Source organism: Salvia splendens, chromosome 10, assembly GCF_004379255.2.
Source record: "Salvia splendens isolate huo1 chromosome 10, SspV2, whole genome shotgun sequence".
NCBI lineage: Eukaryota > Viridiplantae > Streptophyta > Magnoliopsida > Lamiales > Lamiaceae > Salvia > Salvia splendens.
Genome location: NC_056041.1, coordinates 2,724,076 through 2,776,058, shown reverse-complemented (window position 1 = coordinate 2,776,058; position 51,983 = coordinate 2,724,076). Strand labels below are relative to the sequence as shown.

General features: G+C 35.7%; 5 protein-coding genes and 1 pseudogene across 10 annotated transcripts; 3 read left to right on the top strand and 3 right to left on the bottom strand.

Moving 5' to 3' along the window:
• The first annotated feature begins 1,481 nt into the window (after nucleotides 1-1,481).
• On the top strand, nucleotides 1,482-4,555 carry LOC121752313 (auxin efflux carrier component 7-like). The gene is made up of 6 exons (XM_042147310.1): nucleotides 1,482-2,880; nucleotides 3,025-3,337; nucleotides 3,411-3,496; nucleotides 3,630-3,787; nucleotides 3,875-3,951; nucleotides 4,041-4,555. The coding sequence occupies exons 1-6, from the start codon at nucleotides 1,617-1,619 to the stop codon at nucleotides 4,105-4,107; spliced, it is 1,965 nt and encodes a 654-aa protein (XP_042003244.1). The 5' UTR covers nucleotides 1,482-1,616; the 3' UTR covers nucleotides 4,108-4,555.
• A 7,548-nt stretch (nucleotides 4,556-12,103) lies between these two features.
• On the top strand, nucleotides 12,104-17,913 carry LOC121752272 (transcriptional corepressor LEUNIG-like). Its single transcript, XM_042147255.1, has 19 exons — nucleotides 12,104-12,308; nucleotides 12,610-12,723; nucleotides 13,198-13,295; nucleotides 13,375-13,484; nucleotides 13,710-14,171; nucleotides 14,248-14,336; nucleotides 14,408-14,486; nucleotides 14,567-14,642; nucleotides 14,866-14,915; nucleotides 15,032-15,346; nucleotides 15,439-15,636; nucleotides 15,772-16,017; nucleotides 16,097-16,232; nucleotides 16,343-16,452; nucleotides 16,566-16,715; nucleotides 16,790-16,945; nucleotides 17,069-17,185; nucleotides 17,273-17,479; nucleotides 17,578-17,913. Exons 2-19 carry the CDS (start codon nucleotides 12,692-12,694, stop codon nucleotides 17,719-17,721), a joined length of 2,775 nt encoding a protein of 924 aa, XP_042003189.1. The 5' UTR covers nucleotides 12,104-12,308; nucleotides 12,610-12,691; the 3' UTR covers nucleotides 17,722-17,913.
• A 2,210-nt stretch (nucleotides 17,914-20,123) lies between these two features.
• On the top strand, nucleotides 20,124-25,347 carry LOC121751239 (coiled-coil domain-containing protein 93 homolog). Of its 6 annotated transcripts, none has more exons than XR_006040034.1 (8): nucleotides 20,124-20,347; nucleotides 20,796-20,900; nucleotides 21,092-21,375; nucleotides 21,478-21,538; nucleotides 21,735-21,900; nucleotides 22,048-22,155; nucleotides 22,947-23,027; nucleotides 23,835-24,573. XR_006040034.1 is itself a non-coding variant. In XM_042145950.1 (8 exons), exons 4-8 carry the CDS (start codon nucleotides 21,892-21,894, stop codon nucleotides 24,465-24,467), a joined length of 381 nt encoding a protein of 126 aa, XP_042001884.1. In that variant the 5' UTR covers nucleotides 20,127-20,347; nucleotides 20,796-20,900; nucleotides 21,092-21,268; nucleotides 21,735-21,891; the 3' UTR covers nucleotides 24,468-24,573. The 6 variants fall into 6 exon arrangements, 5 of the variants coding, with proteins under 5 accessions (XP_042001884.1, XP_042001886.1, XP_042001882.1 ...); XM_042145950.1 differs by lacking the exon at nucleotides 21,478-21,538 and having other exon boundaries at nucleotides 20,127-20,347; nucleotides 21,092-21,268; nucleotides 23,835-23,957; nucleotides 24,408-24,573; XM_042145952.1 differs by lacking the exon at nucleotides 21,478-21,538 and adding an exon at nucleotides 24,730-25,347 and having other exon boundaries at nucleotides 20,129-20,347; nucleotides 21,092-21,268; nucleotides 23,835-23,957.
• Nucleotides 25,348-26,018: 671 nt separating this feature from the next.
• Nucleotides 26,019-28,015, bottom strand: LOC121751667 (gibberellin 3-beta-dioxygenase 1-like). The gene is made up of 2 exons (XM_042146467.1): nucleotides 27,513-28,015; nucleotides 26,019-26,580 (listed from the first exon to the last, which is right to left on the bottom strand). The coding sequence occupies exons 1-2, from the start codon at nucleotides 28,013-28,015 to the stop codon at nucleotides 26,019-26,021; spliced, it is 1,065 nt and encodes a 354-aa protein (XP_042002401.1).
• A 3,277-nt stretch (nucleotides 28,016-31,292) lies between these two features.
• LOC121752509 (protein TIFY 8-like) lies at nucleotides 31,293-35,627 on the bottom strand. The gene is made up of 5 exons (XM_042147622.1): nucleotides 35,118-35,627; nucleotides 33,843-34,030; nucleotides 33,245-33,705; nucleotides 33,081-33,168; nucleotides 31,293-31,819 (listed from the first exon to the last, which is right to left on the bottom strand). Exons 1-5 carry the CDS (start codon nucleotides 35,317-35,319, stop codon nucleotides 31,616-31,618), a joined length of 1,143 nt encoding a protein of 380 aa, XP_042003556.1. The 5' UTR covers nucleotides 35,320-35,627; the 3' UTR covers nucleotides 31,293-31,615.
• A 5,136-nt stretch (nucleotides 35,628-40,763) lies between these two features.
• On the bottom strand, nucleotides 40,764-48,471 carry LOC121751835 (annotated as a pseudogene).
• Between the last annotated feature and the right edge of the window lie 3,512 nt (nucleotides 48,472-51,983).

Here is a 51,983-nt window from a genome sequence, read left to right as displayed (position 1 = left end):
TTTATTTATTTATATTAATTGCGATAACTCAAAACTTTTTATTGATATCATTATTTCTATAAATTAATAAAAAAAGTTATATATATATATTCATTTTCTCTATATCGTAATATTTATTGCCTAAATAAAATGAATATATTTGGACCGAATATTAAGTTTATCCAAGAAACCAAACTAAGCCAAGTTTACGTGCAAACCACATGTAAAATTAATCACACCATGTGGTGACATCAAACAATTTGAGTCACTTTATCCTAGTACTTTTTTATTTGTTACTCTTAATAATTTATATAATTTCATTTTAATTGTTTGCACTGTAATTTTAATAATTAGGATTTAATATGTTTAACTAGGACATTTACTTATTTTTTGCATTGAATTTCTGTTTTGATTATACCATGAATTGGTAATCATAATTAGTGCTTCGGTTTTTTAATAAATGTCAATGAAGGTTCACTTTATTATAAGTATTTTGTACTTTTTAAAATAATTCTGTATAGTAAATTTAATAGTGAAATGAGACATAAAAACTGTTAGAAAATAGAATGCAGAAAATAAAAGATCAAAAGACTCATATAGACTATATTGTATTAAAATCTTTTATATATAGCCTCCAATTCAACTATAAGTGGTAAATATATTATAATTCTAATAAGTACGTACTATCATATTAATTTAGTTTTATATATAATTCTTCATTAATTCTAGCCTCGATTCTAGCCTCTAATAAAATTATAAAATCTTCTTTCCAACAAAAACCAAGGATAATGAGAAATGGACTCAGAACACATCTAAAATTATTCATGCGGTCATAATAGGGTTGATCATACAAAGAATATTTTTTATAAACTTTGATTGAAGAATATATAAGAAATAGCATTACTTTTATTAATATTAAAATCTTAATATAGTATATTACCTTTGTTTTAGAGATAAATGATTTGATTAATATATGGCATATGATTTAAGTGAATAAAATATTGTCATGAACAAAAATAATTTTGAATTGGAACGCAGGCAACTTTATATGTTGATCAATTTTTATAATTATTTGTACAATAGTGATGCACCTAAGTGTAAAGTAAACTAACCATATCTGTAAACCGTTACTTTTGACTTTCTTTACAGTAGAGCAAGTGATCAGTTGCTAATAAAAAATAAAAAATAAAAAATACTCCCTCCGTCCCTCACTACTCGCATTTATTTCCTTTTTGAGCGTCCCAAGTTACTTGCACTCTTTCCATTTTTAGTAAAAAATTTCACCTACAGCCGTCATTTTTGACTTTCCTATACACTCATTCCTTAATCTCCGTGCCGAAAAGGAAAGGAGCGAGTAGCCCGGGACGGAGGGAGTAAAAAATAAATAAAGGACAACTCTATGTTTTTTCTTTTACAGAAAAAGAAATATACATAAAGCATGACTCTTTTGAATATTATTTCACCTATATATAAACACACACACTCCTCATATTTCCTCTGTATTCGCTTTCTCTCTCCCACTCGCAGTTTCTCTCTCTACAAGTACCAATTCCCTTTTCCTCTTTGGGTTTGGCAGAGATTCATTCCTCACAACACACTGCAGCAGTAGCGAGTGAGAGTGAGTGAGAGAGAGAGAGATGATTACATGGCACGATCTCTACGTTGTGCTAACGGCGGTGATTCCACTCTACGTGGCGATGATCCTCGCCTACGGCAGCGTGCGGTGGTGGAAGATCTTCACGCCGGATCAGTGCTCCGGAATCAACCGATTCGTCGCTATCTTCGCGGTTCCGCTGCTGTCCTTCCATTTTATCTCTAAAAACGACATCTACACGATGAATTTCCGATTCATCGCGGCGGATACACTGCAGAAGATCGTGATGCTGGTGGTGCTGTCACTGTGGGCGAATCTCACCAGCAACGGCAGCCTGGAGTGGTCGATCACGATTTTTTCCCTCTCTACGCTTCCGAACACGCTGGTGATGGGGATTCCGCTGCTAATCGCGATGTACGGAGACTACGCTGGGAATTTGATGGTGCAGGTGGTCGTGCTGCAGTGTATCATCTGGTACACGCTCCTCCTCTTCCTCTTCGAGTACCGCGGCGCCAAGATGCTGATTATGGAGCAGTTTCCGGAGACTGCGGCCTCGATTGTCTCCTTCAAGGTGGAGTCGGACGTCGTCTCTCTCGACGGCCAGGATTTCCTCGAGACCGACGCCGAGATCGGCGGCGACGGGAAGCTTCACGTCAGGGTGAGGAAATCCAGCGCGTCGCGGCGGTCGTTCTCCGGCATTACGCCACGGCCGTCGAATCTGACCGGTGCGGAGATTTACAGCTTGAGCTCGTCGCGGAATCCGACGCCGAGGACCTCCAATTTCAACCACTCCGATTTCTACTCGATGATGGGGTTCGGAGGGAGATTGTCGAATTTCGGCAACTCCGACACCGGAAGGCTGTCGAATTTCAATGTCGGTGATATGTGCTCGGTGCAGTCGTCGAGAGGGCCGACGCCGCGCCCTTCCAATTTCGAAGAGAATTGCGCTCCCGGAGGGCTGATGACTTCTCCTAGATTCGGATATTATCCGCCGCAGCCTGCGGTTCCAACTTCATACCCTGCTCCCAATCCCGAAATCGCCTCCGCCATGCCTAAATCCGCGAAATCTCACCACCAAACAGTGAGTAACAAGGCTAATAATCACGACGCTAAAGAGCTGCATATGTTCGTATGGAGCTCGAGCGCGTCGCCGGTCTCCGAGGTCTGCGGCGGCGGCGGCGGCGGCGGCCTCCACGTCTTCGGCGGGAACGATTTCGGCGCTTCCGAGCAATCCGGGAGGTCGGATCAAGGCGCGAAGGAAATCAGGCTATTGGTCACCGATAATCCCCAAAATGGGGATACCAAAGGTAAATCAATTTTGGTGCTATTCAATTTCAAGCGTGATTTACTGGATATGTTTATTTAGTTTCTATTTTTATCTATGTAAAACTGCTGTGTCAGCAAGGTGTTTGATGGTTTGTCTGTGTTGGTATTTTTTTTATACATTGAAGCCGCTCCGCAAGGTGGGGAGTTCGTTGGGGAAGACTTCAGTTTCGGGCGAGGAGAGAGAGATCACGGAGATGATAATCATCATGTGAGAGGAGAAAAAGACGTTCCTCACAGGCTGTCGAAGCTGGGGTCCAGCTCCACCACCGAGCTCGACCCCAAGGCCGCCGCTGCAGGCGCCGCCGCCGCCAACAAACACATGCCGCCCGCTAGCGTGATGACACGTCTCATCTTGATCATGGTCTGGCGCAAGCTCATCAGAAACCCCAACACCTACTCCAGCCTCATTGGCCTCATTTGGTCTTTGGTCGCTTACAGGTAATTTACAACCAATCAATTTCAATGTATTAAATTCTAATTGAAGATTGATGAACCCTAATTTAATTTTCAGGTGGAATGTGCACATGCCTAAAATCGTGGAAGGGTCGATCGCCATCCTCTCTGACGCCGGCCTCGGCATGGCCATGTTCAGCTTAGGTTACTATTATTACTCAAATTCACCGGATCAAAATGTAGTGTTTATCCATAAAGGGGCCTAATTAATTGAGAGCGGTGTATGGGGCCCTTGTATGGTTGCAAATTGATTTTGATTTTGATTTATAATCAACAGGTCTGTTCATGGCCCTTCAGCCTAAGATAATCGCCTGCGGTAACTCGGTGGCGACCTTCGCCATGGCCGTGCGGTTTCTGACCGGCCCTGCCGTCATGGCCGCGGCCTCCATCGCCGTTGGCCTCCGCGGCAGCCTTCTCCACGTCGCGATTGTGCAGGTTAGTGCATCATTCATCATATCCTCAATTGTAAATTAACATGTAGCATTGAAATTGATTTGGATTGTGATTGGAAATTTGAAATAGGCTGCGCTTCCACAAGGAATCGTTCCGTTTGTTTTTGCCAAAGAGTACAATGTTCATCCAGCAATTCTCAGCACTGCGTAAGTTAATCGAATCACACTCTCGCAATTAAGTTAAATGTTGTTAATTAGTGGGTGATTAATGTCAGATTTGGGTTAATCTTGTTCAGGGTCATTTTCGGAATGCTGATCGCCCTCCCAATCACTCTGGTCTACTATATTCTCCTAGGACTATAAGATTTTAATTGAGGACAAACAAACGGTGTCGTTTCATATAAATTTTTGACTTGGATGATCCCCTTCCTGGTATAAATCCGAAGTGGGAATGGAGGGAAATACGGTGATTGGTCGGCTGCGGAGGGGGCGGAATGCAGAGGAAAACAGGGGGATTAAAGAAGGCAGAGATAACCTAAATCACTATCTTAGTCTCGTCTTTTTGCAATGGGATTTCAATTTTTAATCTCTCTTTTTGGTTTGTTAATATATATTTTTTTAATTTATCGTTTTGTGGAAGGGGAGAAGAATAGTTCTTTTCCTGTAGCTTTTCCATTTGCTTTGATCATTATTTTGCTGTTTTGTTTAGGGCAATAACTTTTGCCGTGTTTGTGTTTTGTCGTTTATTTGACACAGTGTAAATTACTTTTAGGATGACTAATGATAATTATTCATATATTTGGCGTGTTAATTACTTCGATAAGATGGTAATGATATGTTGTACTATTTTCCATATCCTATCTTCGAATAAAGTTAAACTTTTCAGATCTATAGTGAACTTTCCACTTTGTGTAAAGCATCTCACGTTTATTATTTAGTATATAATACTCAATAATAATTACTGTATCGTGAAATAAAGCACAATTTGATCTATTACATGGAGTAGAATATTTTCGAAACTTAAATTGACTAAGTTCGTAATTGTTGTAATATTAACACTTCGGAAAAATTTCGAGCATTAGAGAGTTCATGTGGCATGCCTTAATTAGCTAATTTGTGCAATTATTTAATAATAATACGTAATAAAGAAAGAAGATAAGCAAATGAAAAAGGGAATTCCTCTTTGGGGGAATTGATGTTCCACAATCCTACCTTGTGAGCCCCTTTGCTATTGAGTTGGTCTATGGCCATAGCCCATAGGGTGATCATGGTGGTGCCTCAGCAATTCCTAATATTTTTACTTCTATAATACACGAGATCACATTTAATGCAAAATCGATAAAATATCATAGAAATATAGAGTAACTGATTATAGGTATGATTAATGGAGAATCAGACGTCTCATATAAATAAAGAAATCCATCAAAAATTATAAATTGATTATTTTTTATAGACATGCAAAAATGACATTTATTATGAATGAATTTAGTAGTATGTGGGAAAATGTTTGCACTCACAAGTCAAATGACAATGCGAAAATTGTAGTACTACATTTTTTTTCATCATCTCTGAGAACTAGTACATGCTATTTATGTGTTAGATTAGGTACTACTCCCTTTGCCCCACTTTAGAGTACCAATGCTATATTGCTATTTATAGAATATTCCATAAATAGTAATATACCTCAAATTTCACGAACATTTTTTCACTCACATTTTATTCTAAAATTAATATATAAAAGTAGTATCAACATTCTACTATCTTTTTTCACCAACTCTCCTTTATATTTTTTAAAACTCATGTCGAACAGCCGAAGTCAAATGAGACTTCTAAAGTGCGATGGAAGGAGCTTTATATTTATTGTTGTTGGTTTTTTATTGTTTGCTTTCTTCGACGATTTTGTATGCTTCGAACTTTCCCGCTCGCCATCTGTTTTGGCCCCAGGCATTTTACTTAATAAAAAAGGCGCAAGTGTAATACACAAGCAACAATGCACCATAACTAAATGTCGAGATTGTTCCCCATTTAACACAAGTACAAGTGCTACGGTTCGAATACACAGTGTTCTTTCACAATAATTGTAGGAAAAAAAACTCAATCGAAATCCTTTTTCCCCCACATTTTATTTGATTGGGGCACATTGCATGTTACTCGCCTCGGTACTGTATGTGTACATTATATACATACATTAAATGCAAGAAGGCGTGACAGCATACATATATAGACAAAGAACACTGGATAGTTGTTATATATGTTTGTGCTGTGTTTGTTGTGTGTGTATATTTTGTTATGTCAATTCTTGGCTCAAACGTTAGTGAGTTGTTTTAGTCTGAGTTTACTCACTACCATTTTCGACTGTCTTTTGTTTGTCCTTGTGCTTTACAGACATTATGGTCCCTCTCAATGTCTCTACATTTTGCTTTATCTCTCACACAATTTGCAAATCATTAATCTAATTCACTATTTGAGTTTCGATTGATGTTTTGTTGGAAACTACAATGGAGTTAGAACATAATGCAATTAAACCTCCAGTTAGATTAGACTAATCTTCAATAAATCAACTTGACTTGACAAATTTATGTATTCTTAATTTTCCTTGTGTATATATATGATCAATTATCGATTCAAACTTGGATTGAGAGAATATATGGACATTATAATTGTGGATATTTTCTTGTTCGACATTATGTTTTGAGTGTATATCATAATGTACATTTTTTGTTTTGTTTTCGAGTTATGTAATTATAGATCATAAATTTGCACCATCAAACCAAAAGTTTTGGATAACTCATCGCATATGTACGTATATATGTACGAGTGTGTCTAACACTAGGGGTTCAATCCATGCCTATGTGAATGAAACAAACTCTTTGGCTAGTCCCCAGCCATTTTAGTGCGTTGATCGTTGAGATGAGACAAGACATTAGCCCTCTAGTTGTCGACAAGAGGGATACATCTGGAAACCAAAAAAAAGGTACACATCAAATTAGATAGTTCCTATTACTATTAAACTAAATGTTCATAATTGGTATGATTAATCAATAATTAAATAAATAAATGATTCAGATATATGTTTATTATGGAATTACCATATAATCTAAAACAATTTAAGCAGCTTATACACACACATATATAGGAGAAGAGACAAATAACAACAACCTAAAAATCTAAAAAAATTAATTACTAGTACATGATATTGATAATTTGTGTATGTGTGTTTGAGCTAGTGCATGTGGGTCGGATGAATGAATGCATGGCGACAAGCTATGCGCATGGATGCATGCATGTGTCCATCGTCGTCGACCACCACCACCGAACCAGCTGTTTCCCCGCCCGTACACTTACCGGCTATAGACAAAGGTGGCCTCACCTCATGTGGATGCCCATGTCATGTTCATGTGTATTATTTTCTTAATTAGGGTTTTCTCTATTCCTTTTTCTAGAATTCGTTGATTGAATGTCACAAACCATGCATTATTGAGAGGATAGGGTTCCAAGTTGGTGTCACAAATAAATTTGGCAGAGTTTTAGTGGATTTTTGCTATGTAGTAGGGGCCGCCCCCTAAAATATAAAGTAAAAGCATTGAAATTAACTACTCCATGGCAATGTCTCCATATTATGGTGAAGACTATCGAATTAGGCAAGAAATATGTATTGGGCAATTGAAGCATTGCATTGAAAGAGAGAGGGGGAGTCCCCACATTGCTTCTTTTTCGAACGTTGAATCTTATAAATTTAATCTTCAACCGTAAAAGAATAAGCTGGACATGTGTTTAACCAATAACTTTTTGGGTTGTATATCTTATTATAGATTTATATCGAGTCTAATATGCGTACACCAATATTCTAATTGAGTGTAACATAGAAATATATAATCTTAGTCTCATGAAAAGAAATTTCTTTTGAGCTCAGAGATTTTTGTAAATTGAATGTAAAAAAGAGAGTAAAATATAGTACTACTACTAAATTAAGAAAGGATAAAATAAATAATTTAAAAAGAGTAAATTAGACGAAATAATAAAGTACGAGGAGATTACATTTATTAATTTTTATTATAAAGGGAAATGAATTAAACATAGCAGGGGTGAGAGCGTAATAAAGAACGATGTAACACTAATAGATAGAGGTAGACTAACTTATAAGTATATATCAATTTGAATTATTTGACTACTTCATGTGGCATTTTTTTTATGATGTAAGTATATACGATCATTATTTTGCCTAGTGGCAAATTTTATTTTTTTTCGAAATATCATTATATACTCCTAAAATTAAATTGTCTTTTTCGTTATATTCTTGGGATATCGCTTGAGATGATGAATGTTACACACATGCATTCCATTATAATGACACGGTGGTGATTTAAAAAATATTAGTAGCCCTCAAATTTATGGTGGAAGAAGTGTTTTTGGACCAATTACATTTAAGCCGTGGCCAAGATGATGAATATATGATAGTATTTCATTATTTTGTAAATGCCTAAAACCAAGATGGCAATACCATATACTCAATATATATATATATATATATATATATATATATAGAGAGAGAGAGAGAGAGAGAGAGAGAGGAGAGAGAGAGTGTGTAGGGTGAAAGGCGGACATGGGGTGGTGTGATGGTCTAATTTGGACCACTAAAGGTGGGTTTGATAAGGAAAACAGAGGAAAAAGAGTTGCATTTCACAAATTCAATTTATGATCATACAGCTTTCATTCACATCTTGGTATATGCACATCTCACCCAACCTATGGGCCCTTTTGTTGCGTTACGTTTTTTTATTAATTATAGTACTGGTACTATTTCATTACTTATCTCATAACTTATATTGATTGAATATTTATAATTATACTAGTATTAGTATCTATTTAATTCCTCAAAAATTAAACGAAAATGGCAATATTTAGTACTGGTATTAGGTGGTCTCACGGGAGTGGGGAGGAGGAGATGAGTGAACGGCGGTGGAGGAGGACACCGTACCGTGCACACGCACTAGAGTCTTTTTTCTATTTTAGTTAGCCCTCTAAAATAAATATTTTCAAGAAGCAGTAAAACACCAAAACAAAAAAATTGTGAAATTTTTTGCATATTTGCTACAATGGCCCAAGTCCATATAAAGAAATTGGGCCTTTGTGAATATGAATTTAATTGGGCCACTTTTGATGGCTTTGATTTATATTGTCAGAATTATTTATCACTTATGGATATCACTAGTAAAAAGACATTTTTGTATTGATAAAACTATTCACTATTTCTAGAAGCTCGATCTCTCCTTATACAGAGGAGAAACTATAACCGGAATTTTTAAAAAATTACATTATTTCTTGAAGCTCGATCTCTCCCCCGATAGATATTTTGTGTTGATTTTGTTAGGTCACTGTTACACGCCTATCAAATTATTAAATGAGTGTTTACATTTTAGGTCCAAATTATTAAGCCAAGATATAATTTTAGCCCAAATTTGTGTGGGCTTAAGGTAAACGAGATGTTGGGGTTGGGTAATTAAATAGTGTGGGCTAGGGATATAATTCAGCAATGTATTTTTCAACTTGTTTTATTTAAATACTTGTGTGTATACTCGGCCTTAGATTATGAAAGGAAAAAAAAAACATTATAAATGTAGTTTAATGGACTTTAGGCCCATTTGTCTATTTTCTGCCACAGCGAAACTTTATTATTAAAAAAAAAGAGTGGATTAAGCATCATCTCTTTATAGTATGGTTACACTTACACATATGGCATTGCCATTAACCCAAGAAAACTACACATTCTTTTCTTAAATGGACAAAGAAATGTTCCCGCGTATCATTATTGTTACATTATGCGTCTCACAACATGAAGTGTTATTAGAAGGGGGTTAATACCGTTGCTTCATGAGGGTGTACGTGAGGATCTATGCATGGGATCGCAGCTCATTGATTCGGTTAGAGTGTGAGTTATATAAGATGACACAATAACCGTATGAGCTCTAGAGAGATTACACAATTCACAACAGCAATCAGAGCACGAGAGAGTGAAAGGAGATCCTCAGCCGGGTAAAGGGTTTGAGGAGCATCGATCTTGAAGAGTATCGATTGGAATCGCTCGTCCTTGCGTGTTCATGTTGGTCAGTTGATTAGCTACTGCGTTTTAGCTTAATTCAGCTTGTATAGAGATTGTATAAAGTGTATGTGTGGATTCTTGAGTGTGCAACATTTGTAATTCTCGATCTTCATCATCAATACAAAGAATACTAGAGTTCTCCCGTGGACGTAGATCATTCCGATCGAACCACGTAAAATCGCTGAGTTCATTGCTTGTTTCTTGCATTCCATTTCGGTTGATACACTATGTGTTGAATTCGGCCGATCTTGTTACAATTATAGAATATCTGAGTTTGCTAAAAGTAAATATTTATCATAAAACATACTCCTACTTTCACTATTTTTAATAAATATATTTCATAATTCAACTCACATTGTATTATAAGTGTAATGTATAAAAGTGAGACCTAGATTATATTAACTTCTTATATTAATTGTTACATTATGTGACGAGTATAAGTGTGACAGTATTTGATGGAGTATTTTTATAAGGTTAGAATTACCTAATATTGTCAATTCTTTTTCCTTTGAAATTCCATGTTTCTTCTTCTTGTTTTACGCAGTTTCTTTATTTGGGCTTCTTGTCTGACTAGATTCATAGTACAACAATCAACCAACTGTAAAATTGACATATGTATCAATAAGTCAAATACTCCGTAATATTTATTCTATTAATTTAACAAAAGAAACTATGTAGTAATTACTGAGTATTTCCACCATAGTCTGTGACGATAACCTTGCAATTTTATTTTCTATTTACTACTAGTTTGACCGGTACACGAGAACTAATTTTTCGAAAATAAACAAACAATTTGATATTCATGATTTTTAAATTATTTTAAAATTTTTATATATGTGCATTTAAAAGGGTGTTTCGGGAAATAGAAATGTGCATTTAAAAACAAATTAGATATGACTTCAAATTCGAGTCAAGAAATATGACAGTATCTATTTTGTTTGAGTCATGATCAATGAGGGTGTTTCGGGAATTACATATGTAAACTTATAAACTGATTAGATTTATTTATAAAAATGATTTATTAGGGCATCAATAGCTCGAACACAACAACCTTTAGCACTACATTATCTGCACAACCTTTATCATTATTCACAATCATTAGGCACTAAGGATGATATTATTGACATACTTTTCGTATTTCCCATTTATCTTATGTTTTAATTCATTATTATTTACAAATTATAATTAAATTGATTTACAAATGAACAAAACTACTAAAACTACATTAAAATAACTAATATTATATAATTGAAACAAATAGATAATTACTACAAATTTTAACAAGGTATCATTTGAATTCACCAATTGAGTGATATTGTTCGATCACGTAGCTATGAAGACATTAGAAAAAAATTGATGTACAAATGAAAGAATATATTAAAAATTACATTAAAACTACAAAAGAATATACTACTATAATTTACATAATTGGTAAAAAAGTTACGAATTTCAGTAGTGTATTTGTTTGAATTCAATGGTATAATCCAAACACTCAAGTCACTGAAGCTTAAATATTGCATCGATTGTGTTGAGTTCAGTGGTGTGTATATAAGTTGGTTGAGAATTTGTATCTGACACATTGATAGAACTATAAAAAATATAATAAACTAAAACAAGAATTTGAGTTCATATTATGCGAGAATAATAAGGTTAGTGTGGAAGCTTGAAAAGTGATAATGAAAGTATTTATAAATAGAAAACAATAAGCTAAGCGATTTTACTTTAAAAAGCTAAAAAGAACACTATATATAGTTTTGCGATTGACCAAAAAAGAGCATGCTCAAATACACGTGTAAAATGATTGTTGTCTTATTAAGACTATACAACTTCGCGTTGATGCTCAATTCTTCATTAAGCACGAATGCTCTTAATTCTTAAACACACAAAAAGAAGCAAAAGAAATATCCAAGTCCTGCAATTTAACCTGACAAACCCCAAAGGGTAAAAACGTAAATCACGTACTAGAATAAAATTACGACAATCTAGAAAAGGATGAAGGAATGCGAGATTACCAAAGCTGAAAGGGTTAAAAAATAAATATGACAAAATACGAGCCCCCCAGTCGAAAGCCTGTTCCAAAAGCAAAAGACTAAATTAAATGACATTCTCACCCCCTCACCCTCCAGCGCCTCGGCGCCCCATAGGGCTATAATGGTCATTCAATACTGACCTCCTCTGCAACAATTGGTCAAAACAGTAAATTCGACAAACTGAAAGGGTCTTGCGAGTAAATTCGGGTCCGATAGCCATTATGATATCTGCAACAGCCCCTCTTCAATCCCACAACAAAGCTAAATCAGAAATAAAAAGAGAATTTCTTCTTATTTTTCTGCAAAACCGAACAGCTACTTCTACTTCTACTGCTGCTTTCTTCAATTTCATTTCATTCCCCTAAAAATAGCGAGAAAATATAAAGGGAAAAGAAAGAAGAAGAGGGTTCTTCTATTTGTTATGGCGTTTATAGGTAATAATCTGTGTTTAGCTTCTTTTCAAAGAGATAATTTTATTCGCGGATGTGTGCTTGTGTGTGTGTTTTTTCAAACTTTTAGTGTGTGTTAACAGTTCTAATTTGGTTTTTTTAAGCTTATTTTGTACTTCTATTAAGATTTCGTGGTTGCTGTGTGTTGGAACTCACTTCGTTGGGTGTATTTTAACCCTCGGCATACAAATTTTGTACATCTTGGGAGAAAGTGAAAAAAGATCGAATTTTTATTATATTTGGGGTTGTTTCGAATTGGGGTTTGATGCAATACTATGTGTTTCAGATGATAGAGGAGGGAGAAATTGAAGAAAAGATTGTTTCTTGGGGATCTGACATTTGTATCCTGCTCTACTGGGCTGCGAAAAATGTCTCAAACCAACTGGGAAGCTGACAAAATGTGAGTTTTTGTTCACTTTTCAGTACTCCTTTTTGCCTGTAATTTGTTCTTTTTGGTGGTTTATGTTCCTACTTCATCGTATTGTTCTTGCTGTTTCCGTGAAGGGTTTCTGATTTTCAGGTTGTTTTACTAGGTCAGTTGATTTAGGCAAGTTGTGTAGTCTTGGAAAGTATGTATGCTCTTATTTTGGGGTGAGGTCAGGATGAATTTAGATTCCCCCTATAATAGGGTTTTCATTTGTAGTGTAGGCTGAGGATGATGATTAGTGTTCTGTTCTCGGATATCGTTTATGTGTTTTTCTCTTTTTGTGGGATATGTAGTTATTCATGATCGAATTCTGTCATTTCTGGCTTACATTCTTAGTTACAGATTCATAGTTGACCCTTTGTTTAATGCATATCCTTTGATTTTTAAAGTTCGTGTATGCTTCGAGTAAAGGTATTTTGAACTTGTTTCTTGACTTGTTGTTTTCAGGTTGGATGTCTATATCCACGATTATTTAGTGAAGAGAGATTTGAAGAAGACTGCACAGTCTTTCCAAACTGAAGGAAAAGTGTCATCTGATCCTGTTGGTCTGTACTCATCACGCCTAATGTAGCATGTTTTGTTCTATGTAGAGATTCGAATTATTTCTTTTTTTCCTTGCTTCAGCTATCGATGCTCCTGGTGGTTTTCTCTTTGAGTGGTGGTCTGTCTTTTGGGACATTTTTATTGCCCGGACAAATGAGAAGCATTCCGAAGTTGCTGCATCTTATATCGAGGTTAGCTACTAACGCGATACAACAGTGTTATAGGAATAGCCCCTAAACAATATGATGATACTCCGTTTTGAGTCTATTGTCGATTTATTGTTATCGACTTTTTAGTTTTTACTAATTTGGTGCTTGATAGATGTTATTGCACGGTTATCAAGAGCTAGATAGTTCTTTTATGTTTAATAACTCTCTTGTGGTTGAAATCTTGTGATTTTTTCCCGAATAAATCAGACTCAGTCAATGAAGGTGAGGGAGCAGCAACAGCAGCAGCAGCAGCCACCGCAGTCACAACACCAACACCAACAACAGCAGCAACTGCAGATGCAGCAGCTTTTATTGCAGAGGCAGGCTCAGCAACAGCAACAACAACATCAGCAACAGCAGCAACAACAACATCAGCAACAACAGCAGCAGCAACAACAGCAGCAGCAACATCAACAACAGCAGCAGCAGCAACAACAACAGCAACAGCAGCAGCAGCAGCAGCAACAACAACAACAACAGGCACATCAGCAGCAGCAGCAACGGCGTGAGGGTGCCCACCTCCTGAATGGTTCGACTAATGGGATTGTTGGAAACGATCCTCTCATGAGGCAAAATCCTGGCACTGCCAATGCTTTGGCAACAAAGATGTACGAAGATAAATTAAAGCTCCCTGTTCAGAGGGATTCCTTGGACGATGCAGCCTTAAAGGTACAAGACTATGTCAGGCTTAAGAATGAACCACTACTATGAAGTCAGTTTCTAACACTGTGATGTTTGCTTTCAGCAAAGATTTGGGGATAATGTAGGCCAACTTTTGGATCCTAACCATGCTTCGATCTTGAAGTCAGCTGCAGGAGCTGGCCAGCCGTCTGGGTATGATAAATATCATATGGATGCTTTTGCTTATTGATGCTTTCTGACCAGTGGTGAAATTTATGTTTCAGGCAAATGCTGCACAGTTCTGCTGGTGGAGTATCTCCGCAAGTGCAAGCAAGAAGCCAGCAGTTTCCTGGCTCTGCACCGGTCAGTATATTCATTGCATCTTTGTTTAGTTGTTTTACTTGTTTCTTAGTTTTGTATTATGCATGTATACACATCATCAGGAAATCAAAACTGAAATGAATCCTATGCTCAATCAAAGAGGTGCTGGCTCTGAAGGCTCACTGATTGGAATCCCTGGTATGCTCTTATTGTTCGTCCTGCTTCAAAGTAATATTTTTTGTAAGGAATTATCGCTGTATTGCAGTGAAGAAATTTTGGGAATTTCTGTTAGTGAAGCCATTTAAACTTTAAAGAAACTAAAAGGCGAAATCCTAGACCACAAGCAGAGTTTGTACATGGCAGCTCCATTGTTGATCGTATGTGTGTTATCCTAACTAATAGTACTATTTTGCATGTTTAGGGTCAAATCAAGGTGGTAACAATTTGACTTTGAAAGGATGGCCTTTAACTGTAAGTATATTATAGTGTTGACACATTGGTAAAACTCCCTTTAAGCAATTTATGTTATGCTGAGGTTGGATACTTATCTATCCTTCTCTTCTTATGTTCTGTTTGTTTCTTGGCAGGGTCTCGATCAACTTCGTTCTGGTCTTCTCCAGCAGCCAAAGTCGTTTATGCCGGGTCCTCAACCCTTTCATCAACTACAGATGCTGACACCTCAGCACCAGCAGCAGCTTATGCTTGCACAGCAGAGTCTGACTTCACCATCCGCCAATGATGTAGAGAGCAGAAGGCTGAGGATGCTACTGAATAACCGAAGTATGTCTATGGGGAAAGATGCGCTATCTAATTCAGTCGGAGATGTAGTTCCTAATATTGGATCCCCAATGCAAGCTGGTTGCCCGGTTTTGCCTCGCACAGACCCAGAGATTTTGATGAAGGTATCTATCACTGACAGTTGTTTCTTGGGTCATTTCACATTACTCAAAACAGGTTAAGTAATGGCATCATTTTTATTTGATATGTTGTATAGATGAAGATTGCACAGATGCAACAACAGCAACAGCAGCAAAGCAATAACCAAACGCTACAGCAGCAACATCCACAGCATAGTCTCTCGGGTCAGCAGCCTCAGAATTCTAATCACAATCTCCAGCAAGACAAAATTATGGGTGGTGGAAGTGTTACGGGTGATGGTAGCATGTCAAATTCCTTCAGAGGGAACGATCAGGTCTGTCATTTCATAGCAGTTTCTTCTGCATCAATCTGTGATCTCTTACGAAAGCCTGAATGCAGAGCTTAATAAGTGCATGTTATGAGTGTTGCTTTAGTGAATTAACACGGTCTTTCATGCAATCGTTTCAAGGCTTCTAAAAACCAGACTGGAAGAAAACGAAAGCAGCCTGTGTCATCCTCTGGCCCTGCTAATAGCTCAGGAACTGCAAACACGGCTGGTCCTTCTCCTAGTTCAGCTCCGTCGACGCCCTCTACTCATACACCTGGGGATGTGATGTCTATGCCTAATATGCCACACAACGGTAGTTCTTCAAAGCCTATGATGATGTTTGGATCTGATAACACTGGTACCCTTACATCACCATCCAACCAGTTGGTGAGAACAGTAGCCGGATCCTAGTTTTTATGGATTAAGTTTGTTCAGTCCTGAGCTTCCTCATTTATTTGTTTGACAGTGGGACGATAAAGATCTCGCGCAAGCTGACATGGATCGTTTCGTGGATGATGTTGAAGACAATGTAGAGTCTTTTTTATCCCATGATGATGCTGACCCACGGGATGCAGTTGGCCGTGGTATGGATGTTGGCAAAGGTAAGTTAAAGGTTTCTGCAGCTTTAACTATATAGAGAGTCCCCTTGAGGAATGAGGCGTGGAAGACATTCATCTCCTGTGATATTAATATGTTCTTGCCCTGAATTCAGGGTTTACATTTGCGGAGGTCAGCTCTGTTCGTGCTAGTTCAAGTAAAGTCGTGTGTTGCCACTTCTCATCAGACGGGAAGTTACTTGCCAGTGGTGGTCATGATAAGAAGGTATTCGTTGGAATTGAGAACGAATACTCGTGATTGAGATGACTAGTTGTGCACCGATATGCACCTGTTATCGTTTTTGTCACTGCGATAACAAGTCAATACTAATTGTGCAGGCTGTTTTATGGTTCACGGACACTTTGAAGCCAAAAACTACACTCGAGGAACACACTTCGCTTATTACTGATGTGCGCTTCAGCCCTAGCATGGCCCGCCTCGCCACATCATCATTCGACAAGACTGTCCGTGTCTGGGATGTGGAAAATGTTAGTTGAATATATTCTTCTTTAAAAAATTGTCTTCAATTAAGATTTGTGTTCTGACTATCTTCGTATTGCAGCCTTCGTATTCTCTTCGGACCTTTACAGGGCATTCGTCTGGTGTAATGTCATTGGACTTCCACCCGAATAAAGAAGATCTTATATGCTCCTGCGATGGTGATGGCGAAATAAGATACTGGAGTATCAATAATGGTAGCTGTGCACGAGTTTTCAAGGTACCCTACAACGAAATGACAACCTCTTTCTCCGCTTTGCCTTCGGCTTTACTTCGCAATCGAATGTTGTGTCTTTATTCAATGCAACAAAATTCCTTGACCTCCCTCGTCTGGTTGGATTAGGGTGGAACTTCCCAAGTAAGATTCCAGCCCCGACTTGGACGGTATCTTGCAGCCGCTGCTGAAAATGTCGTGTCAATACTGGATGCAGAGACACAGACCTGCCGGCATTCATTAAAGGTAATTCCTTTGTTCATCGTTTTCACCTTTGTCGAATAATTCCTTGCATGTTCATCGTTTTCACCTTTGTTCTAATCTTGAGTACAGGGCCACACGAAACCTATCCATTCAGTCTGCTGGGACCCATCGGGAGAACTCCTGGCATCCGTAAGTGAGGATTCCGTGAGGGTGTGGTCGATGAGATCCGGGAAAGAAGGGGAGTGTGCGCACGAGCTTAGCTGCAACGGCAACAAGTTCCACTCTTGCGTTTTCCATCCTACCTACTCCTCGTTGCTCGTCATTGGTTGTTATCAGGTAACTAACTAACTAACTAACTAACTCGACTCGTTAAAATTGTCGTTGCTCATAACGTTGAGATTGACTGGGGCCGTGTTGTTTATGTGACATAACAGTCTATAGAGCTATGGAACATGACTGAGAACAAGACGATGACCCTGTCCGCCCACGATGGGTTGATCGCGTCGTTGGCCGTCTCGTCGGTGGCAGGCGTGGTTGCATCGGCCAGCCATGACAAGATTGTTAAGCTGTGGAAGTGAGGACCAGAAATACCTAGCTTTTGTGGATGGATGTATTTTGTCTATTTTGTGATTTTATTTTGAATTTTCTTTTCTTGATAGGTTGTTATGGGAAACATACTTTGTAGGCTTAGAAACTAACTGTTAATCTGTTATGTTGCTTTGGCTACTCACTAAATTTCTACTGTTTATGATGGTTGGTCTCTCACAACATTTCCTGCTATTTTTTAGTAGTAATTTTTTCAATGCACTTTCATTTTAATGTAAAATAGCTTCATTTTTTTGAAATCCAAAATAACGCCTACTTGTAATCTTGTATGGTTGTATTTCACACGTCTCTCTTGAAAAATCAGCCAACTTTTTTTTTTGTCCATCTGTCAAATTTAATCTATTTTTATTTAATGTTTTTCTTTTCTCATATTTTATGTGATTAACAATATGGATTTTATAACTCTATTACACTACTTTAATTCTTTTTTTCTCCTTCCCTTTATATTTGTGGGACTAGTGGAGTAGTAATTGTGAAAACATACTACAGTTCAATTCTTCAAAATACATTTAAATGTTTAATTACCAAAATTAGTTAAATCTAAAACTAAGGGATAATAATCGTGAAATGTATGAATTTTGGGATTTTTGTAATTATAATATGATTCGAACTTTTTACTAATTAGAATGGAGATGGATGTTATGTCGATATGCATTTTGAACTTGCATGATACTCCTTTATTTTTAATTAGTCAAAATGTGAATTATGTTATGGTACCTAATAAGTCCTTATTTTTTTTATCAATTCACAAAATAATATTAAAATTTTATTTTTTTTATAATATGATAGTATCATTTTTTTTCTTTCTTCAATATTTTTCCTTTCCTATTTATTCACTTTCAATTATAAATATCTTAACTACTTTTTTCCCTTGCCAATTTTGCAATTGAAATTTCATCATCTACTATCGGAATTAAGTTTTGATGGTTGACGGAGGGAGTATAATTCAAAAGAAATAGTTATTGATCAAATTTAAAAGTCATGTCCAAAACTTATGACATACTAGTACTACTATATACTTGTTCTACCATCAAAAGTAAAATTTGAAAGAGGAGATCATTGGACGCAAGATAAAATTCAAGTGTTTTGAAACAAAACTCATAAAACTATAACCAAATGTATATCGAAACTCAACTGATAAACAGTTTCATCTATAGCAAGTTAGAGTTCGAATCATCTCGAGTATATGGATCGTTGTATATAAATAAAAAAACATTTGTAAACAGATATGATGAATTTCTCCCATGGAAAAAATGGGGACTCAGATGAAATATGTCATCAAAGGCATCAAAGCCAAATTATGAACGACGAGCGAACCAAATGATATTATCTTCATTATCCCCTAAATTTAAATACTTTGATTTAACCAAAAATAACAAAAATCAAAGAAGAAAGAAAATTACCCAATAAACTAAGACATACAAGAAGGGAACTAAGCTGAATAAAATGAGTGAGATAGGTCAATTATGTGGTGGAATTGAGTTAAATAGAGGTGTCATTGCGTTTCCTCCAAGTTGTGGATAATAATTAAATAGTCTATAATGTGACTTTATTCCATGTTGTGATATACTATTATTATTAATTTTGACGAAAATGATGGCTGGCCAAATATACCTCTTCCTTTTTCAAAGAGTTTTCATGCCACTATGCATATTCAATTTTAAATGTTAAGTGCCCTTTCTCTTTAAAAATTTAACATTAGTATATGAAATTTGTTTGGAGAAAAGAAATACAAACTGATATGGAGTAGTAAATTCAAATAGAGTTGTGTCTTGATTGAGAAAGGTGACAGATGACATTATAAACAACATAAACTTATGTATAATGATTACAGTGTTATGCATCAGAAACCAAATTACAAATCAAAGTAGTATATTAGGATTCGTTTGGTAAGAATGATGATAGTGTATAATATTATTATTACCAATATTTTGTTGTGCAAAAACACAATCCTTTACAAAATAAAAATATTATTACTATAATTTATGAAATTATGCTTATCACCTTATAAATGTTATGCCTAGCACAAATCTTAGTTATATCAGATAAGCTTTAACACATTTCACCAAACAAAAACGAAGTATTACAAATAACATGTAGTACTGTATTTTAGTTCTAGTACATTACAGTATAATAATTCATTACTACAAAACGGAGCTATTGCGCTTCCATTCGTCTTCATTTTCTCAGAAAATGTGAAGTTAATTTATTTTTATGATGTCACTCAATTTAATAATACTATATTGATATTCAGTATTTCGAAGATTCATTAATTGACAGTAAAATTTTATATTGTTCAAGATGGAAGTTTAAAAATATATAGGACGTGTTTGTCTAATATACTAATCACACTCCGATTTTAGCGAAATTTGTAATCAGCATTCAGCCAACTGTATTAGACTAATGCAGATCTGCCAAACAGCGCCTTAATTGCTTCTCCTAAATAATATCTCAATTTTTTAAATCCCGATTCATTTCTACAACATTTTTTTATCAATTTCTGAAGACTCAAACAATTTTTATAAATTCTTGATAATTTAAATTTTGGAACTGGTTTCTTCCATCAGCTGCAAAGTCCAAACAATGGAAAAAGACGAGGTAACTTTGATGAATTTGTTTGTTTGCATAAACACGATCCAGTTTGTTTACTCAATTCATCAATGAAGATCTCTTTCATTGATCAATTGAATTTTACGCTTATCCAAACATGTACAGTTTCTAGAATTTCTTTCTTGCCTACTTGAAATATCCGGTTGTGGGGAACTGATTAATTTAGTCGGAGAAGAAAGTTAGTCGAAATATTCCAGCTATTGCGGTAGAGACTTAATAGATTCGGTGAAAAATAGGCTGTATTTCTCTCTTGTTTAGTTGTGATCGTTGATCTATGCTAAGCATACAGGAAATTGTAGTTCATTCACTCCATTTGAAAAATCTGGCCCTTGTATGTATTTGCTGCTGTAGCGCTAGAATTAGATGGCAAGTATTGCAGAATGTGGTTTTAATTATTAAGTCGTGATTGTGTTTTGCTTATTATTGGGATGAACAGGAGGATGATGTTATGGAGGAAGTGCGAATTCTACGCGAAAAAATCAATAAAGAATGCCCTAATTCAATTGGATGGAGACTGGTTTCACTTTTGGGGTGTATGAAGGTCATTTCACCTCTTTATCATGTGCTTGTCTTCTTCTCTTTTTTGGTTAATGATCACAAAGTTCGTATCCCTGAGCTTAAGCTTGTATAATCCTTTTTTATTTCTGCAGAAGTCTCATCACTTTCTTTGCAGCAGTTTCATTGCTGGGGCAAATTGTTATCAATTGCTGACTTTTACTTTTTGTTTCTTAGGAGCTTGAGAAACTAGAATTAGATTTCCAGTCCCAATGTAGTTCAGACTGTACAAGATTGCAGAAGGAGGTTGATGAACTTGATAAGATGTTGAATAGTGGTGCAAATTATGAAGATTCTGATGCATTTCACCATTCTTTTCAAGACTCCAGTGAGAGACTTGAGTCAGTGAAGAAGGTTAGACGTAAAGCCTTTCCGCCTACCACAAGTAATAGATGGATATTTCACGAGCAATGCTTCAGCATATTTCATGAGCAATACTTTAGCATATTTCTTGTCTTTGGGTAATCTCAACGAATATTGTTGTATTCCTATTTTCTTTCTATCAGTTGGAGACAATTTTTTTGTCAATCTGACATTTTGAATGCTTTATTTCTTTTGAACAGTGAGAGATTTTACTTGTTATTTTGCCCACTCTAAACTGGGTGATCTTTTAGCTTTGAGCCTGTGAGTTTTTTTCCTCATTTGCTCTGCTTTGCTTCTAATCTTGTGATCTTGTCTTCTGCTAATTCTGCCTTCAATTAACTCTAATTTTGTTTATGTTTTTCTGTTCAACTTAACTAAGTGCTGGTAAGCATTCAGTTTAAACGCTCAAACTGATGTTCTCTCTCTCTCTCTCTCTCTCTCTCTCTGTCAATTATAGGAACTTGCCACAAAACTAAGAGCGATTGTGTCACTAAAGCAGCAGCTTGATGAAGTACCATCACAGGCTGAACTAATACAGTACCCTCCTAAGCATCTCTTTCTGCCACTCCTGAAATTAACCCCACCCCACAAAATTTTTTTTGAACTTCTGATTAATGATTCAGGTACGATCTTCGACTTTCTGAACTTAACACTCAAATTCAGTTAAAGAATTGACATTTTGAAAATATCATGAGCATTTATATTCTCTGTGTTATTGCTTATATATAAGGCTGAACTGCACATAGATTTGTTTTGTTTTTTTTCCGTAGAAAACGCTCCGACAAACACGGAAGCACTATGATACATATAATTCTTTGTTGGAGATTAAAGATTTGATGCTCAAGGAAACATCCTTGTTGAATTCAATTAATTTGCAGGTAAAGCTTGTAGAATTAGTTCATCTTTTGTTTTCCCTCAGCTTCCCATTTTGTACTTGGTCTTAATAATTTGCTTGATTCAGTTTCGTTGTGATTGGTACATTTGTCATGTTGAATCTGCTATTACTTCTAGTAACTTGCCTCTCTGAAAGTAGCCATATTTGCTCAAGCTATTTCAATAGTGTGTTGATAAATTAAAGTTTTGAAAAATGACCTCATTCAGTCAGTTTCCCCCTCATTTGCCACCACTTACTGAGACTTAGTTCAGTTTAACATGCTATTAGTTCCCTTTATAAGTACTCAACATGTCCATATATGTGGTGTGTACAGAACTACAGAAGTCATCAAGAAGTTTCACAAATTGTGTTCACAATCGAAGTTGAAGTTACCTAGAATTCAATGTTATTAACGGATGTGAGTCTGTGACCCACTATCTAGTAATGCACTGGCAATGGCTAATGTTACTAAACTACAGACCTAGGTGTTCCACTATCTCATTTATCTATAAGGAGTATTGCTATGGAGGGAGGAGGGAGGACCTACAGGTTGGATGCCAGAGATAGTAAACAGTTTTTACAATCAAGATTTAACCCATCAAAATGCTGATTGAATAGGAAAACTTTTGAATATTTGAAGTGTGCGGTAGGCTTTTAGATGAAAGGAAATAGCATGTGAACAACATAACTTTAATCTCTTTACCGAAATTATGTCCCCATTAGCTTTTATTTACGTCAAATTTGTAGTTGAATTGTGATGGTGCCACTCACATTATTATATGTTTGCCCTTGTAGTTCGACAATGCTATTACTAGTGCTGATGGAAGAATAAAACTCACGAACTCCCTGGAAGGAATTTTAAACGGGACTCAACAGGTATCCATTTCGTATGTGCATTTCTACAAAAACTGAAATTAATCTAACCATATAACTTTAATTAGCATCTTGAAGATGCCGTTCCATCCATTACTATCTTGGGAAAGTATATTCTAGAAAAATGCTTTGAGAAGGTTCATGCAGAGTAAATAGATGTATTTGGAAAAGTGAGAGCTGGAAAGTTTGACCAGTTGAGTTGATAACTTGATTAGACATTTTATTTTGAGACGTGTTTGGTTTACTTGTAATGAAATGACAGATTAAGAGAGTCTTCTGCTTATGGGCTTTAGTTGTTGAAAATTAGGATATGTACTCTTGAGAATAATAATATCCCAAACTGGAATGTGTATTTTTGTGCACTTAAGGAAATTTATCTAATACTTAAAAATGAGAGAGCAGTGGGAACTCATAAAAATGGTAACTGTAGATGCAAATAGTAGTGTCATCAGACTCACCCTTCTGTCAGAACTTGTGAAACTAAAATCTCTTTATAAGTTTCATTAGCCATAAACTGGATCTATAGAGTGACAAATGTTTCATATTATCATCTAAAATCTGCTGTCTGTTTCAGTTCTTGTGATCACAAATTTTACAAAATTAAAGTTCTAAACCTCAACTCTAATCAACAGTTAACCTTTCAACACAACATAACTTGCTAATGTGAAAATTGGGTAAGAATTTGTTGAGATGATGTCGTTTCCCTTTTCACCTTTCAATGTTCATTGGTTTCTGGTGTTCACAACAGTTAGTTCGCCTAACTACTTACTCACTGCTTTCTAGTGATATCCGTATGTCCTAATGTTACAGAAACTTGAGAAGGTGCAATTGACACATGAATTAGAACAAAAGTCTTGCAATACTATTAAAGAAAAGTACACCGCTGCAATTTCAGAGCAAAGACGGAGCTCTTCTCTCGTGAAGCTTTTCCAGGTATTATATTCCTCCGAATTTTCACCTCCCAAACTAAGAGACCCTTGATTATATCTAGTTCGTACCCTCTGCATCTTAGATTATCAGAGTTCCCAATATTGTCGTATAGTTCAAGATCAGTTCGAAAAAATTGGCATAAGATGCATATAGTGTTGTCCCAAGTGTGCTCACTTTACCTACTCAGTCAAAGATATATACGCAGATGATCAAAAAACATTATCCATATCTCATAAGCAATTAGTCAATGATTCTTCTGTTTAGATAACATAGCATGTTTTTAATGTTCCCCATTGCACTCTTTCTTGTGCTTTGATGACTCTAAAGCAACTCTTTTGTCTTATGTTGACCAGTTTCCTTTTTTTTTTCAACTAGCTTTGATGTCATATTTAGAATTCTCAACTTAGTTTTGGTCAGTGTTTATGCTTATGCTACACCTATATATATTTTCTGGAAGAATGCGCAAGGAACGAAAGGCTTCGATCTCAAATGCATGAACACAGGATATCATAAATCATTTTCCTCTGTATTTTCTTGTCTTTCAACTTAAGCACATTTTCGAATATGATCAGATTTTGATTTTATAGTTTAACTAAGTGATCTCTACATTTCAATATTATCACCATTGTTTGTTTGTGTAGAGAGGATGGACTATTTTTATTGTCTTTTTAATGATTGATGATGGCTTAAAAAAGCCTAATGCTCTTACATAAATGAGGATAGAAAAAAATGGTTTCTCTTGAAATTACTGTAATCTTGAAACTTTTTGTTTCAGCCGAGTTGATGTTAACTACTACTCCCTCCGTTTCTTCATAGGTGAGTCATTTTTCCATTTCGAGAAGTTTCTTCATAGTTGAGTCATTTCTATATATAGTAATTATTTTCTCTTTCTTACTTTACTCTCTCTTACTTTTTTCTCTCTACTTTATTCTTTCCACCTTTTTCTCTCTCTCACTTATTTTATCTATTTATTCAACACACTCAACATCCTTTTTTAAACTTCGTGCCGAAAAGTTTCGCCTCAACTATGGTGAAACGGAGGGAGTAGTTGTTAGAAGAAGCCAATCCACCCCATGTTTTTCTCAATAGTTTGGCAGTGTGAAGACAAAGCTAAAAAGACTAAAGTGATCAATTTTGGAACTATTAGCGTTGAAGATTAATTAAATCGATTTGAGTACGTAATCGCAGCTAATTAAATTTGTCACTACTTGAGCATTATCATCTACGCTTGTGGGTAGCCACTAGGTTTGTTTTTTTGTATGTTTGTTGTAGATTGTTGGTCTATTTAATTTCGATTCAGGCAGCTGATCAAGTGTATCAAACACAATAAGACGTCACTATTAGATATGTTTTATTCGCAAGTAATACTTAAAAAGTATATCATTCTCAACAATAATGTTCATTAAATAATTAATATATAGTCTCAAATTTTAATGACACTCTCCAAAAGTTAAAGGTTTCCAAGCCATAAATATAATGATTATTAACATGTGGCGCATCTATAAGCAAATACATAAACCTAAATAAAGAAGAGAGCCAGATAGGTAATTGTAATATCTCTTTGTGTGTGTGTGTGTGTGTGTGTGTGTGTGTGTTAAAATTAAAATATCTATAAATTAAAATCGGTCACTGAATTTCCTAATCTCTCGACTCCAATGGTGATAACAAATTGTACTCCTGCATGATTCGTGAAAGTTTCCCATCTGACAAAAAATGCATATATAAAAATTTGGATTTTTAAAATAATTATCACAATCAAGCTAAAAATAAACACAACAAGCATTGACCATTTTTTGACAATTTACTTTACATAGTTCTACAAATAATATCAAATCGATGCCAATTTCTAGCTTGCTAGCTCTTTTCTTGGTAAAAAGATACACGCAATACTTTTTACAAAATGAGTTCTTGTTCAAACTGCTAATTAATTAGTTCAACATATAATAAGCAACCTTATAATAAATAAAATGTGACCACAATATCAATTTTTCTAAAAAAACCTAGTCAATAAAATCGAATGACAAATTAATTTTCAAACCAACTAGCATGAATCCAAATTAATAATCAAATTTGAATTAAAGAAAGAGCTTTTTCAAGATGCTTGTTCTTGAGGCCGATGTACTCCTTAACGGTGACGGCCCGGAACCGGGGTGGCCCGGGCAGCTTAGGCAGCGGGGCCAGCACGGAATTAGCCGGAGGGCCATAGAAGTATGCCATGCTAAATCTATGGCTCGTCTCATTTGGGATAACACGATGGCACATATTGTTGAAAGTCGCGTTGGACAAAATGTGCATGAGGTCACCAATGTTGACGACTAGGGCTCCTGGGGTTGGTCGGATTGGAACCCATCCGACCCCCTCTTGCATGATTTGGAGGCCATTGGTGTCGTTCTGATGCAAGATAGTTAGTAGTAATGAATCGGTGTGTGGTGCTAGGCCGATCGCGTGGTTAGGGTTTGGGCAACTAGGGTACGAATTGAGTTGCAATGCACCGTCTGATTGATAGAGAAATGACGATGAAAGTTTTTCATGATCTTCTTCATCCACTCCCAATGCCTTGAGCATGACGAGCAAGATGTTGTAGGCTAGTGATTTCATCTTCTTCTGGTACTTGTCAATTGCATCACTGTACAAACAAGTACGAATTTCAGTCTCAAATTTTATTTGATAATAATTCAGACTATTAACAATTAAAATTAGGATGAGTTATTGTTTCAATTTTAGCATGCCTTTTATGGGTTGCTAGACTTTTATAGATATATTAACTTTTTCATTAAAAAACAAATTTTTAAAAAGTGGACTTGAAAAGTGGTATGTATGATGATATGGCTAGCCTTCAATGATATTTGTACATAAAAGTAAAATATTTGTAGTGAGATTCTTGAAGAACACGGACAAAATGAAAAGCAGTTAGAATAATAATCTAAATAAGATTCTATTAACAAAAGGAGAGAATATATTAAATATTCCGATTTCTTAAAAAATTAAATTCTCTGACATATTATCAAATCTTTAATAAATCAAAAGATGCTCAAATGTATATTCTTATACACAAGAACAGGTGACTCCAGGAAGAAGGGAATCCATATAATTTGGTGAATTCCGATTTTCGAGGATTAAAAAATATATGTGCCAATGATTAAGATCCCATTTAGATCCAATCCATCAATCAAACCACCAATTAATTTTAGTTGCATTTGAATAAAACACCCACATATTTACGTTTATTTAGATGCAAACTCTACGTCAAACACTCCCATTAATAAAACAAAATATAACTTCAAAAAATACAAAGAAATAATTTCATTTCTTTGTAATTTATTAGTGTATTAATGGGTTTTGCGGCATTCCTTAATTCATAAACATACACAATCCAAATATTTTGTGAGCAAAACCTAACCCAATCTGGTCTCTACATACACAAACACACACAATTTTCTGCATGTGTGTGTAAAACTGCATATTAATAAAGCAAAAAATGTTAATTTTGGAAACACCGAATAGTGTAAACTTAAATAAACGTTATATATAAAATATAGTAATAGTGCATGAACATACCAAAACTCTTCGTAGTGATGGGGCCAAAGCAGCTTGGCATGCTCCATGGCCGACCCCATAATAGTAAAGCCTTCATGCCACATTAATTTTGGGAAGAACGGAGAAATCCGGGCCAAGCCATACCCGGTCACCCCGTTCGGGGCTCGGAGCGCCTTCAGCTTCCTGTCGGTCGGAAGCTCAAAGAGCCTCCGGGCATGTGCCTCGACGTTAGCCACGAGGTTCTGAGGAACCTCGTGGTTTGTCACCTGAAACACCCCCCACCTCCGGCACGCATCTCCCACGAGCCCCACAACGTCCGGGGCCCACAGGTCGATGACCGGAGGTGATGCTGCCTCCGCACGTGGCTGGCGCACCAGACACGTGCGGCGGTCATTACCTGAGTTGTCATCGTCTGTCCAGACATGGGACTCAGGAAGTTGCAGGACTGACCCGAAATCGAGTGGGATTATGTTATTGAGATGGATGTTGGTGTCTTTGTAGGCGTTTGAGAGAGACGTGGTCATTTTTTTGGTGTGGGTTAGGGTTGAAAATGAGAAACCATTTTATAGTTTTATGTCACCATTGTTGTGTGTGTGTCATAAATTTGGGAATTTATTTAGGGAGAAGAAAAGTGGAAAAAGAATGATGATTTAGAATTGGTTTTTTGGATTTGTGATTTGTTGGACACGTGGCGTTTGGACGGCTTTATGGACTGGGCGTTGTCGTGTAGTGGTTTTGGAATTTTGTGTGATTGTGATGACGCATATTCAAATGCATTTACATTTAGGACATTTTGGTGTAACTAAATTGGAGTTATGGTATTTTGTAAATGTATTTAAATTTGAATTTATTGTAAACATTAATTGTACGAAATATTACATTAATTTAATGCTATTTTTATGACCGACCCTTCTTTATCTGTATATATTCGTGATGAAATGGATAATTAATTTGTTTCACGTATAGTATACTGATAGATAACAATTATATAAAAAAAAGCAAACTATAATCCCACTCTTAGGAGTACAATTTAAGTCAGTAGACTTTTTAAGCATCTTACTAATTAGGTCAATGGAATCATTGAATTCAATTAATAAGATACTTATTTAACCGATATATAGGTGATCATTGAGAAATATAATTAATCTCTAATTCCATAACTAATATTATCAATATTATGAATACAGATGCACACATTCAAGTTTTACTTGAATTATTATGAAAGGGTTGGTCTTTCATGCGCGACAACCATGATATATACGTGCAATATATAGATAATTAAATACGTATATGTAGTACTCTTCTCTGTTCCATAGCAGTAGAGTCATTTTAGGATTTTGGTACGATCCATGATATGTTCCATAGCAGTAGAGTCATTTTGGGATTTTGGTACGTTCCATGATAGTGAAGTCATTTTGTCATTTTTGGTACGTTTCATAGTAGTAAAGTCATTTCCGTTTTTTTTAAAGTTAATACATTTCTTCTCACTTACGGTTCACTCTCTTACTTTATTCTCTTTACTTTTTCATCTCTCCTACTTTGTTAGTATCTTTTTATTTAATACATTACACACTTTTTTCTTAATATCTGTGACAGGAAGAAATGCTTCCATTACTATGGAACGGATGGAGTAATTAAGTAGGACAATTTTCAACACAAATACGCACTAAATTAATATGTAAATTTTGGTAAAGTCTTATTGGATTGGTTTCTTATGAGGTTGACCCGTTAGAATTCCGATAGTTTTTTATTGAGTTGGGTTTGACTAAGTTCTTTAGTTTTATTCTCTAAGTTCATGTAAATTAGGTTTAAATTATGTAAATTAAGTTTTATCATGTAAAATCATGTTTTAATAATGTAAATCATGTTTTATCGTGTAACATAAGATTTTAAAGTGTAAATCAGGTTTGGGTTGTTATTGTGTGTCGTTAACGAGTTAATGTCATGTTTGGGTTTGAAAATAGTAGGTCGGATTCATGTCGGGTTGAAAATTTCCTTAACAAGTCTGTCCTGGTTGTTATCAAGTTGTACCGATCAGGGGCGGACGCAGAAATGAGCATTAATAAGGGCTATATTTTCAAAATATTATTTGAAAACAATTTTCTATGTGATTTAAATTACTAACAAGGGCTTTAATATAATTATATGTATAAATTATGGAAAAAATTATAAAACTTTATAAAAGAAAAAATTAAAAATATAAATTCATTAGGGGCTAAAGCCCTACCCTCTCTCCACATGTGTCCGCCCTTGGTACCGATAACGACTAAACCGACACGATTTGTCACCCATGTAACTAATTCTTAATCTCTTTATATATTAATAACGATTCAATCCATGATTTGTCACCATATAATGCTTAAATCTCGCAATAAGTTTTAAAAATAGGAGCAAATGTAAAACTAATAAAAATAATAATAATAATAATAATAGTATTGAAATATTAATCACACAGAAAAGAAGGAAAACGTTTGTAAGCTCAAGATACATACCTAATTAATTAACCATATATATACATAATGTGAATAATTATAAAATAGTTTGGGATGTGATCTAGTATGAAAGTGTATTTATTCACACATATATTAATGGATCAAGGTTGGTGTGATGCACATAGGCTAAATTTTTATTGGGATTCAAATACGACAAATATAAAAACAGTACAATGGAGAAAGTGTAGTGGCATGGCCTGGCTAACAATATTCTATTCCAACCCCATTATCTAACTATCGACGAATCGAGTTTTAGAATATTGCAATTTTTAAATGTATGAATTAAATATTAATTTTTAATATAATTGCTTTTCTTCTTTTCGAGATAATTAGTTATTTCAGTTGTTCTATTTAAGAAAAGTTATAATATCCAATCCTATATATTGCGTTTTGATTCATTGTGCTCATTTACCAGTTGCTGATTGGCTGATTATTGAATTCAATTTCTCATTTTTAAGAAAAAAAAAATTAAAAGCATGGGGTGAATCATTTCATATAATCATCGTGATTATAATGTTGGTGGATTGATTCAACTTTAAATTCATGACCTGTGTTATTTATATTAAAAGAAAAGGAGGAAAGTTTATTATGTAAATTAGTTAAAATTTGTGAAATCGGCATCATGTACATATTTTTATTTTTATTTTGCTGAAAAACAATTGGACTTGCTGAATTAGTTTAATTTGATTCTATACGTAGTTATTTTAGTTTATTCCTTTATTTAATCTAGAAATTTAAATTACTATTTCGTGATTTAAAATGTGATCCAAGTGTATAAAATAATGATTTCACTATATATTGGGCCATATCTCATTCGATGACAAAAATATATGTATGAATGAGCATAGCACTTACTTAGTCAATCCCACAATTAAAATCGAAGTGTGTCGGCAAAGACAAAAAGGTCATTAATCAAATTATCTAAATGATTTGTCTACTATTTTGTAAGTATGCAAATTATATTGCGATTTGTTATATTTATTTGCCAACTTAAATAAGAAAATGAATTCCTGTATTGTTTTAAATAAGAATAAGAAAATTGAAGGCTATGCACCCTTTAATTTACTGATTTGGCAAAACATTAAACTTATTTCTTCTATATTTTGGGCTTAAAACTAAAGACTTCTCTCATTGTGATGGTATGGGCCTGAAGGTCTTTTGTAATGCTTTTAATCATATAATTAAAAAAAACATAATACACAAACTAAAATGCAAAATATTATACCAAGAAGAGTGATGAAAACTAAGCCACCTAGCATTTATTTTATGTTATTTTATTTGGGTGTACAACAAAAGTAGACTCAGTCCATGTAAAAACTGGCGATAAATTTTCTGATTAATTTGCTAAAACATTTTTTTCCTTCCCTAAAAATGTGAAGTCTAAATGAAGTTGCAATAGTTACATAGCTAATGATGCAATATGACTGATTGTCTTCTAACTCAAATCAATCAATCAACAAATCAAACATAAACCTCAAACTCAGCTTCTTCTCCTAGATTCCATCATCAAACCAAATGCAAGAAATTTTGATGAGATTCCCTCTCAGATTCTTGGGTGATGGATCTTTCAAGAAGTTTCCATACTGATTGAGACGAAGACCGAAAAATATGTGATCATTCTGGAATAGTCGTTCAGTCGGCAGATGCAAAACCACGGTGGGTGTCACCTTTGTCGGATGGGCCACCATGCAGCTCCCTCAGCATAGCAATGCCGACGTCATTGTTGCTGCTAGGTAGGCGGTTTTCTCCTGTCGATGGCCTGGCTGCTGAGTTGGGCGTGTAGGTTGTCGACCAAGATCCTCCGTTTGATCCGGCCAACGCCATTATCACATCCGCCTGATGTGGGATCACAAGAAACAAAACTTAAGAACTGCAAAAACATAAATGGATGATAACAACAAAGTTTCTAATGTGCAACAAAATGAGACTGCTCTGAACAGTGCTGATGTGGCGTCCGGAGTTCTTGTTGAAGAGAAAGACTAAACATGCAACAGAAACAAAAAAAAGGGTCTCATAAAAGGCTAGATCATCTAGAGGAGATTGAACGAGCACCAAAAACCAACTTCATCGCCCATTCATTCTCATCAACGGCAAGCTAGACAGCATTAGTACTCACTTAAATATTCTAACAAGTTTGAGGCATAGATAAGGCAGAGCGCGAGCAGAAAATGTCGAGAGAGTGAATTCTATAGGAAGTGAGAGACCAAACACTTAAACATAATGTGGAACTATCTCTTGAAACACTTCTCCAGTGTCATACTTTCTTTTGACTCTTTCTTGAAAGTTGAAACAGAGAGGCCATTGTGATTTCTAAAGCAGTCATCAGGGTCTAAATCTTTTCTCGGACAAGAGGACTTCTATAGAGTCTTCTTTTTGTGTTTTCCTTGTTTTAAGCTACCAATAGCCATGAGAAAATGTAATGAGATGTTCATCGTTTCAGTTATTCGACAAAGTCATAGGTTTTCACTCCCTTATGAGCCATAAAGGCAAACATGATGGACCCTAAATAAGAGTTATCTAAAAAGTGACACCAAACTAGAGATGGTAGAGCAACCATATCATTCTAGGGACTAGTTTTCACTAAAAAAAATTCAAGAAATGCTTCTTGACACTTACAAGTTCAGAGAAGAGGAGTTCATTACACGGGCCAGAGAGTAATATATTAGGCTGGTCAAGCTTAGAGAGTGAGAGAGACTTTATTGCTGTGACATCATTTATCGATTCTGTTGATTTCATACTGAGAAATGCCCTTGCTTGATCATATTACCATTACGACATAATAATCCCCTATCCAAGGCTATCACACCACAAAATAATCTTATCTCATAAAACAATTTCTCTACCAAATTTTCATAATTCTGGTATAAACATGTACATGTGTTATAATTGTATGTTTCAATTTCTATTGGCAATAAAATTTTATGATCCATCTTCACTTGAATGGAAAAATCAAGTTCTAAGGTTGACAATATGGTATTTCATTAGCAGTCAAAGAATCAAACAAAACAAAAGTAACCCACTTTTCCCAAATACTGCAATAGAAGTTTCACAAGAGTCTCAAGGCATGATTAGCTCCCAAGAAGCATATAAAAGGCACCTTATTTGGATGAACATTGTCAAAAACGTGCGCTTGACCTCCATAAAATATTGTCATTTGACGACCAGCAGATTCTGTTCCACGCCGGCTGTCATGAGATCAATTAAAACATAGTTTATCGACCTTGTCTCAATAGAAAAACAGAACCTGAGTCCTGAACTAACCTGGGAGTAGTAGCAGATTCCGGTTCAGAAATGCAAGTGCCGGATTTACTTTTACCACTGCGTATGAGCACCCCTGCAGGCTGTCTCCCGGAGATAGCATTAGCACCAGCTGCATTGAGCGAGCTCAAAAGTCCGGATCCTTTGATTCCAGTCCGTGATCCTTCATCAGCAGCCGTTTGTGACATTAGAGAAGGACCGATGTTTGTTTCTTTAAACCTATTCGACTGAGCATGGTAGCTAAACGGCATGACCTGTCCAGTACGTGGAGGATATTGCATTGCTGGCCCCGGGTTTAGCGTTGTAGCTCTATCCCATTTGGAAGGATTGTTATCAGTTCTACCACCACCAGTGGAAGTCTGAGATATAAAAGAGGCTGAAAGTGGCCTCATTTGATGCATACCAAAGGAAGCCTCCTCATCATGTGGGCGTTTAGGACGCTCGCCCCCTGAATAGCGTAGCAGCTGATATAGAACAAAACTCCCAATATTAGAGTATGCTGTGAACCACATGAAAATTAGCATCGGCTATCATTAGACTGCAAAACTTGTTATACGTGTAAACTGATTGTGGCGAAAAAGAGAAGATGAAAGGAACAAACCTTAGTTAAGAGCTGGCTGTCTTGCGAATCAGTAGGCCCTTGTGGAAATTTATCCCTTGACGACATCATGAAAGAATCAGAGTTGCTTCGTTTGTTGTTCATGAACCTATTACTATTTTCAGGCCCGACAACATCGCCCCTTGATCCATAAAACGGTATTCCTTCCAAGTGATTGCTGACATGTCTTTCTAACATTATTGATGAAAAAAATCATCAATCAGCTATCTTTTCAAGTAGTCATCAAGAAGCATGGCATCATAGAACAGCAAAGACGAAGACCATTCGATTTATTTTTTATTTATTCAAAGTTCTTCCGCATGCTAAGTTCACGGACACTTGCTAAAGGACACACATTTAAAGTGGAAACAGTTGTACAAAAGCAATACATACCAAAATAAGTAGCCCAATGAACTACTCCACCAATGACCTCACACACGAAACCACTCCACTCTCAAAATAACCAAATTCACAAAAAGTGAGCTGCATAGTTCAAGACTTCAACAAGTAGATTTACCCTAAGTTAACTCCAAATTAAACTTGAAGTAGAAACATAAAGTCCGTTTATCATCTTGTGAGTGAAAATCCAGACCACACTCACTCTATACACCGGCCCAAACAAATTCGAGATAAAATAGCACAAATATATCATTCTAACATGATTGATGAACAAAACTATCAAACAACAATTCCTTCGAGTAGTCATCAACAATCATGGCATCATAGAAACATCAAAGTAGAACACCATTCAACTTAATTCAATTTTTTCAAGTGCTTCCATATGCTAATTTCACAGGGAAAGAAATACAACAAACACAAATTATTGACACGCATAAAAGTTTAGTTTTAAACCATAAAAAACTGTTGTCCAAATGTAAAACTCCAGACAACAAAAGGAGATGCCCAATGAACTACTCCACCAATGAACTCACACAAAACAAAACAACTCCAATCTCAAAGCAAAAATCACAAAAAAGAGATGCATGATTCAAAGACCTACAAACATACCTACCCAAAGTTAACTACAAACTGAAATTGAAATGGAAGCATAAAAGCTACTACTACTATAGTCTATATAATGTTCCAAATGAAAATCCAACGCACAGAACTCACAGCATCACACACATACAATACACTAACCCAAACAAATTGTCGATAAAATAGCACAAACTTCAAAGCATGCTTGCCTCCAAACAACTAACTAAATTCCCAGTTAATTCCCACACAAACACAAAGTTAAAAACAAAAAATGGGTAGTAAGTAAAACTTTCTTCTCACCAGAGCCCAGATCAGAAGTGGCGGACGGCGAGACGTCCGGCGCCGGCCGGACACCCACGGCCGGCGGCGGAGCAGAATCTTGGGGGTGGCCCTTATCGCCAAGAAAATCATGAAAAGTTGTGGGCTTCACTTCGCTTTTGCCGCCGGCACTAATAGCAGCAGCTGCTCTGTTATTTTTATTGTTGCTATGAGCATGAGCCATTGAGGGCTATACTATATATGCCGCATCCGAAGTAAAGATTGTATTTTTAGCATTTCACGACGCCATCATCACCGCTTTGACGAAGCCCGGAGCTCAAGCTAGTGGAAATTTCAAAGGGATTGTGGGTGTGGTTGATGGGTTTCGAGAAAGGTGAATTCTTTAGGGAGGAAAGGAGTGAAAAACTTGAAGGGAGCACGAATTTCGTGAAAAGAGAAAAAGAGAGAATTGTTGAGCTTTACTTTCTTTTTCCATTTTTTTTAAGGTAAGAGGTTGCAGAATAAGGAAAAGTATTTTTCTGGCATTTCACAGATACAGATGTGCTTTCTTCTTTTGTTATCAATATCTTCTCTCTAATTCTCACTAATATATGTACTAAATGTTCAAAATTAGTTTATACAGTATTTATAGTTTGAATATTTTATTCTAACAAGAGTATTAGTAGAAATATATAGTAGGAGTATTAAATAGTATTAGTACTTCAAATTAATGTTCAAATTAAAAATATACTTATAGATTATAGATGTTGGATTGTAGTAATATGCAATTCTTAAAATAGGAGACATAAAGAAAAAAATTAATAAAATCTGAGATAAAACAAGAAAATTGAGTAAAACAGGAACCGGAAAGAAAAAATAGTGAAAATATTCTATGACTGATTTTGTGAATTACATAAAATAATAAAAATGAGATTAATTTTTATGAATAGCTTTTTTATTGTGAAATTTGGAAATTTGAAAATGAACAACAAAAATTATAAAAGGACCTTTTGGGGAATGTAGTAGGCCCTGAATCTTTTCTACAATGATTGTGTTGGGGAAATCACGTGAATTTTTAAATAATATAATATCCTATCCAAGAATTCAATTACTGTAAATTAGTCCTCACCTCTTATATTGGGAAATAAAAATGAAATTAATAATCAAAGGATATATCATTGAACTTGTGAAAAGTCCCATCGTTCATCATTTCATGTAATAACAACTTTAATTATGGAGCTTGTTGGAGTTTGAGTGGCCTATGTTATTTTTAATATTAAACCGAGTGGTGACAAATTAAGTGAGCTTCACTAGTTTAATTCCTCGGATTTTAATAATGACAAGGCAATAAATTATGGAGTATACTATTTATTACTGGACTTACAGTTACAGTAATCGAATTTATGGTTTATATATAAAGTAAATCTGGAATGTAAATATACCAAACTTGTATTTTTAAATTAAAGATTTGATCGAATAAATATTACACTTAAAACCTTGAATAAGTATTCGAATAGGGAGATCTCGAATAAATATTACACTTAAAACCTTGAATAATACCCTAAGAGCATCTACAATGGATGTCCGATCTCACGCCCGATTGCCCGAGATCGAGCTCGGGCGTCGTCGGGCATCCATTGCAGACGTCGGCCGTCGTCGGGCGCGACCGATCTTAAATATTACACTTAAAACCTTGAATAGTACCCTAAGAGCATCCACAATGGATGCCCGATCTCACACCCGATCGCCCGAGATCGGGCTCGGGCGTCGTTGGACATCCATTGCAGACGTCGGTCGTCGTCGGGCCCGACCGAAAGATCGGTCGCGCCCGATCTATCGGGCGCCTGATCGAGCATCCACTGCAGCGTCACACTCGATGACGCGGACACCCGATCGACGGGTTTTCCTATTATTTTTTTTATTTTCTATCTATAAATGTACCTTATTTTCACTCATTTTTCACACAACTCTTACACATCTCTCAACTCTCTCTCAATTCCAATATCTCTATTTCACTCACTAAATCAAAATGTTTCCCGGGGAAGATATGGGTCTGGCTATGGAACGCGCAATGTTTGCTTTCGGGAACCAGATTCTCGCAGGTATTCGTGCAATACAAGAGCAAGAGCAGGCCGAACAGCAGGCCGAAGAGCAGGACCCGAGTCCCATCCGCTATCGGACATCCGTCCGTCGAGAGCATGGCCTAGCTCATCAACGTCTGTTCGAGGACTACTTCGCCGATGAGCCCCGGTGGGGATCGACGGTTTTTCGCCGACGGTTTAGGATGCGGCAAGAACTGTTTCTTCGGATTGTTCACGCGCTGGAGGCGCGCGACGAGTACTTCCAGCAGCGGAAAGATGCGGCCCACAGAAGGGGTCTATCCCCGCTCACGAAGTGCACGGTTGTGCTTCGTCAGTTGGCATACGGCACCACGACGGACATGTTCGACGAGTATCTTTACGTCGGGGATACAACTGGCCGGGAGTGTCTGGTAAATTTTAGTGAGGGCGTTATTGACGCTTCGGCACCACATATTGCGCAAGCCGAATGCCGAATATTGTCAGTTCCTGATGGGAATGCACGATAGGGTGCACGACTTTCCTGGAATGTTAGGGAGCATTGATTGTATGCAATGTGAGTGGAAGAATTGCCCGGCAGCGTGGAGAGGCCAATTCACCATTGGGTATAAGGGTACCCACCCGACGATGATCCTAAAAGCCATCGTTGACCACCGTCTTTGGATTTGGCGTGGCGGGGTCAAACAACGACATCAACTTGTTGAACACGTCGAGTTTCTTCACCGAGCAATGCATTGGCAACGGTCTGGTTATTTAGTTCACTGCCAACGGACGGCAGCATCATATGGGGTATTACTTAGCCAATGACATATACCCGAGATGGCCAGTTTTCTTGAAGACGATCTCCTGCCCAACGGATGCGAGGAGAGAGCTTTTTGCAGCGCGACAAGAGTCTGCGCAGAAGGACGTGGAGCGAGGGTTCGGTGTGCTTCAAGCATGTTGGGCAATAGTGAAAGGCCAGGCTCGTTCCTGGTACATGCATCATATCGCCAATGTCATGTACGCGTGCATCATCTTGCACAACATGATTATTCACGATGAAGGTCGAAGAGCTAGCGATTGGTCCTACGATGAAGTCGGTCCGAGCGCAGGTCATGCAACCCCGCCGGTCGCTTGAGGTTTACCTTATGGAGTCAGCGAGAGATTACAAGCTCAGGAGAGCATGCGCAACCAACAAGCTCATCTTCAACTCATGAACGACATGATCGAAAAAGTTTGGACACGTAGTGGTCGTTGAAATTATACCTCTTTTAAAGTATTTTCGTTGTATTTTTTTAAAAAAAATTAAGTAATGTATGTTTTTTGGTAGTTCTTTAATTTAGAGTCTAATTTTACTATTTATATTGGGTAACCATAAAAAATAAATATTAAAATTGAAATGAAAAATGAATAATAGATAGAGCATCCACTAGAGTTAAACAATTGCAAAAAAAAGGGCATGTTGATGTGGCAATCACTAGGTCTCCTACTGGATCTCCCACTGGGACATCCATCGTGGATGCTCTAACAAATGATCAATTATTTAGAGAGAGCGTGCTATAATGTTAGTGTCTTTATCTTCCTCTCTTCCTCATATAGAGTATGTGTGTGTGTTTTTTTTAGCTCCATAGTATGTTGACTGCACATTTTCTCTCTCTTAGTTCCCATCTCTTTCAATCAGCCCACTACTCAGAAGTCGTTTTCATACATTGGCCTTCGTGCTTTTTTTTGGGTTTTTTTAAATATATTTAGGCCAAAGAATTTCCTCTTCTATATGTACGCAGCTGATTTCATTTTCTACATTTTGAGGATGAAGTTAGTTGTTGGAAATTTTGAATGTCTCGTATACAAATAATTACTCTTAAACAATTAATTATTCATGTTTAGTATCTATTCATTCCACAATTTAAGTTAACATAATACAATTGAGAAATAATAGTAAAAGAAAAGGAGTGGAAGTGGATGATGAAATATGTTTTTTTTATAAAATGTGAGTGCAATATTTTACTAATAGACTATGTGATGCATTTACCCAAAATGACAAATGATAAATGAGATTTGAAATCGCAGGTAGTACTAAAATAGCAAATGAATATCTATTACTCCTATTTTGTAAGTGAATGAAGTATTTTTCTTATTATTAAAGTTAAAATTTATGATAAAACAAAATCTAATAATTTCAATTGCAAATTGCATGATATATAAAAATAATGAAAATGCATAATTTAAGTTTTAAAAAAATAAATAGTAAAAATAGATAATTTAAATGAAATATACATAATAAAAAAACAAAAATTAAAATAAAATATAAGTAATTGAAAAAAACATAAGTGAATCTGATTTTAAAATTCAAAAAAAGAAAAGAAAAATGCATAAATAGTTATCACTATATTATTATACATTAGATTTAGACTTACTAAGCTTCACATAAATGACCACATTATAATTTATGCATTAAAAGTGATTTATAGTACTTAAATACGTTTGTACGTATATCGACATCCCACAATCAACTATGTTTAATAAACATTTGATGTTAGCTAATCAATGGGCGCATTGCCCTTTCATGTTGACAAATTGTTCGCCACATCAATTTTTTTCTCTTTAAAGCTCTTGCCTTCTCATTTTCAATTATTTCAAAATCAAAAATAAAATCAAATTATTGGACACTCGAGCAATAATTAGGTTTAACCTCTACAACCAAACAAAGACAAAAACAAAGTGAGCCACATTTTTATTATCTGTGTTGCTATGATATAAATATAGAAATGAGTGTTACAAATGTCTCTACTCAAATTATGAAACATGCACATGATCAGAAAATGGGCCCAATAAAATAATGGGAAATTGGTCACTAAAACCATAAATTTTACCTAAAATTTGGTATTTCCAACGAACTTTAAAATTAGTATATAATATCACAAACTTTGCACTTTGTTTGATATTTCTCACGGCATGTCTATTACTATAGTTGACTAACTTACGAGGTTTTTTTTATCGTACTTGACATAATTAAATCAACGTGATTTTCAACGTGACTTTTTATCCTACATGTTATGAACTTAAAAAGTAGTTTAAAATATCATAAAATGTATCACGGTTGCCTACGTAAATAAGATTTTGAAGAAAATATCTTATTTGAGTGAGTTTGGAAAATAACAAACAAATTGCAAAGTTTGTGATATTATATACCAATTTCAAAGTTCATAGGAAATACTAAATTTTAGGCAAAGTTCTTGGTTTTAGGGATATTACCAATATCCCTAAAATAATTATTCGTCACATCTCAATAATGAAACAATAAAACCTTAACTCCGGCCAACAAAAAAAAGTCGTAGCTTCTTGTCTTTGTGGTCCAGTCCAAATCATGCCCACTTCACTAAACATCAATTTATACAAATTTCATCATAATCATAATTCATAAGTTAAATAGTAAGTACTACTGTATAAGAATTTCCACATTTACCAAGTATTCTTGGCCTCAGAATTTTCTTTTGCAAATTGCATTCAATCATCGAATGTTCTCCACTAGACCTTCTTGATCATCAATCATCAATCTTGAATCCGGTATATCACACTCCTTACTCGATTTATTTAATAATTCGAATAAATAATCACGTTTCCAGTACAATTTTCATACAACTAGAAAAACTCTATTATTTTGGATTGCCAAGATCTTACATTTATATTTGTAGTTGTCATAATATCCATATATTTGGATTTCCCAAATGCAACACTTCTCTATTATCTACCAATACTGCGGAAAATTTCCACAAGTTTTATGAACTTATCTGAATTGTACATGTATTGCAGTGTGACATTCTCAACATTTTTGTTGACAAAATATGCAAGCTTGATTTATCATCTCCTCTGGAAGTTGAAGTATTTGATGGCAACGGAAAAGGTGGCAGCGAATATAGCACAGAATCCGGCTACCACGAAAGCAGCAAGGGCCAAGAAATCATGTCGGAATCCAAACTGATCCTTGAGCAGTTGCTTCACAGGCAATGTGGTGACACCATCACTCAGTCTCACCGGATCACTCATGTCTCCATATTGAGATGTTAGCAGTCTGTACAGACTCCATGCGATCGGGTTCGCCCAATAGTACCATCTCCACCATATCGGAATCCTCTGCCAAAACACACGACCATCACAAGAAAGGTTGATTCTCATTTAAACGGGATAAAATGACTTACCATGTAGGGAACCATGAAGCCGCTGAAGAGGTTCCACATCATGTAGAAGGGGGCGGCTACGATGGCAGCCACGTTGTGGTTGGGGGTGATAGAGATGGTCATCATTCCAAAGAAGGTGAAGTAGAGTAATGTGAAGTACATGAAGAATATGTACCATAGAAACTTCCACACGTTCCACTCGAACGATGCCATCAGGTAGAAGATGGTGCTGTAGATGAGGGACTGCACGCAGACATAAGGGAACTCCACTGCAACCTGTACGAGCATGCGTGGGTTATTGCAGCATTATGCGGTGAACTGCTTATTTTATCAGGCGAGGGGGCAGGGAGAAGGGCGTGCCTGGGCTAAGGCGAATGGCAGTGCAGAATACATCCCAGCAGCTCTTTCCCTATACGAAACAAATCTTTCAACGTATACCACTGGTTGCACGGATGTTGCGTTTGTGATTCCTATGAACAAAACAGCTGCGTACATAGAACCCATAGCATTGGATATATCCTGCTGGGTTTCTCTGTAGACAGTAAAATCTCCATGAGTTACTGATTTTGCAGTTGGGAAAGTAGAGTCAAATCAGCGGGATGTGAAAGAGATCAAGAGAGGTAACTAACCTTTTGGATCCAAATTTCCAGCAGATTGTTCCAAACATCAAGGAAATGATCACCGTGTAGAAGAAGCGAACGGCAGTATACTGCGGGTTACGCCAGTACGAGAGGTTCTGCTTCCAAAGGCATGCCAAAAACTGACCAAAAAATGAGAGTGAGTATTTGCTGGGGAAATTCAGTTATCTTGTATCCTTATCTGGTTTGGATAAACTTTCAACCAGAATCTTGTTTTGCCTGAAATGGTGAGTAAAAAAGATGAAATGACTAAAAAATTATATAATCACTTATACTTTTCAAAAGATGAGTAGAGTATATTTACGTGTACAAATCTGATTGACATATATTTCTGCAAAATCCAAACTGAGGCGATTTTCTTCAGCCGGAGACGTCACTTCAAGGATCCAAGCAGCAGGGTTATATCCAGGTCTTATTTTTTGTACTCCTGGAATAGCCTAGGATAAAACACACAGACACACATACCATTAGAAATTTAGATAGTTCGGAACAAGTGTTACCTCAAAATAGTCAATGACTTTGATGGATTTGTCTCCCAATGGACCAGCATAAATGAGCCGCCCGCCTCGTTTCATGAGTAAAAGCTGGAACAGGAGGGATGATAGATTAGATATATGGGTCAGGAAACCTCAGAAGAAGAAAAAATAACAAAAAAAAATCACACAACAAAACAGAACCTCGTCAAAAGATTCAAAGATATCAATGCTGGGCTGGTGTATAGTACAAACTATAGTTCGACCCGTATCAACGATGTTCCTCACAGCTCTCATCACAATGGCGGCAGACCTGGCATCAAGACCTGAAGTAGGTTCATCCATGAAAACTATAGAAGGATTGGCAACAAGCTCGACTGCGATTGTAAGCCTTTTCCTTTGTTCGACTGATAAGCCGTTCACTCCTGGTACCCCAACCAGTGCTCCAGGTAGTTGAGTTAGCTCAACTAGTGCCATAACCTCATCTACAAATGCCTGTAATTGAATCCAAAAAAATACTATGACGGCATAGAATATACACAATAAAGGAAATGAATGGTAAGTAACCCGAGAAATTACTCTTTGTGTCGCGAAGTCACACTGAGAGGAGAGTCGGAGCCAAGCAGAGTATACAAGTGATTCACGAACAGTCAGGCATGGAGAATGTACATCATTCTGTTCACAGTATCCAGAAACCCTTGCAAATGTTTTCTGATTCTTCGGATATCCCGAAATGTACATCCTGCCTTCAATATGTCCGTCAGTTTTCCTACCAGCTAAAACATCCATGAGGGTGGTTTTACCAGCACCACTGACACCGACTAATGCAGTAAGGATACCAGGTCGGAATGCTCCAGTTACATTTACCAGTAGCTGCAGCTTTTCTTCCTGTAAGCCCTGTCCCTTCAATTCCTGAAGTACGATAGAGCTAAGGCTGGTCACATATCCTAATGCAGGTTTTCCTTTGCAGTGACCTCGTGATAAAAAAGCTGTTTACGTACCAATGGAACATCAATGTAGTAGTTAATATTACTAAAACACATGGAAAGAGGTTTGAATGGGAGAACCATCCCTCTCTGCTTCTCATTGCTCTTTCCTGACAATCAGTGAAGAAGATGAAAATAAGATCACTTAGTGGCAGATCATGAAGGGGAAATAATAGAAACCGCAAGTAGAGTTCTTTGGCATACCAGTGTATGAGAGTGAATGCTGCAGAAACTCTCCAAAAGTCATGATGTGAGATTCAAAGCTCTTTCGGGGACCAGTAAAAGAGGGCGAACGTTGCAAAACCTCTCCAAAAGAAAAGATGGAACGTCGACTCTCTTTCCCCTTCACTTTGTCATGACAATCCTCCCTGAAAATAACAGCTTGCTGATTCCCAAGAGCTGCACAACAATTAATGAGATGATTAAATCTCCTATTAACTCTTTGGTGATATCTTTCAGGAATGAAACTTACGATTTAGGTAAGTCAGAAACAAAGTGAAAAGAGTGTTGAATAATAAGGTATATCCAAGTAATGCTCCAACGCCGATCCAATACCAATGGTCACTTGGAAATAAACTGCAAACCTTCAATAGCATTTCTCCCAAGGACAAATTAGTGCCTTCTCCAGCTTTCTAGCATCAGGCAAAAAAGGAATTGCTTTATAATCCAAAGTCGTTTTAGTTGATAAGTAAAAACAAAAGTCATCAAAAGGAAGAGAATAGCCTTGTGCAATACTACCTTATCCCAGGAGTGGCCAAGAAATTCATTAACCGAAGCTGCACTTTGGGCATACATCATAGGGGAAAACCATACCCACCAAACTGGAATGCTATCTGCATGCAAGAAAAATTCCCAAAACAATCAAGAATGGTAGTGTTAACACATTATGTAGTATGATATTAACATTATTAAGTACTAATATGCAAAATGGCATCACCGAGTACCTCTTGAAAGTATGAAACCTCCAAGGACCATAACAACCAACATAGCAAAGGACCCAAATGTGTTGGCAACCACCATATTTCGCCCTAATGATGCCATCACACGAAAAAAGGCCTATTGACATCTGGTGCAAAGTGAAGTACAACAAAAACTGAAAAATGCATCTGCATTACAAGCACGTTAGTGTTAAACGTGAGTCTAACTGTCAGACAAAAGCAAAAAAAAAAAAGTTGGAAGATCATGGAATAAAACTTGAAACATACATAACAACCTTCTTATTTGAGGATCAAAGCCAATGGCATAATACGTAACTGCTACCCAGAGAAAAGATTCTAAAAGTGAAAGGGGAATACTCAAAAGCCAAGAGGGGAGAGTGTAAATCCAACATGGGTAGAAGCGCAGATCTCTTTGTTTATAAAGAACAGGAAGCTTAGCTATCAACATCGGGACCTCCATAAATCCATTAAAAAGAATCATAACTATTGCAAAGTAAAGGGCACCAAGGTAGATGCCTCCATCATTCAGAGTATTATGATGCAATGTAGTCCGAAAGAACACGCTCATCATCATAAGAATTATTAGGAGGAGCTGCAAAGAAAATTGTTTTGGTATAAGTCTATGCAGTTCAAACCACAAGCAATAGTGCCAACTTAGATGCAGATACTAGAGAAAGAGGCCAACACCCTCATTATATGAAGATTAATATGCCAGTACCTGAATTAATTTGAAAATGAACACAGGAGAATTCCGCTTCAGAAGTAACATCTGCCACGATAAACTGATCCTTAGAAGCTTAACCCTACTTATACCGTAAGTTTTGGTAGACAGGGCAGCTGGATGGCTGTAATTTTTATCAAATGTAACGGCCAACTCCTGTGCCAACGAACTGCCGACATGAAAGGACTGAAAACCTTCTATAAACTTTGTAGTAGGTACATGTGTGTATTGTTTTTCCCTGAACCAATACTGCTCTTGATCCCTTTCAGATAAGACCTGTGCATAAGGTTAACAATGTAAGTTCCAAAGCAAGGAATCAAATGAGCACGATTCTGAGGGAAAACTTGAACTCAAAATGAGTACCTCTTGTAGGAAGTCAGCGACATTTTTCCTGGATGGACACTTGAAACCCATAAAAGTGAAAAAATCAACTGCAGCTTCACAAGGCCCCTGATATACTATTTGTCCCTCACTAAAAAGAATTACATCATCAAACATCTTGTATGTCTCAGGATCCGGTTGCAAGAGGGATACTAATGTTGTACAATCAAGTGCATGAGTTGTGTGCTGAAGATAGTTGATAATCTGATGCGTAGTTGAGCTGTCTAGTCCTGTTGATATCTCGTCCAAAAAAAGTACCCTACAAGGACCCATAAGCAGTTCAGCTGCCGATGTTTATAGGTTAGTAATTCAAGCTGAAATATTCTGCAGCAGTAAATTGAGCTCAATATAGCTAGTAAGAGTAACTACCCGTCGTAAGCCGCTTTTTTTGCCCTCCAGATATTCCTTTAAGCATTTCATCGCCCACCAATGTATCAGCACAAATGTCCAATCCTAAAATCTTTACATATAGTTTAGAACCATACAAAGGTATTTATTCCAACTGCACAAGCTATGATCCTCAGAGAAATCAGAAGAAAAGTAAAAATTGCCAAACATTTGAGTTTGCTTATATCCATGGACTGAAACTTACTGCCAAAGTAAAGTAGAAAATAACATAAAATAATAATAATAATAATAATAATAATAATAATAATAATAATAATAATAATAATAATAATAAATATATATATATATATGTCAAAAAATTGTGAAAATTATCGTATTCAGAATAAAAATGTCTGATTGTATGTCAATCAGTTAATTCAATAACAAATGGGAGAATTAGCTATCTACAATTTAAAGGCCTTCCTTACCTCAGAAGTAAGAAAGTTTAAGGTTTAGTGACGCACCTTCATGATGTATTCCACAAGTACACTCGTCTGTTGCCCCACAACTATTGCCTAGGAAGAAACCAAGTATTTTTCAAAGGTGTTATCGGATCACAAGTAGATCCTAGCCAGCATTATTAGTGAAAGACAATTTCAGTGTGGAAGACATACCTTGATGAATATATCTAGTTCTTGATCCGGGTAAATGTCAGCAATTTTTTCTCTTCTAAGAAGTTCCATGAGAATTTCTATAATCCAATTGGTTCCACCAAATTCAAATGAAGGATCAGAAACATGCAAAAAGACTTTTCCTTAAAGTGCCAAAATGAATGTGTAGTTGATATTACCATTCTTGAATCCTGCACCCTGACAGGATCCTGCATATTCAAGCACCTCCCTCACAGTCATCTCGGAGATATGTAAATCCTGCTGACTTGCATATGCTGAGGTTCTCTGAGGAGTAAACTCTTCTACACTGTGTCCGTTATACATTACTTTCCCTGACATCTTCAAAAGCAGATGAACTACTTCAAAAGAGCTAAATGGGACCAATAGGACATCACAAGATATAAGAGCTAATACTCAATGGTATTATATTCACCAAACAACATTTTGTAAAGGATAATTCACTGGACAGGGAAACCCAGCATCTCCACAAAAGACTAAGCGCTCTTTCAAGTTCTCTAGAGTGTTGTCTAGCTCATTCCCATATGTAAACGGTTGAACAAGAGGTAAAGCATTAAAAAGCTATATTATCTGGTCAGAATGGTGTGTTTCTCTCGTTTAAGCCACTTGTTTGGACAGTCAAGATGAAAGGTGGAGAGAATGTCGTCAAAAAAGAATGGTCTAAAATTTGTAAAAACAAAAGGAATGCCTAAGTTGTAATTGAAACTGACATAAATTATTGCTTGCACAAAAACTGAAGGCCATTTTTGTTGTTAACTTTGCTAAATGTAATATCACAATCATTGCGACAAAAAATTACACTGCATGATTACCTGCAAACTTGGTGCAAGGCGACCTGCAAGAGCCAGGAGAAATGTCGTCTTTCCAGAGCTAGGAGGGCCGAGAAGCAGAGTCAACCTAAGTAGCAACCTCACTCGTTAAATAAAAAATAAACTATTTTAAGTATTACCTGTATTTTTACTTAAGCTTGTGCTATACCTTGAAGGTCGTATGATGCCATTTATATTGTTTAGGATAGGGAGTTTTCGTCTTCCACCAGAGAAAATTCTGAGCTGCCTCAAGAAGGCCTATTTTTCACGCCATGTTTCCATTGAACAGGTCAGCTTAATTTTGAAAACAGAGACCACTTAGCTTATTGGATTTTCGTTCTCACATGTTTACCTCAGTCATGTCAAAAATGAAATTAGGTATAGTCAGCAGAGCTCTGCTTCCGACATGAACTAAAGCATCGACCTTCAGATTCTCAAACCGAACCTCGACTTTTGGAAATTCCAGGCCTACACTGCAAAGGACACAAGCAGAGAAAGCATTATAAAATCACCTCATTGTAAAATTACTATCTAAAATGTTCCACACAAAAACGGTATACTAAATTAACACAAGCAAATTATCAAACACTTGGTAAGCATAATTCTGAAGAAATCCTTACACATCAAATCTCTGCCGAACTCTTCTCAAAATACCCTCCATATCTTCACTCACAGCGGCAATCAGCTTATCCAAAACCTGCTTCTGCTCATCACTGCCGATTCTACCAACATCCACCAACGCCAGCACCCCAGCAGTGTTGCGATAGACGGCGGTTCTCGCGCGATCGTACGTCGGAGACCTCTGCAACGCGTCCATAACAGTCCCCTCCTCTACATCTCCACTAGCGCCGCCGTCGCATAATGTGTTGCTTGGAAACATTTTTTTTTCGGCCGCCCCCAAATCTTGGCGACAGAAGCAGATGACTTAAATAAATGTTTTCATTGTCTGGGAAAAGCGATGGATCGATTCGCAACGACTTCGGAGGCTGGAAGGAGGTCGTTCAATGCCATTGCATTAAATTTCCCTCTCCATCAACCTCCCTCTTTCTGTGTAATTGGGGATTTCTTTTTTCTTTTCTTTTTGGGGTGATGATTCATCGCGGATTCTTGGTAGCATATAGCGATCAACAAAAACATTGGAGGGAAAACGTGGTAGATTGAATTAGGTTGGAATTTTTTGCAGGACTTTGGACTGGTGGGGTGAGAATGATGGAAATGATGTGTAGAATACAGTTAAAGTAGTTGCGACTATTCATCAAAGCAAATTTTCAAAGTATTTTATTTTTTCAAATAAACTTGAGTTTTACTAATAATTAAAAATATAGTGAACTACCTGATCTTTTGTTTTCGCACATAAATGGTACATGATCTTTATTTTATATCGTTTTTTGTACCCCATGACAAAAATAACCCTAATTACCAAATATGTGATATTTTAGTTACGAAGGATATTTTTGAAAGTTCAATTAAATAGTACCAAACATGTGATTTTTTTCTTCCTTTCTTATTTCTTTTTTTCTTCTTTAGTTTCTTATTCTTTCTTTTTTCTTCATTTTCTTCTTTCTTTTAGTATTTTATCTTCCTTTCTTCTTTCTTTTTTCTCCTTAGTTTATGTTTCCTCTTTTTCCTTTTCTCTTCTTTTTCTTCTTTCTTTTTAGTGTTCTATACATACATCTAATTGCATTCATAATATAAATCAAGAACAAAATATCTAATTAAATTAATTATTTAAAGTAATTAAATCAATTGAATATTTTTTATTATATTAATTTATACTCATTTTAGGGTTGAAACACCTAACTAAAATATTCTACTCTTAATATCATTATGAATACAATTCACAACTTTAAATTTTATTAAGACTATATTGATTAGTTACTAATTTAATATAAAATAATAATATTAATAATTATAATTATAATTATAATTAAGTATATTTAAATGATATTAAAAATAAATTAATTACTAATTTATAACATCAATATAATAATATTAATATTGATTAATAACAATAGTATAAAGAGTGAGGATAATGAGAGAATATATTATAATATCACTTTTGGTACTAGTTTTGGGTATGCCCAATATATCCTCTATGATACAAATGGGAAAATATATTTGTTTAGAGGAACATTTTGGGGTGAAAATCACATCGCGTACCAAAAATGTAATTTATAGGTAAAAAACGATATAAAATAAAGATCAAGTACCATTTATGTGTAAAAGTAAAAGATCATGTACCATAGTTCACTCTTAAAAATAATTGGGTTAGCATTAATTAAATCATCAAATTTCATTAAATTATGATAATAGTACTCCATAAAACAATATGGAGTAAACAATTTAAATTTTTTAAATTACTCCATAAAATTTCGATTACTCCATAAAACAATTTTAGAAATCAGAATAATAAATTACTCCGTAAAATTTCAATTTTTAAAATGATCAGGCATTATAAACAATGTCTTTTGGTGGTACTCACTACTCAGTACAACATATTTCATTAAATAAACTAAAAAATATAGTACTTATTTTAATCAAATATGTGGTACACAAATGGAGTCATTCATAGACAAATTATATACTGCTATTAAATCTAATTACTTGTTGACTTGTAAAACCAAATTAGTACAGTAGTACATTTTAATCGTTGACTTTTTTTAACATAATTTGTAGTTTTTGAAACTAGAATATAAATCCTACAATTATATTCAGAATTGTCATTTAATTCGTTATCTATTTAAGCAACACTCAAAATATAATGTTGTAATTTTATCTACAGTACCTTTATTTTATTGTCATATCATATTTTTATCATATTATTTTCAATTTTGCCCATAGTTGGACGACTGCAAAAATTTAAAAAGTTACGAGACTTACATATCTCAACGAAAAGTCATTGTTTAAGTAATAGTTATATCCATGAAAAAGAATAAAAATGAAATACATATGTAATTAATATAAATTGAGAATATGTGAAATTTGCAGTTGTATTTCAGTACCACTAACATTAAGTAGTACAGTAAATATTCCAACTATAATTGTCGCTTTTTTTAGGCTATGGGGAAGGTTGCATCTATATGTAAATGTGTAAGTAGGTCTAACACTAGAAATCAAATGATTGAACAATTTAATCGATAACAACCACCACTATTATGAAACATTAATTAATGCAAGTATTATAATTATGCTGCCCTACTGTATTTACATTATTGCCATGCATCTATGTATGCGTACTGTGTTTCTTAAATTGGCATTAATTATATACTGATAATGACCATTGACTTAGATTGAGGGGAAAAAATAGACAAGGATGCACTTTTCAAAACATCAAATCTCAAAATAATACACTCTACTACTACTTGTCTAAAACAAACTGCCGCATTGTACGCAGATTAGATATTACTCCCTATAAGTTATAACTATGTGAAGTACTCTGCTTAACAATTTTTTCATGGTACAATTAAAAAGAAAATTGTAGCTAATTTTCGTGAATATAGAGAGTAGATCTTTGTAACTTTTCGGAACAGAACATTTTAAAGCTAATAAAACATTTTAAATTGATAGAAATAAGCAGTGTATTTCCATCTACATGTATTTACTTATGAAATGACAAATACGAGAGTAAGATTATTGTTAAGGATAAAATTGCAGCTGTCATATTTATTTCAGAATAAAGTTCCGCCACTCACTCACTATAAATTCACATATATTCACATATACAGAAATTATAAAAATTACAAATAAACTCCTATACTATAGATATGAGGAAACTCTATTATAAAAATTACAAATAAACTCATATACTATAAATAGGAAGAAATTACAACATCATTACAACTGATGCCAAGAGGGCTCAAACTCGGCACCTCATGCAATAATGTCTAAGCTCCTTGCCGTTAGGACAAAGGCTCTGGACGAACATTGTACGAAATTTGAATTGGTTTGATTTGCTACAATCATTATTACCTGAATATTTCGAAATAGTGCTTTTATATTAATTTTATTAGTACATTTTTTTAGACAAATACACCATCAATAACTAACATTTTCTCTATTTTAGTTATAAACTAACACTAGTAACCTTTAATATATGTAGCCAAACTTTACTAGTCCAAAAACACATTCTAACAACTATGACGACTAATACTTAAAGGACAATTTGAAGCTCTCTCCGTCCAATTCGCAAACCTCCACATGTCCAAATAAATTTAATTTCTTCTAATCACATGAAATTTAAATTTGGTCTTTGGTCTTCGCCAAATAAAATATAAATAAATTCAACATTTTATTATAATTGTTGCGTACATATATAGAGTAATTAAAGTCCAGTACATTAACATGCTACGTTGTCAGAAATGGTCCAGATTAAATAAAATATCAAAGGAATTGTGGTGATCCACTTTGATCAAAAATCTGGCCCAGATATTAAATATTTTAATTAAAATAATGGGTTATAATTATTTTTATACTCTCCCCAATAAAACAAATATTCACTGCAAAAGTTGGATACAGGAATTTATTGAGTTAGTGATAATAATATAATATCTTCATTAATAATTTATTATTGTTTTGTTAAAGTATAGTGATGCGAGTAAAGCGACAGCGACCTGTTTGGTCAACACCGTTCAAATAAATTACAGTACCCCTCATATTTCTAGTTTTACTTCATTTCGTAGATCTCGAAGTTTCGCCTAAATTTTAAACTATC

Coding starts and splice junctions, on each gene's coding strand:
- LOC121752313 (XM_042147310.1), top strand. CDS start 1,617: ATGATTACATGGCACGATCTCTACGTTGTGCTAACGGCGGTGATTCCA. Junction 3,497..3,629: donor CATGGCCATGTTCAGCTTAG/GTTACTATTATT, acceptor TATAATCAACAG/GTCTGTTCATGGCCCTTCAG. Junction 3,952..4,040: donor CCAGCAATTCTCAGCACTGC/GTAAGTTAATCG, acceptor AATCTTGTTCAG/GGTCATTTTCGGAATGCTGA.
- LOC121752272 (XM_042147255.1), top strand. CDS start 12,692: ATGTCTCAAACCAACTGGGAAGCTGACAAAAT. Junction 16,946..17,068: donor GCTGTGCACGAGTTTTCAAG/GTACCCTACAAC, acceptor TGGTTGGATTAG/GGTGGAACTTCCCAAGTAAG. Junction 17,480..17,577: donor TCGTCATTGGTTGTTATCAG/GTAACTAACTAA, acceptor GTGACATAACAG/TCTATAGAGCTATGGAACAT.
- LOC121751239 (XM_042145948.1), top strand. Junction 20,901..21,091: donor CACTTTTGGGGTGTATGAAG/GTCATTTCACCT, acceptor TTTGTTTCTTAG/GAGCTTGAGAAACTAGAATT. Junction 21,901..22,023: donor ACTTCTGATTAATGATTCAG/GTACGATCTTCG, acceptor AACTGCACATAG/ATTTGTTTTGTTTTTTTTCC.
- LOC121751667 (XM_042146467.1), bottom strand. CDS start 28,015: ATGACCACGTCTCTCTCAAACGCCTACAAAGACACCAACATCCATCTC. Junction 26,581..27,512: donor CATCACTACGAAGAGTTTTG/GTATGTTCATGC, acceptor TTGTTTGTACAG/TGATGCAATTGACAAGTACC.
- LOC121752509 (XM_042147622.1), bottom strand. CDS start 35,319: ATGGCTCATGCTCATAGCAACAATAAAAATAACAGAGCAGCTGCTGCT. Junction 34,031..35,117: donor CACTTCTGATCTGGGCTCTG/GTGAGAAGAAAG, acceptor CAATAATGTTAG/AAAGACATGTCAGCAATCAC. Junction 33,706..33,842: donor ACAGCCAGCTCTTAACTAAG/GTTTGTTCCTTT, acceptor GTTCTATATCAG/CTGCTACGCTATTCAGGGGG.